The following is a 60,731-nucleotide window of genomic DNA, read 5'->3' on the forward strand; positions in this document are numbered from 1 at the left end:
TGATTTATGATGCGTATTTAGGTATGTAGAATCAAGCTTCATCCATTAAAGGCATAAATCCATAAAGAAGGGGCTTTCATTGCAAGAGAGCTACATAACAAGAACGTTACTTGGATAGGTTGGGGTGGTAAGTATATCTAAAGAAGCATTGGAATCGAAGTTTTATTCCAATATTTCAAACTATTTCAAGTGTTTAAGTTTTGTCTAAACACATTTCCATGTTTTGAACAGACTTAAAGCTTCCTTTCAATTTGTTATCTCCATAACTAATTTATGGTGCAAAATCTTAGATCATCTACATGTTAAATGTACAACAAATTTAAAGGAGCCAAAGCAAGGATTCCTCAAATCCTCATGAAATCACATGAAATGGAACTCTACATTAATTGTGCATTAGCAACTAAAGTTTTACAAATGGGAGGACAATATATATTTAGATGACTACAAAACATTAGAATTCATAATGTTGCAATTCATATTTACTAGAATATGTACTCATGTTCTAGACCTATAAAACAAAATAATGAAAAGCTATACTGATTAAATGTTTTGCAAATTCCCAGTTATATCCTTAACCCTTACAATATATCAAACTCTAACCTCAAATAGAGCTAGTTGCAATGCAATGATCACACATATTAGGGGCCAACATAAAAGGAAAAGACGGATTGTATGATATGAAGGAAAACATGGTCTAATGTTATCCCATAATGCATTAGTAGAACTTGTAAATAATGTGTACCACTTGAGGTGGGGTGTAAAAAAATAGTGACATGAAGAATAGTTACTCCAGAATATTGTCATCGGAAGACAGTCCACATGGAGAATGAAAAGCATGAGGAAGCATCTACACATTGATAGCAGGCATCAAATTGCTTAGTCAAGCAGCGACTCAAGTCCAAATGATGCAACGTTCTAATCTTTTAACATATACCTAGATGAATCTAGGAACATTCCCAAACTCATCCTCTAAAAACACAACATAGTGCAGTTTCAATCTCATGATAGTCACTCACAAGGTTGAAAACCATTAACTCCATCATGCATAGCAGGGACTAGCTACTATGACATCCCCACTGACGTCATCAGCGCCCAACAGTGGGTGTAGACCATAGTATAAAAATATGCTCTCACACATACAAATCCACACACCCACACATACTTGAGCATCCACTATCCATTTATACAAAGTCTTCGTACTGAGTTTCTGTCAGCACTCCGGAGGTGAAAAAAATTATATTAGTTAAATTTGCCAGCCCTAATGCTTAACAGCTTTAGCATTGGATAAGCTCACCTTAGATTATTGCACAGAGTGTCCACCCATATAACAATAAGAGTTTAAAATTCCTTTCCTTTATCCAGATCTTTTGATCCGTTCTTGTGTGCAGACATTTCTAAACCAACGCCCTGCCCATCGATTCACAATATCCATCCTTGCCTTACCTGCTCAACTTATTCAAGCTCATCCACAAGATTTAAGAGCATAAAAAGTGTAAGCTCCTCAATGGATGTGGCCTTGTGACTTTGCTATGATACACTGCTCTTGCGACCATCTCACCATATTCTGGTAGTTCATTAAGTCATTGACGCTCCAGAGCAGAGGCCTAGATACAGAAAGGCCTTCACATAGACTCCATGATGACAATACTAGGAAGACTATTCCAAATCACTTCAAGGCAAAGCCTAAATAAACAGACCTCACAACCTTAGTTTTAATCACCATCCAGCTTGTCCAATAATCCAAATCCCACCACATTACACATTACGCTGTCATAGCAGAGTTCAAATCAACCTCTTACCAAGTTGGAAGTAAACAAATTAGTCACGTGAACACCCTGAATATCATCTAGCTTTCAGCTGGAGAAGCTCCAGAACTGTTCTCTTCCTGAAATACTCCATGTGTTCCTGCATTAACAAGGTCAGCAGTAAAACTTTTTCATTCCACAAAAGGATCTGTAATCAATTGGATAGCAGATGGCCATTCCATGATTAAAAGAGGGAGAGAAGGAAAGAGGGATACACACACAAAACATAGCGCCTCCGTCACAACTGACAACATGATCACAGTCTTCTGGAAATAAGCACAATAATTTCAAGACAAACAAGAGTCCAAGACAAAGGACTCAAAAGCACTCTTGAAGGGTCCCGATCCCTCTAGGTTCCCACTACACTCTCTTGTTAGATTGCACAAATCACAACCCTGCACACTCTTACGTCAACCTTCATATAAAACCAAATTAAAAGGTAAAGCATACATGTGTTGTGGCTTTCAGTTCTCTGCTAGACTATATATACCTTCATAAGACTGTCGATGCCACTTCAGTGGCCATCTTCTACTGCTGCTGGTCGACAGTCTCCTGTCCGCTGCTCATGTAGCCACCGCCCAAGGATCCCCAGATCAGTTCACAGCTGTCTCTCCCTGCTGGTCCTCAATCTCTGCTGGAGCCACTTCCCCATTTCTGAAGTCCACCGCCACAGCCTTGCTTCTGCAGCAACGGTCATTGGCTCATCTCTGCAGGCTGCTACCTCCTTGCTGCAGCTCTTGTTGTCAGCCTTCCCAACCTCTTGCTGCCTGTTTACCACTGGTCAAGTCTGGCTCAGCCTCAGACAAGGTTGCTGCCTTCAGCTAGGGTTCCAGTTCAACACTTCTGCAGTTGATTTTCTGCAGGAAAACACTTGCATTTGCTGCACTGGCTGTGCAGGCTTTCCTGCAAAGAATTCGAGCCTTCTTTGCCTCATCTCACCTCTGCAAATTGGGCTTTTTGCACCCCCCATATCAGGTCCTCATGCCTTGCGTTTTAATTTCAGGTTATTTTGAATGGTACCAACTACCCCATGTGGTCATACATGATGTGTGATGTGTTCGTGGCCAAGAATCTGTGGAACATTATTGCAAGCTTTGAGGTCAGATGCCCATCACAGGTATCTACCACTGCACTTATCACTACAGGTGCGCAACTACTGCTGAAACGTCATCTTCCAGCATTGTTGCTCCTTTGCCTCCAGCTCATGAACATCTAGATGGGATGTCACACATGCACAAGCTCATGCTTTGGTTGCATTGTCAGTTAAACAAGTGATAATCCCTCACATCAGGTCTTTTTTCCATAAAGCAAGGTGCACCCAAAAGTTCCGACCATTTATCATTTTCAACAGGTCACAAGCTAGGGACTAGACTCTTGCAGCCTTCCTCTCAGACCTCACCCCTGCCTTTCTAATGTTCGATTATTGAGATGAGGTCTCATTCCAATTTCAGGTGGCTTTTGATTCTCATGGAGCCACGAGCGCAGTGCTCAAGGCTAGCCCTTTGGCACTTGGTTCCAAGAGGATATTTTTTTACACCTTTCACTTTGGTGTTTGACCCAATAGAGGAGGACAGCACTCTTCATCAGATTTCACGGTCTACCTCAGGTTTGCCACAATTGGAGCTTCTTTTGGGCTAGTCAAAGAGATCCTCCCCCCCCCCACCCCCCCCCTCTTCCGCCGCAGAGGCAATCCGTTCTGATGGGGTTCCCAAAGTTAGGGTTATCATCTCTGACCCTAACATATCCGATGACCACATTATTCTTCAACATCCCGAAGGCTCTCTTTTTTTACAGCGAGTCAAGAACACAATCAGGTAGGATTAGTGTCGGGTTTGCAAGACACTTTGCCATTTTGCTAGAGATTGTCCAAAGAAGCCTAGAAGTCTTCTGGTGCACCCCCTCCTCATCAAAGCGCTCCATCGATACCTCTTGCACGTCTAGCACCAGTTGCGCATTGAACCTACTGCCCCCCACTGGGTTCCGGTCAGATTGGGCATTACTCCACCATTAGAAGACTGTGAGGCCCTTCTCTTGTCCTTGATCCTGCTTAGGGCATGTCCAGGGATGACATTTCCTCAGCTCTACCTCTCGATCTTGGCCTTCCTCCGGCTTCTGAGCAGCTCCCTTCCATGTCAATACTGTAGGCACCTATTGTTGATCAAGGGAAGGATGTGGTTCCTGCCTCTGCAGCTCTCTTACAAGCAAGGATACTACGGACTACTGCACCGTGTTTGCCTTAGGAACGTTTTCTCTCTTGGCTGATTTTGTAGAGGTAGAGTGTGTGTCCTCTAACTTTGGTTACGCTGCTCTTCATCTTCCTATCGATAGAGCGTGCTCGTCCACCGGTGTGAATGTCCTTTTCCTAGCGGATTTCCCTCCTCTGTTATACACCTGGAGATATAATTCGCAAGAGAGGGGTGTTTCTGCCACTAGGTCGGGTGAAGTTTTCCAGTCAACTTCCTCCCAACCAATGAGGATTGTTAGAATGGACAAAGGCTGCTCTGCAGCTTGCCAAAAAAGGATATGCAGGATGTTCGGGCCAGCGCACAATGTATCTAAAGTTTACAGACGGAAATTTTTGTGCATACAGTGGAGCACATACACCAACATGGTTCACTCTAAAAAGGTCCCAAAAGGATCATTCAAAAGCTTCAGATCTTGCATATTAGTTGAGATTGATAAAGGATGTTTTCCATGTGCCCTTGCTGAAACTAATGTGGGTCCAAACCTACACAATCGCTGCGCTGAGTCATATCCTCTCCATTCCAAAGCAAGTTTGAGATCAAAGAGGCATCGTGTGCCAGTTTTTACCCTGCTAATAGGGCAAATGCACAGCACTCAATAGCTAAAGCAGTTCCTCAGTGGAACACCATTACTTGTAGAATTTGAGTGCTTTTTTTTTTCAAGGATGGTTTTCAGAAAGATCGAAGCTATATGGGTGAAGTCTAAGTACTTAGGAGGGTTGTGTTTACTGCATCGGTACCTTACATCACATATCTTTATGCTTTCCTATCCTTGCACTACAACAAGTCTCAAGATCCTCTCCATCCCAAAGCAAACATTGGCATCAAAGAGGAGTATGGATTCTTTTAGTATGCTGATTGCGGCGAATGCCACAGCAATCACATGGCTACAGCAGCTTTTCATTGGACATCTATTGCTTGTGAAAATGAATGGCTCTAGTAAATGTAGAATGGGTGTTTTGAGTTAGGGAGGCATACTCTTTTTCTCCAATCCCAACCATTACACCTAACTGCTGCAACTTAAACCTTGAGTGCACTAGTTGTACATACACTTAAGGCTTACCTGTGTAAATTTCAAATCATCTCCTCGGCTGTAAAAATCTGCATACTTAATCATGAACATGCCACAGTCACACCTGAAAAATAGAAATAGGAATAGGATGTCAGCTATCTCCATTACAAAAGATGATTTCTACTACAAACACACACAATATCTTTGAGAACAAGACAACCAATCGTTGGCTGGTCTAACCTAATGCTTTGAACAAATAGTTTTTCCAAAAGAGAAATCGTCTATGTAACATGTCATCGTGGACCTAACCCTAGCCAATCCACATGATGGCATGTACCACCTCATGATAGCCCAAGTGTTGTTCTAACAGAAACTCATGCAAAATAGAGCGAGTGCCTCAACTAGATTGCATTGTCCCTAAATATAATCCCTCTTATCAACTAATCCATCCATATGATACCCCTTTTATAATCCATAGCTATAAATTGTTGACTGGTAACCCTAAGGGATTAGCCAAAATTTTCAAACGTCTATTTTTTATAATATATCCCATCTCAACGAAATACAACTTTGACAAAGCAATGGTCTTTTCCTCGCCTTGAGCCAAGGCACCTTGAAACCATTATAGTGTAACAAACAAGGAGTTAAGACTAGCAAAATGAAAACTCGTCTCTTCCAAGGGATAGGTGAGAGAATGCCAAATCCCAAGAAGCCCTATTATATACATGGGCTCCATGCCTAGACTACGAAAACCTTTAGCCCATAGGAAGAAGCTCGGAGTGAAGCCTCCACTGCCTATCACCCAAACAAGTAGCTACAAAACTCAACATGAAGAGCCAAAGTCCTTGACAAAAGAGGGACCCTTTCAAAGGACCAAATAGGGAAGATGACTGGAAAGATAAGATGTGCAACAACTCCAAGGTGCAGGCCAATGAGGATGTCACTCTGCAAACAAGGGATGTCAGCACCTTACCATATCCTAAGCTGCCATGGTGGACAACATGGTGTTCCTCAACCAAAGACATCCAAATATAGGAGGTGAATCCCCACTAGTCACCATTGAAAATAAATAGGTGAATCACAAAGGCAGGCTTCAATGGTGCAATTGTTATTATTATTGCTACTCCTAAAGTTTGCTAGCACTCAACAACCCTGCTTGAGCAGCTATATATACCTTTGTAAGACTAGAATACGTCCATTCATACAAATTTAGATTTTTGTTTGAGCAGCGAGCCTAAAAGTTGACACATAGGCAAGCAGGCTTGCAATACAGGCCTATAGAAGCCCAACACTCCCAAACTGCGAAGCAAGCAGCCCAAAGGTTGTGATGTAAGAGAGTAAAATCCCAACACTCCAAAACTGCGAAAAGCCTTGAAGTTGGACATCATCAATTAGTCCAACATGGCTTTACCTTTCTTGTCAACCCTTTGCCATTCCGTTTTTCCCATCTTTGAAAGAATTGCATAGGTGAAGAGAGGAGAAGGGCCCCACCCCTTAACATGAGATTCTGGCTGCACATGCTGTGAATCCTTGGGACAGTGGTTGGCAAAGTGTCCAATAATCAAATTTCTTGCATTTATAGCAATCATCGGGAAAGGAAGCAAATTGGACACGCAAACGATACAGAGCAAAGACATCAACACCAACATCGAGGTAAGTGGGTATACGAATCAGCATTTCCCATAAAACACATACATGTACGTCTCTGCCTGGGATAAGGTAAGCATTGTTTGGCGCATATAAAACCCAACCAAGCAGGGCTGCCAACGATCGAATATGTGGAAGAAGTGGACAGGCTAAAGGCATTTGGCTTTAACGGAGGATGCTTATGAATAGTGTTATTTATAGCCATTGAAGTAGACTTGTACTTCTAAGATTAGCTGAGAGGGTGTATCTTGATTCCACTCTCTAATGTTGTGTCCTTTACATGTGGGTGAAAGGCTTTGCACACTTGGATGGATTGGCCTCCAACAGCCTGCCAACCTCAAAGGGCAATTCACATGAGCATTGGAACTAGGAATTGCTAAAGGACCTAGAAAGGCTATGCTATAGCTAAGGTCTGAAAGTTTATACCTGCTTCATAGACTTTCAAAAGGCTTTTGACACAGTCCCATGAGCCCATTTGATACGGAGGCTTCAGGAGATGTAGATACTAGAGGTTATGATCTGGGGGATGATGAGTCTATATAAAATCTGTTAGAGGGAGGTTACGCACACCTGGAGGTCTGTCAAACTGGGTTCAGAGTACGATTGGGGTGAAGCAAGGATGCCCACACTCTCTTTGACCCTCTTAGGGCTCTACATTGACGAGATCACAACATTCATTGACCGCCTAGGAGGAGAGGGATCCCTACTTGCAAATTTGATGATACAGATCCTGTTGTATGCAGATGACATAGTTCTCATCTCCTCTCTGCACCAGGTTTACAGTGACATCTTGAGGCTCTAGATGTATTTTGCGGGAGAGAGACATGACAGTTAACCTTTGCAAGACCAAGATTATGATCTTCAACACTTTATGAGCAATACTCTAGCAACACAACTTCGCTTACCAAGGAGAGCCACTGGAGATAGTACAAACATATACATATCTCGATGCAGTTTTCCCAGGGCCTATCTTCACGATGACACATGCAGCTAGAGCTCGAGTCACACGAGGGCACAGGATTGGAGAGAGAATGCTTCCGGGCATACTTTTAGGATCCCCCGATGAAGGGGTGGCTTTTTGATACACTAGTAAGACCGACAACCATGTACGTAGCACCCTTTTGGGGATGTGACCTACCGGCAGCTGAGTGGCAGAATTTCGAGAGACTACAAGTCGTCATGGGGTCCAAGATGATCACGAGTAAGCCGTCGGTTCCTCACCAGATCATACAAGCTGAGTTCACTATGACACCCTTGCAGATTGATGCCATCTTCCAGACAGTGACAAGGTGTGGGCCTTACCCCGATGGAGATTACCGAGGCTGACACTAGAATCATCCAAACCACTAGCTGAGTGCGAAACCAGCACAGCCTGGTATGCACGTATCTCCAAATGGTTTCGATCTCAATACATTCAGATGGACCGTCTCCCCCCCTTTCAGTATAGTTTGGACTCCCCATCCCTCCAGACCCCACAAGATGAGATCAACTGTATCATACAGTTGGATTTACTTCAGCTATAAACATCACGTACTTGGGGAGGGGACCAAGAGTTCCCTACCAAGGTCCAGTTTTACAAACCGTTTTAGGGTTAGGGTTAGGGCATCTAACCCTTTCCTTTATAACACTCTATGTGTTAATGCTATGAACAATATCAAACACATGATATTGAGATGGTTTCTTAACACTTTCCCTCAAGATCAACATCATGAAGTAGGCCTTCCCTCAAGATGATGAATCTGGGGAATCAAAGAAGAACTGAGCATTACATTCCATCACACCCCTTTAATGGGAATGTCCTTTCTCTAAGTCAAACCAAGAGCTTGTCGGTGCTTCTCGAAAAACTCTTTGCCAAGTGGTTTGGTAAAGATGTTTGTAACATTTTCTTTGTCATCACAAAGCTGCAGTCTTGAGGTATCGGATGACGGATTGATCATCACGCCCCAGTATCTGTGGGACAGGAGAGTTACCCAAGCACTGAGGATTGCCATAGGACAGATGCGAGTTTGGTTACACCAGTTGAGGATCGAGGCAACGAGGGCCGCATCCACACCTAGAGAGCAATGGATTTGCAAGTTATGCACGCTGGCAGTAGTGGAGACAGAGGAGCACTTTCTATGCATCTGCCAAGCTTATTATGAGATCCGAGGATGCTACTACTTCTACTAGGAGGAGTGTGGATTCTGACCACTCTCCCGATTGATCCACGTCCATGATCAGGTGTGTGTTGGCCTTAGCGAGCCCTTTGCTTTTGCTTCAGCCCATGGCGGCTTGTATGAGCTATTTTGTTGATTGTACTTTGTCTCATAGCCCCGTGAGGCCTCCCGAAGACGTCAATCTCTCTCTCTCTCTCTCTCTCTCTCTCATTGTGGAACGACTACAAAAGCTTCAAGTACCTCACGAACTCAAAGAGGACCATCTATGTGAGAAAGTATTAGCCGAGTAGCCAAAAAACAATGGGAAATTTATCATAAGCAGTGACATATGGGTCAAACAATGATGTCCCCTCTCACCAACTCTTTTTGGTCTTTTTATCAATGATCTGGAAGATTGGATGAAAAAACACAGTAGAGAAGGTGTCAAAATTGCAGAATATGCTCTAAGATTGCTTATTTACAAAGATGATGATGTCTTTTTCGCAAAGAGCAAGTAGAAAATGCAAGCACATTTGGACATATTGGGGTAGTTCTGCAGACACTCAAGAATGCATATCAACATAGCCACAACAAAAGTCATAGTGATCGGAACTCACAATAAACGGATTGGTGTCACTTTCGAAGGGGAACCTTTGGAAACAATCTACTCATATAAATATCTAGTGCTGGAATTTGCCAAGAACTACAAGTGGAATGCATGTGCAGAAAGAAGAATCCTGGGGGGTTTGAAAGCTTTGTACAGCTTCCAAAATAATTGTAGGAAAGCACACCCGTGGAAGTTGGAAATCAGAAAGTTTCTCTAAACTATGCTTGTACAAACCGTGATCCTTTATGGGTGTCCACCATGGGCTACGTAGACTAGCACACAAGCTAGTTCAACAAGTACTAACTACATAGCAGGTCTATAGAATTTTCTTTCAGTGGATGTAAAAGATCACTATCTATTGATAGTGATCACCAGTCCCATAGATCTTGAAGGGTCTCAAGAGGACTTTGATACTATCATATCACTATTTGTTGATAGTGATCACGAGAGGACGCAGATGGGTGCCCGAGAGGTTGGGAGCGGGGGGTTTGGGGGTGGCACGAGGCAAGCCTACACACAATAAAGCAACACTTAGAATTGCTTCAGTATCCAATCATAATCTTTCATTTAGTTAAGGTGCAACCTCGACCCTCATACCTCGTGCCACCCTACACACAATAAAGCAACACTTAGAATTGCTTCAGTATCCAATCATAATCTTTCATTTAGTTAAGGTGCAACCTCGACCCTCATAATCTTTCACATCCTAGAATTCATTAGTATTACATAGCTATTGCTCCTTATAGATCTTAAAAACTAAAACAACTAATAAAATCAAGTTAGAATAACTCGATATAGCTTCCTTGGAAAACTCGTTAATGTAATTGCGATAACTTTAAGCCAGTTTACAAGAGACGACTATGTTGTGTGTCCCTTAAATAAATGTGCCATTCAAACATCAATTGGATCATAGCAATCAAGAAATTCTAAATTACAAAAGAATGGCTAACCAGTAGACGATATAATCTATAATTGCTAACATACCCATTTAGCTGTTCTGGAATATCTTGAGGATAATCCTGATCCCAAGAGCTCACATCAAAGTTTTGACTTAATTTGTCCTTGGCCTCATCTTTAACGTACCTTGCCTGCAAAAAATAATAATTTATAATTGGTAAACAATACATGATAGCTCAATAAAAGAAAAGAACCAAGTCTTTCCTTCAATAGGCATGCAGAAGTTGAATGTGCATTGTTTTAGATCGCACGTGGTGCACACATATGCATGCATGCATGTATGTACATGGATGGATGGATAGATATGCCTGTGTGTGTGTGTGTGTGTGTGTGTGTGGGGGTGGGTGGGTATGCGCGCACATGCGCATGCGAGCTCATTGCTTTGGATACCTCCCTCAAGCCTAGTTGGAAGTTTTTTATTATTGTTTTTAGTTATGAGTAGGAGCTGCCCCACTTTAGGACAGCTATGAATGTAAATTCTTTCTTAAAGCAAAATTTCTTTTACAACAAAACAAAAGTATGCGTGTGCGTGTAGAGAGAGAGAGAGAGAGAGAGAGAGAGAGAGAGAGAGAGAGAGAGAGATGTATTAACGTTTGCAAGAGGCCTTGCGGGCCTATGAGACAAAGTACAAAACCAAAAGTAACTTATACAAGCCGACTGGGCTGAAACAAAGGGCTCACTAAGACCCTTGCTGAAAGCTAAAGTGCTAAACTAGTGAGCAAAATAGCAAAATAGTATCAGGTGCTCAGAACTAATGCTCCTCGTACATAAACAGGCTACCTATATCCAAGTACTCTGGAGCTCTCTAATGGGATTTGAGAAGCTCTCATATTTGTGTCTAACGAGCTGTCTCTCGAGGCGGCGGAGGGCGTGGTCTCCTCAATCTCTATATCTGATGGGCTACGTCAAGGGTAACGCCTCGTCTCTAGCGATCTCCTCTGAGGAGGGCTGAAATAGACCGGACCTTGATCGTGAATGCTCTGGTCACTCTCCATGCCGCATGTGGAGTGTGTGCCTCTCGTCTGGCAACAACATGGTGGTGATTCTCACTGCTAATCCATGATGCTCTCATCTCATCAAGCTCCCTCAACCTCCCCGATAGCTAACTCAAATGCATAGAAGTCTATAACATGTGTTTGTAACCGGCCTTCAGTTTCCTAGAGGGCAATAGACCATAACTATTGCATTTTCATTATTCACAGCCACATTGCATCATTTCCAACCACTTAACTTTAACCAATACCACTTAAAAACAATTTGAGTGGATGGAGGCTAGAGTGCCCCTGCTTAAATGAAACCAAGTACAAGACACCACACTGGCCCCAAACACTTAGCGCCCCTTCCGATATTTATTTATTTCTTTAAGAATGAAATACATGCAACAAGGGCTCACCCTTGTGCTCTGCTCCACGGGCAATTCCACTGTCCAAGCCCAACCTTGGCTATAACCTGCATTCCATCCTAGTGCACACACTAGTAACCAATTGCCAAGACAAGGCTAAGGCATTCACCATTATCCATGACCAACTGTAAAGGTGTCCAAGCATTCCACAAAGCATTCAACTTACTCAACCAGGACTGGCAATCCCACAACCCACTGACCAGCCTCTCAAGGTGACCAAGCTTCAACACAGATCTCAAACTAAACAGGTGACCACAATACAAGAAGAAAATCCACACACTGCCCCTTTGATTACACCCTCTGTGACGGGGTGCCCAATCACTGTCTGAATGGCCAAAAGGAGCTTCCAACAACAAATGGAGCAACAACAAACTTCCACAATGACTTACATCCAGCTCCAAAACACCTCCGGGGGTAGCAGATCCCAGCAAGCAAGAGACAACAGGAGGAAATGGCAGCTTGGAGAGGGGAAGGAAGAGAGATAACAGCTGGAATGAGAGAGAGAATGCAGAAGAGTCACGGGCAGGAGAGGGAGAGCATACAGCCAGCCATGGAAAGGCCTCGTAGTGCATGCATCCTCTGAAACCAGCAAGGAAAACACCTCGAGATGAACGTAGATCAGCCGTACAGCAACAAGAATACCTCAAAATCAGTGCCCGCTGGTCCGTACAGTAGCAGCTTCACCTCAAGATGCGTGCAGGATAAAAACAGCCGTACATCAGCATGGAAAACCGTACACCAGTGTTGGGAAAGAGCGCAATCAATGGAACAGCTACTTGGGATGCATGAGAAGCAGAAAAGAACAGCCCGTACAGTCCACCTTGGAGAAAACTAGGAAAAGCTGCACGTACAGCTCCCATACAACCACCTTAAAGGCTCCGTACAATCCATACAGAACCTATGGAGCAAGCTTGCCAACCTTGGAAAATGAACTAGCCACCAATTAAGGTTCAAATGTACACCTTCTCCACAGGGTGTGTGCAATGAACGAGAAGCACATCAAAAGAAATCCGTACCTTAGCAAGGGGTGAGGGGCTGCCACGTGGCCCCCTCCTTAATGCTCTAACCCACAAAAACCAATGGAACATTGGTTCGCCTCTCACGTTAAAGTCCTAACCCCTACTAACCAATGAAACATTGGTTTCTCCTTGGGCTCAACAATTAGACCCCTCTAAACCTTGCCTTGCCCCTAGCAAGTAGGCCTAGTGTGTGCACCTAGGGACTTATGGGAAGTGTCACTTCCCCTGGGCTAGTCCCCTAAGCCAAAGTTAGACACCATTCATAACTTCACGTCCCCGTGACATGTTTGTGCTCAGTCAACCTCGATGACCTGTGGCATCGCCTCATGCTGCTCTTTGGTCTATCGCATCAATATATCTCTGTGTTGTTGCATCTCAATCAGATAGAGGCCAACACCAACCTGGTCGCAAAAATGGATCAGCCGTGTAAGCAGACGAAAGCCTTGCCCCTCTTGGAAGAGGCAATGATATCGCCCTCGAATGTCAGAGTAGACTAGGCAAACACATAGAAAGTGCTCCTTTGTCTCGACCTCCCCCATAGGGCATAGTCTACAGATCCTCTGCTCTTTGGGTACGCTTGCAACTCTCCCTGCCTCAATCCTCAGCTGATGTGACGAGACTCGCAACTATCCGATGACGATCCTCAATGCATGTGAGACTCTCCTATCCTCAAGATAATGAGATCTGATGACAAGACCATACTCCGAGGCCCTCAAGAAGTGGTCATGGAAGAGTTGGATCTTGGTGGGAAACTCCTCTTCTCTCCAAGCCCGAGACATATGAAGTTGGAGGAGGTCCAACCGTATGATATGGTTGATCTCATCTCGTAAGATCATCTCGGGTGTTGCATCCATGCTATTCTAAAAGGGGGGAAGTTTGTCCATATGAATGCCATGGCTACCAAACCATGTGGATATCCATGAATACCATGTTGGATCAACACCGCGCTTTGCCAGTTGCCTAGAAGACTCCAATGCTAGCCTCGGTAATCTCCACTGGGGTGAGGCCCAAACTCTGTGGAGGAATGTCACTATCTGAAACATGACATCAACCTGGAGAGGGGTCATGGTAAACTCTCCCTGTATACTATGATGGGGGACCAAGGGCTCACTTCGAATCATCCTAGATCCCATGGTCACTTGTAGCCTCTCAAATCTCTTCCACTCTGTCGCTGAAATGTCACTCCCACAGAAAGGTGTTGCATGGGTGTCAAAAAGCCAACCCTTCATCGGAGGGTTCTGGACGTGTGCCTGGAAGCACTACCTCTCTAGTCAGGCCAAAGCACCCCGCCCTCGTGTGAGTCATGTTGTAGCTGCATGGGTTATCGTGTAACCTGGCCCAGTGAACCCTACCCCCAAATATGTGTAAGACTGCACTATCTCCACTGGCTCATCTCGGTACGTGAAGCTATGGCAACAAGACACTGGTCAAGAAAGAGAGAGAGAGAGAGAGACAGAGAGACAGAGAGAGAGATGAATTACCGTCTTCGGGAGGCCTCGTGGGCCATGAGACAAAAAGAATAATCCAAAGGGTATCCATCCAAGCCGTTATGGGCTAAGGCAAAGGGCTCACTACGGCCCTTGCCGAGTGCTATGCTATGAAAACTCAAAACCCAAAAACAAGTTCTCAAAGCTAAGACTCCAAATGCATAACCAGGTGCCATGGTAACTCTCCATTGGGCTGATGTATCTATGTCTGTCAGGTTGTCTCTTGCGCTGTGTCGAGGGCATGGTCTCCGTGATCTCTGTATCCATTGGGCCATATCAAGAGTGACGCCTCGGTTCAGATGGTCCCCTCTAAGTAGAGCTGGGATGGGCTGGGTTGTCTCTCGTTGTGGCGGGGGTATGGTCTCCACGATCTCTGTATCCATTGGGCCATATCAAGGTGAGCCATGCCCTGGCCCCTAGCTGCATGAGTCATCGTGAAAACTGTCCCTAGACAAGTGTATGACGGGACAATCTCAACTGGCTCTCCTTGGTTGGTGAAGCTTTGTCGATGAAGTACAGCCCGTGAGGTGTTGAAGGTTGATTGTCAGGTCTTGCTAAAGGTTGATTGTCAATTCTCTCTCCCTTCAAAACGCCTCTAGGGCCTCTCGGTATCTCTGTAGGCCTACCACTGAAGAGGAGATGAGGACTGTGTCATCTGCATACAATAGTATCCGTATCATCAAATCAGCAAAAGCAAGGATCCCTCCCCTCCTAGGCGGTCAATAAAAGTCATGATCTCATCAATATAGAGCCCAAAGAGTGTTAATAAGAGGGGGCATCCTTGCTTCACTCCGATCATGCTCTCAAACAAATCTGGCAAGCCTCTAGGGGCATGTACTCTCCCTCTAGCTGACTCATATAAGCTCATCACCCCCCCCCCCCCAATCACCTCTCCTAGGATCTGCATCTCTTGGAGTCTCCTAATCATACGTGCTCGTGGGACTGTATAAAAGGCCTTCTAAAAGTCTACGAAGCAAGCATGTGACTCCGAAAACCAGCCTGTCCCAAAGCCCGTTGCCCATGTGGCTCTGTGTAGCAGTTGATCTCTCTCTCTCTACTACCGATCCATAGATCTTCACCAGTGGGTGGCCAATCATGAGTATGTGGTAGTTTTCTATGTCCATGGGATCCCTCGCTTCCTGTATTAGCACAATGGTGATGGTACTCCAAACAAGTGGGAAGCTGTGACATATCGCGTGATTGAGCATCTATGCTAGGATTGGAGCCAAAACCTCCTATCCATGTGCAAAGTACTCGGACCACATCCCCTCATGGTTTTGATCTTTCCAGTTGTAGAGCCGACGCAGTGCAACTCGCACATTCTATGCAGTGAATAAGACGGATGTGGTGCCTAGATCAAGACATCATAAAGCAAGGTCGCACACGTGTGTGGGCCCCCGGATCTATGATCAGAATGGGTAGCTTACCCTTAGAGAGAAGCTCCCATGCAATAGTAAGATCTCCTCCTCAAAATGATCCGATCACCTCATCATCCTATGTTGCAAGAAAAGACCATCTCTTCCAACGTGTCAGTCGGCGTGATAACCACTATGTCTTTATTATAGTGAGATGTGCCCAAAGCCCGCTCATGTATGAGGCGAGATCTCATCTCGCAGTACTCATCATCAGACCATAGATTCTTGGGTATCTTCCCCATTGGGGGGACGTGCTGTAGAATGAGTCAAGGAGAAAAACCTAGGGGCGCCACTCTGAACCACTAATTGAGACACAGGCGAGATCTACATCATCTCCAAGGGGGGTTTGTAGCTCATGGGACAACATCCTATGGCTAGCGTGGTGATCGATGTAATGAATGCTAGATAGGAGTGGTCCATGCTTTAGGAGGGGGGGCATCAAATCATATACATGTGTCACAAAGGCTAGGAAACCCATCAAGTATCTACTGTACTCGTCCCTCCTCCATGTGGGAAAAAGGTGAGCCCTCCAGATAGCAGTCATCTATGAAGACCAACACATATGATCAAGTCATGCACAGCTCTCATCTCTAGTAGGTGTCGGCCATATCCAGTGACCTATGGTCAATGCCTCACTATCCCAAGCTTTGCTAGGTCCACCCCGGGTACTCTGAGGGGGTCAGATGCAAAGTCAAGAAACCCACAAATTTGCTTCCTGTGCACACATTGAAGTCGCCTGGGAGGAGGATCTCCCAATCTAGAGAACAATAGAACATCACCATATATATCCTCATATGGGATATGACCCTCTATGGTGACCTCATGGGTGTATGCTGATGCGCCCAAGGGGAAGAAGCATACTGCAATGAAAATCAGTCGTGTGTCAGGCGACTGAACTTGTATCCACATGTAGTGCACATGCTCCTCTTTCCGCATCACAGATATAAACGGTACCAGATGTAGGACTGCCACTTCTCCAAACCTCATATTCCACCATCACTCCTCATCTCCCTCCTATGAGCTGAGTCCTAAGTGTATCTTGTCACTATGGGCGGTCCTTCCCGGTGTACTTGTTGTAGGAGTGTCAGATCATCATCCAAGAAAGTCCTTAATCCGTTCAATGTTGTCCTCATGCTCATGAGGTGGACCTGTCCAGCTGCCCTCATGCTCATGAGGGTGGACCTGTCCATTATTGTCCGGAATCTCACTACCAAAGGCCTTGTCGATGTGTCGGGCTTGCCCACCCTCCAAGCTGCCTCTCAAGTAAGGTTGGCATCCATATGGGTGAACAAGATTTTGGCATCTGCCATAGAGGTATCACATATTGCTAGGCCTCTAACCAAATTTTTGACGATTTACTGTCCGATCTCTTGTCCTCCTCCAGGCTATCTAAAATAATCTCCTTCTTGGGGGCTGATGTGCCCTTTTTAACCACCTCTTTCCACTCCATCATCTTCGCTTCTCCCTTGGCGATTTGCTGCCTGAGCTCCGCATGTTTCCATTGCATGGTGGCCTGCATAGCTGCCTGTCCTTCTTGAGATTGGCATTTCTGTTTTGAGTTTTTCCATGGCTTTGCATGTCCCCTCTGGAGTCACATTCATGTCTTTGAGTTGCTGCAATTCAGTTCCCAAGGCATCCAGCTTGTCTTGGAAACTGGTTTTTACAGATTCCCACCCTGCCTTTTCCTTCTCTCTCTTGGCCTTCTCCTTTCTCCATCCTTCCTCAACTTTTCTTCCTTGCTTCTTCACTTCTACCAATGTCTTCTCCACATGCTTTCTCAGCTAGTAAGGCCACATTCATGGCCTCCAAACTGTCAATTTTTTCAATCAAGGCTAGGCATATCTTGTTGAGACTGGCGAGACATTGGCTATGGCCTCGTGAGGTGTCCCTCTTGAGTAGGCGGCCATAGCATTTTCCAAGGCTTGCTTCCCCCATGTATCCTCCACACATCGTCATGTAGGCATTGTGCAAAGTAGTCCTGTAGGTTTCTGCTAGTTTAGCAGAAAGTTGCAGAAATATTTTCCTTACAGGGGCGGTCCACAAGGTAGTCCTGCCTTCTTCCTTCCTCAAATGCTTCCAGTGTCCGTGGCAGTTTGGAGGGGCTGGAGAGAGTTCCCGACAAAATCCCGAAAGTTTGGGGGAGCCTGGAGGTCTCTGCTGGTTTAGCAGAAAGTTGCAGAAATGTTTTCCTTACATATTTTGTGCTTGTTCATAGCCCGGGGTGGTCCACAAGGTAGTCCTGCCTTCTCCTTTCCTCAAATGCTTCCGGTGTCCGTGACAGTTTGGAGGGGCTGGAGAGAGTTCCCGACAGAATCCCGAAAGTTTGGGGGAGCCTGGAGCTAGCCTTTGACTGGAACTTGGCCCTCTATCTGTCGTCAGGGTAGAATTTGCTGGTTTTTTGCAGGTGTGAGGCTTATGGCTGCTGGCACTGAGCATACAGCAGCGGCATCAAGCCTAGGTCTGTGGCTCCCTTTGTTGATCAATGCAGATTCTCCAAGGTTCTTGGTGTTGTCTTTGTGCGTGGCAGGCAGCTTCTGGATCGTGACAGGTTTGGAGAGGCTCCCTGTGATATTCTTGGTCGTTTTTGGTGTTTGTGCAGGCACAGGACGGCTGGAGCAGGCTGGGGGCAAGGCACCTTTGCAGTACAGCCCCCAATGAGAGCTGGACAGGTCCTGGTGCGTGGAGTAGGTAGGCAGGGGCTGGAAACATCCCCGGGACCCTACAGGCTGAGGCAGGGGTGGGGCTTGAGCAGCCCGTAGCCTGGAGCAGGCTGGGACAGGATTCGCAACTAGGGGTTGGACCTATCTTCTTCAGTCAAAAAATTATGAATCCTGAGCCAACTCAGTCTGAGGGCATGAAACTATTTTTAATATTCAAAAGCATAAATGTAGATGTGATTTTGCATTAGGAATGCAGCACAGTATTTGTATCCTCAGTTCTCGTGTTTGAATGTCATATAAGGCTTCGTTACCCCTCTTTCAACAAAAGGTATCTACTATATTCCATGCCATACTGGGAGTCGCTTTCCACCAATTTTTGCCCAAATGACTCTTCCACGTTGTACCAATGGTTTGGTAATTCCCTGACTTTGATGTTCAGAGCTATGGTCACCTTTGGCATTGCTCCAAAGCTCGAAATTGACAAATGCTTTTCTCACTCCTCCTTTTAACACTTCATCTACTCACTTTGTAAACCTAGCTTTAGTTGGCTTGGTCTCCAAATCTCTTCCTTTCGGAATCTTCACTTCAATTGTAAACTTTGCCAAACCATTATTGGACCGCTTGAATAGTGATCCATTGCCCTTCCCCTTCTCTAACACGTAGAATCCATCTCCCATGCTCTCAAGTAATTGCTTTGAGTGTTCGTTTTCTTCTTGTAGTTGTGACACTCGTTCTAGTAACAACATTATAGAATCGTTTTTGAAAGCAGGGAATTCCACTCATTTTGAAGCCTTAGCAGCTACGCTTCTTATTTGCACACCTTGCTTCTTCCCCTATGTTTTTGCAACCTCATCATAGGTTTCCATGCGCAACTGGATAAGAAAATATGCAATGCCTCTTATTTGCACACCTTAATACTTCCCCTCTGTTTTTGGTGACCTCATCACAGATTTCCATGCCAAATGGATAAGAAAATATGCTAGAATAGGGTTTCAGAAGTGGTGAATCTGAAGGGGAACAAGAAGTGCAAAGAGGAGAGCATGTGAAGGAGGACGAAGCTTCATCCGAAGCTCACAAAGGTCAACAGGACATCCCCTCCTCTTCTGAAACTATGTTGTCATCAGCACCACTTCGTCAGGATTGGTGAACTCTTTAGTACCTAGCTCAACAATCACAAACTAGTCCACTGTTGCATCATCCGTGATCTACAACCATGGTTTCCTATTACATCCAACTTCTACACCTCCCACACCACTCGGTTCTCATTTTGCTTCAGTCACGTTCTTTGCACCGTTCATGTCTTTCCAACTTCCCCCCTATCTTCTGTACTGTTTCAACCATCTATGTCCTTTCAGACTACTGACGCATTACGCATCTTACATGCTTCCAGCCCATCTGTATCTTCGCAACTACTCTTGCATCCTCAACACCTTCTATGTATTCCCCATCTTTGTTTGCATTGGTAGTGCCTTCATCACCTTCCATGTACTCTCTAGAGATCTACATTTGCATCAGTAGTAACTTTTGCAATAGTATCGTCTTCCCCAATGGTCCTTGCCTCCACAATTGCCTCTGCACCATCTATCCCGATGGTGCCCACACTTACTTTTCATTTAGTTGGGGGTCCCTTCAACATCTGTAACTGATTTGGGCCAAGAAGTGGAGTACCCAAGTAGAGGTGTTACATCAGCCATGGCGGTTCTCAATTCCATGGAGAGAGGAAGAATTTTAGAATTGCTCAACAAAGTTCGCGTGAAAATGCAAAAGATCAAGGGTCAATTACAGGAGGATGTTGAAGCACATGTCAGAAAGATTCTTACACCCTGAGAACAAGCATGCCTTCTTACACATCTTCCATCATCCTTGGAAGATGCAGCCAATGTTTGGTAATACCACTTGCCTCTCGTCATTATCAAACATGGCCAAATTTGAAGGATGATTTCTTGCGAACTTTAAGATGGAAAAGTTTGAACATATGATTGTCCAAGAGTTGTCCAAGTCATGATGAAACCAAGAGAAAGCATCTAAATTGTACACCCAAATGAAGGCCTTGGCTAGTAAGATGTCAGCCCCACCTATTTATGTCATCATGAGAGGGTGGTTCTTGAGGGCATTGCCTTCCTCCATTGCAGTAAGACTTCTTGGCAAACTTGCTGAGCAAGCCTCCTTGCAAGACTTCCTAAAAGAAGCCATGAAGATGGAACAATCCCAGTTGAGTTTTGAGCCAGCACAACTCCCAACCAATGGGTTTCCAACTAAGGTGAATCATCAAAATGGCATCGTCGAAGAATGAGTTGGAACAAATCAAAGGAGGACTGAAAGAAAGAACAAGGTCTAAGCAGCCTTCACCTTTTGAAACCCAAATCAAAGGTGGTCTGCGGTGCACTAAGTGCTGAGGTTCCAATCATGCTCACTAGAAATGTCCATACAAACATAAGATCCCAACATTGTCTAGCATCTTTGGTGAAATTCATGGATACGATGCCTCTAAATGTAGGCAAGGGGTTGAGGAAGCTTTTGCCAAAGTTTCCAACCGAGGAACCCATCGTTGCTCTCGTGCTTGCAAACAACTACTTCTGTGAATGAATCAGAATGTGTGTACCTCCTATTGATCCATCTCCACTTCTTCCTAATCCCACTTTGCTTCAAGCTCTTGCACCCAATCCAGTTGGGCCTCCATACTATTATCCTCAGCCCTATTACCCACCATACATTAGCTCCAAGAGGTGGGCATGGACCATACTACACGAGGTCCACAAGGTGGTTTTCAGGGAGGAAGCGAGAGGACCTAACCTTTGAAGACCGATGATGTGCTATAGATGTGGAGTGTGTGGACACTCTTGAATGAATGTACATTGCCATTTAGAGGACCATCTTGCACACGATGCAACAACAATTACCACTACAGCATAGACTGCCCCAATGGAGTGGAGGAACCAATCCTCAAGTCAATATGATATGAGGTAGTAGCGGCAAGGGAGGTAGGCACCCCACATATGGATTAGGTAAGCCCCCATATGAGGAGAGCATGGGGGAGGTGGACCTAGGGATGGATAGACTGCCACATGGGCAGCACATGAGCTGTCCTGTGGACAGCACAAGAGACCTTGTGCAGGAGAGAGGGCGGGGGCATGTAGCCATGGATCTCACCTGGTAAAAAGGATATCTAAGGGTGCACAATTGTCAGATCCTAGCATAACTCCCAAATGTGGTAGTTCCAAGAGTGACCAAAGTATGCCTTCACGATATCGAGGGTGTCACCCAAACCCTACAATCTTTGCAGCAAATCCAAGAATTGTGCTGACAAAAGGACAAAGCATGGACAAGGTGTTAGCAAACAGATGTGGATGTGGATCAACACATGACGGCATGAACGAAGATCTGAGGGGAGGGACGACCATCATGAGACTGTAGAGACATGATGTTTGCAAAATATACCCCCCACTCCAAAAAAATAGCTAATTGACTGATTAATCCAGGTTTTTTAAATAAAAACTCCAAAAAATAGCATTATCAGCCCAAACATCGTGCATGGCATCATAAGATCAAATAAATAAAATAATACTACTTAAAGTCTTTAGAAATGACTACCAATAAAGAGGAAAGAGGGGAACTTTGCAAAAAAACAAAGCACAAGCATCCAGTAAAAAAGCTGCATGCTAGTAATAGCAATTGGGAGTAAAGCTATACCACACGGTGTACACATACCCAATGCATGTTCTGCATTGGAAACAGCTTTATTGACGCCCTAGTTGAGAGCCTTTCATGACAAACTGTAAAAGTGTCCATCAGATCCTACCATAACTCAAATGCATCTACCAAGCCAATTCCCTACTTATCATGAATTCCTGCAAACATGCCATACATCTTCTGCAGATTAAGACCAAGACACAATTAAATAATGTCTGCATGACGAGGATTCCACCATGTCCCTCAAGGTACAAATTTCTTATATGTCTTCTCAGCTTGAAGGACTAGTAAGAGCAATTACAAGCACAGTTTGTTATCAAATGGATCAAGGCAGAATTAAAACTTACAAGAGTTTGCAAGACGTTTCTATCACGCCCTTTCAAAGAATCAAGATATTGAAATTTTTTTTCGCGCACGTTAATGATTGCCAAACACCAATGAATGTCTTTATGTATAGGAACAAAAATCTGCAACAAACTTTGCATCATTAAAGGCAATACACGAAAATGCATTTAATCTAGTCTGCTTGCATTATTTTATTCAGGCAGAAGTAAAACCTTGTCACATTGAAGCAGATTATACCCAAGTTTCTTCTGTGTTGTCCATCTTCTTACTGCTCTATAATCATATAAATGTGTGTCTTTGTAAAGCTGCAACACAATGTCAAGACCCTTAGAAGAGAAACCTCTCAAGATTATTACTCACCTCAGTACATAATGTTAAAAGCAATGCCTTAACAGTCTATTTTTGCCACCAATGACAAGGGATGCACCTTGTTGAAAAAAAAGGTGTTGAAAAAATGGCATTTCAAATAATGTTTTGGTTCTCGTAACTCTCTTTCCTTCAGCAGCTCCATATATAGATTTATCACCTGGGATAGTACTGGTAAAAGATCAATTATCCTTCACCAATACATCAAAGACAGCTAAAAACATACTGATAAACCAAGAGCCAGACTATTTCGCATTTGAAAGAACTTAGGAAGAGACTTACATCATCATTGAGCCATGTGCCTGGTCTCAAACATTGTATAACGGACCTTGTTATGTCAATATTTGATTTCTTGTGCATTGCAAGTACTTCAGCCCTGTCAAGGAACACACCTAATTCAGCTTATCATGGCTCCATTTGTAATTAAATATACTAGAATGAAGCAGCAAACTAATGTGTTGGCACAAAGTTTCACCTGCTAGTAGAATGGCATAGGGAGTTGAAGTTGAACTCCTATTACCTCACAACGTATTGTTTTTCCCATTTTCTCTCTTGGCCACTACTCTCATCATGGGTCATTTGTTTAATGTTCTGGTGTGAATCCTCCTAGTGTTGGGGATCTAGGGCATCTTTTTCTGCTAACTTTTGATGTTTTGCATCAGTACTGTTTGGTGATTAGGCTATTTCTCTCTTGGCCACTACTCTAATCATGTGTCATTTGTTTAATATTCTGGTGTGAATCCCTCCTAGTATGGGGTCATCTTTTTTTGCCCACTTTTGACAGTATCTTGTTAATGTTGCCAAAATGGACATGGCTAATTAATGACAACCCCCCTCAACCCATCTAAGCAACATTGCATCATTTTCAATTTCATAGTAACAGGGGGTGACAGCATACCTCAACCAGCCTCAGTCACACTATATCATGCATCAACAAAGTAGTACCTTAAACTATGCTGTCTTGTGGGAGATACAATTGGGCTGCTAACAAGTACAAGCAGGCTACGTACATTGGTCTGCATTGCAAGCCAAGACGATTAAGTGGCATGACCAAAAGGCTGTAGCAGCCCAATTTCCCAGGTTCGCAACAATATTGGGCAGTAAAATGCCATAGGCAAGGCCTAGTAGGCATCCCAATGATGCAAAGCCAATTAAACAACATACCAGAGCCATCATTGACAGCTGAAAGAGGGCAAATCTATGCTTTAAGTGTGGCAAGAAATGCAAAATGGGACAGCCAAACTTGGCATGATCATAGCACTCTCTGATGTGATGAGGAGGGGTTGGTGGATGCTCCTGAGATCTAACTCACAAGGAGACAAGTGGAACCTCAAGTCGAGACAAACTTCAGATGCCAGTGTCAGAAGTAATTATGAGTCTCCCTTTGACCCAGGCCGTACTACTCAGCTTGGAGGGCACGCCCCACCACCTACACAGGGTTCAACCCAACAAGGTTATTCCATGTCGTACTCCTGAAGTTGCTTTTGTTGAGCATCATGCTGCTATGCCATTCCATGCACGGAATGATGCTCATGGAAATACCCCTGTAGATGGGGAGCAATATTGGAATGCTCAGCCAGTACTTTATTTGCAACGAGTGATTGAAAGGTGAAATTAAGGGCAGGAGTGTTCTTATGCTTGTGTACAGCACGCTACCCAGCCACAGTTTCATCAACACCACGACCTTGTAGAAGGTGGGGCTTGTTGCCAAAGAGATATAACATGGGCTAAGAGTTGAGGTTGCTAATGGACAGCATATGATTAGCAGGCTATGTTGCCAGGAGGCTAGGATCTAGCTCTCTCATGATTATGATTTTGCAGGAGATTCTTTGCATTAGTGATTGGATGAAATCCTTGGGGAGTCTAGTATGGACTTGAATGCCATGACTCTCTGCTTTGCAAATAGGGGAAGAACAGTGATCTTGTAGGGTTTGACAGGCCCCCAAAATGCAGATTACTTAGGCAAAGCAGTTGGCCGGAGAGCTCAAGAAAGAAACTGACATTTAGGCATTGAATGTGTGAGTGACTCAAACAGGAGGTGAAGATGTGCAAATGGTGCAAGTGGTCTCATATTTTGCTGATATGCCATGTCAGTTACCTCTCAAAGAGAGATGTTGATTATGCCATAGATTCGGAGCCTGGTAGCAAGCCCATACATAAGGCTCCATACTGCCTCTCTAAAGTGGAACACAAGAAAATAGCACTATAGGTGTGGGAATTGCTTAAGGAGAATTTCATTTCTCATAGCACTTCTCCCTTTGCCTCCACAATGCTCCTTGTGAAAAAGAAAGATGGTTCATACCGCATGTGCATTGATCACAGAAATCTCAACAAGGCCACTATAAAAACAAATTTCCAATTCCCAGGATTGATGATCTGGTAGATAAACTAAAGGATGTTGGGTTGTTCACAAAGATAGATCTCAGCTCTAAATATCATCAGATCAGATCGAAAGAGGGTAGTCACCTCTATGGAAGACTACACAAAGCACTCTGAAAAGTTTTGCAAAGAGAAGAAGAAAGACAAAGCAAATATGGTTGAAGAAAGAACTCCATCAGCAAATGAAGAAACAAATTTTGTGGTAGAGGAAGATAAAGATCGGACCTTCTAAAGTCCAACATCTTTGAACTTTTGTCATCACTTGGTCATGTAGTCAATTTTGAGGTTCTCTGTCTTGAGTGGTACTCCAAAAGGAATGTTATGTGTTTTAAGCTCTTATAGTCTTTGTCATGACAAGAGAAATCACTAATCCATGATTAGTTAGACATTAAAACATTATTATATATTATACGCCAATGGTGTAACATGTATTTGTATTTATGATGACACTGACCGATTTGTTATGGAGGTGGATCATCTCAGTAGATAGGACTAGTCGAGCCGGAGCCACTGCTTCAGACGGCATCGAATTTGAACATGTGATACTTATTCTATTAATAAAAATGTGCACACACGTGTCTAGGTCCTAGGGGCAATAGGAAGGGAAGGGTGCATTTAGGTGCATTGAATGGTAGATGCATGGGTCATAGGCTAAGGGTAGGTGTAAATGGGAAGATGGAACTTGAGTGATCTTAAGGGACATTAATGAAAGGGTATCACCCTTTCATTGTGAATCTCACGTAGCATTCTTCATTCACCTTGCATTCATCCGCCATCTCTCTCCCACCTTGCACGTAGGTCAAAAATAGAAACAAGTACTCTCACAAGGGAGCTCTTCCCCATTGGAGGGCCAATTGGCATTCAAATTCTACATGCATTGCACACATTTGCATTCTCAAAAAGACTGGTTCTTCACAGTCTTTGTAAATCACCTTTGGTCACCATATGATGCAGGCCATGTAATATGTGTTTGCCTCCATGGTACCTCTTGCAGACATCAGAAACTAGGTCCACACAAAGGCCTAAGATTAATCCTTATACATGCAAGAGAGAGAACCATTTGTAGGGGGGGGAGGGGGGTTATCCCATTTTTGTAAACCTTGACTCTTGGACACCCTTGCTAGCATGAGATCCTAGCCATAGATTTATCCTTGACCACCATGAGATGGCATGTGAAACTATGTGACTATCCTTAATATAGCATGAGGCAAACCCTTGAGGGAGGGCATGTTGGGATAGTTGTGATCAAGGGCTTGCTCTAAGGTGCATGTTTGTGTGTGTGTGTGTGAACTCTTGTCATCATGCATCTTCTCTCCCACCACTTCCCATCAGAAAGAAGGCAGCTCCTCTTACGAACCTCTAGAAAGGGGGGCTGGGTCAGGGAGCTCCGCGAGGGGGAGGGGGTCCGTGCGAGGGGGCGCGAGCGGCAAAGAGCCACACAAGGGGACAAGGAGCTGCAAGGGTGAGAAGCTGTACGAGGCACGGAGCTGTGAGGGGGAAGAGCTGTGTGAGGAGGTAGGGAGAAACAGCAAAGAGGGAGGGCAGAAGAGTTGCGAGAGGCACGAAAGTGCAAAGGGGAGGAGCTGGGAGTGGTGAGAGAGAGGGAGGCACAGAGAGAGTGAGAGATTGGGGATACAGAGCGGGCGGAGGTGAAGGAAGCGAGGGGAAGGAGCTCAATGAGGGGGGGAACCCCAAGAAAGAGAGATGATTAGATATTAGCATCATCGGGAGGCCAATGAGACATGACCTCTCATCTGAGTGATCAAAGGGTTCAATTCTTATGCATCTTGTCATGATTTCTAGTCTATGCTCAAATAAGAGACATAAGGAGGTACCTAGGAGATGGGGATCTCTATAGCAAAGATTGGTGCATTAAAAAATCCAAGCCAAAAATTGCACTCTAATGTTGGCATAGGCTGGGCATGTGAGTGTGAGGCTAAGTGTGAGGCTATCTCACGGTGCACTTAAACCTTTCATGAATAGGCATGTATTTATATGAAGGGGTCCATAATGCATTGTCTCAAGTGAGGTTGTCTTGAAGGGATGAAATTATGTGTCTTTTTGTGAAGGATGATGTCCCTCCCATGAAAGTTGTGTAGTTGCTCGTGTATTTTGTGCAAAATTGTGTGCATTTTCACAAAGTATATGTCCCTTAGTAATCTGGATAGCCCAAGCACAAAAAGAGGCATGAGAATTGTTGTGTCCATTCACATCGTCCAATGACATGGGGAGATGGATGCCCGTAGAGTGATCACGACAATGCATTGGGGTGCAAAATATTGGTTAGCCCAACTTTCCATCTCTTCCATTTGTCGTCTTTGTCAAGGTGCCCATTGCTACTCTATGCACGGATACTATAAGAATTTAGGCCATTCCCTATAGGCACAAGCACACTTTACTATGAAATCACTATAAGGAATCTCACTTAATGTAATATTAGTGCACTAGAGAGAACTTAAGGAGCTCAAGAGAGCTCAATGATATGTCGACATACTAGAGATTGAACTAAAATTTGATTTGAATGAATGTTCATTCCATGTCAAAACCTCCTAAATACAAAGGAGTCACAACCAAAAAGGCTTGTGAAGGGTAAGACGCATATGAAAGGTTGTACAAATAGAGACTAAAATAGAAAATCGCTTCATGAAACTCTCTTCCATGCAGTTGTGCCTCTTGTAAGGGTTATGCCTCAATAAAGTGTCTTGTAGCGACGCCTAGTCTTTCAAAATAAAATTGTCCATTCATAAAGCCATCTATAAGTACATGTGTAACAAAGAAGTCGAGTCATACATCGTGACAAAAAGTTCCCTCACCGAGCATATTTATATCCCTATGGAACACCTATAACGCCCCCGCCCCCCCCTCTCTCTCTCTCTCTCTCTCTCTCTCTCGCTCTCCACACACACAAATTCAAGAGTATCTTCTTAAGACATCTGAGTGTATGTGCAAATACATGAGCATTTGATGCGCCCACACACAGAACACTTAAAAGCGAGAATCAAATGATTTGTTGGTTTGGATTAAAATGCAAGGACTGATGTCTCGAAAATGTAGCATAGTTTGGGTGAATCAACTTTTCTCGATAGCCTAATCCAGAAGGAATTGAAGCACCAAAAGCATTTCACAAATCATTGAACTCTTTCTTGTTACAGTCAAACGGGTCTATACAAAAAATGGATTTGCCACAACAGGGAATTACCCGTTATGTCCATACAAAGCATGCTGCACTTCCTCCTCTTCCTCCTCTGATAAAGGGGTGAAGGCAACAGACTGCACATTGCATCAACAAACGTTCATCCGCTAACCATGCAAACTAACGATCGTAACTATTTGAAAGAATAAGAGAACACATCATTCACGTACCGCTGTTGTTTCATCCTCCCGAGGTCTCCGCTCTACTGTTAAAAATGCCTCCTCTTTGGTAACTTGGAGAGAGGTTAACCGTGACGTTGTCAATTGGATCTCGGCCTCCAGATCCTTAATACGTGCATCATGTAGTATGTGACTCTCCTCATATTTTTGTTTCCACACCTGAGGACCCCTGGTACGAAGTGTGACGGCCTCAGGCTCCGACTCTTTCGTATCAAATGGCGCGGATGACGAAGTGGGCTCATCTGCTAGTTGCAATTCACGATTGTTCCTAAAGATATCCGCGCTTGAAGTTGCTAACAAAGTTGGCTGATAACTTTCTCGGTCAATCTCCTTTACCCTCTTCTTAAATTCTTCCAGTTCCTTTGCCTGTTTTTCTCTCAGCTTGTTCTCTTCCATCAACAGCCTGAGGTTATCCCTTTCCTTCATCCATCGTGATTGAAGAAGGTTTCCGGAGTGCTCAAAATCACTAGAAGAAACATTATCATCGCGAAAATGAAACCCTTTCTGTGCAATCCCTAGGATTTGAGGCCGTTCAAAAGTTGGATCATTCGACTGAGATCTAAGCTGATGTCCAATCTGCGTCGTGCTCGTAGTGGCATCTCGATCAAAAGCTTGACCAGCTCTAAATTTAGATGAATAGAAAGGCGATTTGTTCCCCAGTCGAGATACAGAGCTCTCATTAGCAGAGGTGCTTCGAAAGGGGTCCGTCCTTTGCCGAAAAGGTAACGTTAATTCCTTCTTTCGCAGCTCGAAAGTATCTAACAAACTGGAATGGAGGTGAAGGCAATTCGGAGCAACGAGACGCTGCTTCTTTCTTTCTACGGAATAGCTTTGAGAATGCATAACCTCCAAGCGCTTGCCATATTCATTCAAACCCATTCGTTCGATTTGCTGCAACCGCTACCTCAAGTGACTCGGCAAGAATCCGATACGACGAACAAGGAGGCCATGGAGTCCTGTGGCGATGCTCATGTGTGCCGCGGGGAAATGCCTATCTGATGCGAATCATCCCGCGTCGTTCAAATTAAAGCAAAAAAACCCTAAAGGTCGGATTTTGGTTGGAAGGACTGCCCTAATTCCGTGGGAGGAGAGGTAAAAGAGAGGAGAGTGAAGCGAAAGTAAGCAAAGAGAATGTATGGGCGGAGGATGATTTGTAAGAAAGCAAGAGCCAGAAGCTTGCCTGTTTCAGTTGCCGGAAAGCTAAAATGCAGGGCGTGGCGCAAACTCGACGAAAGTACCCGCCTTTCTTTCCCTTCCCCTTTTGAACGAACCCAAAAGTAGACCATTCGAATCATTCTTTTGCATGTCGAACATTTGACTCGGCTCAAGATCAATGCGCTATCAATGTCCTATGAAAATGTCCTCCCATTCATCCTTCAACTACATGGACACACCCCTCTGTTGCATTGATTGCCTCGGAGTTGGACTCCGCTGCGCACAAAGGTGCGCGTAGGTTTTCGAACAACTTTTGGCACACTGCTCATGCTGTGTGTGCACTCTGTGATTGGTGTTGGTTTGTGGAGCAATCCATGTGCATGTGCTGCGATCACCGCATGGCAGTTCTTCTTGTGTTCGGTCCTCTAGCAAGCATTCAGTAGTGCTTTTGTCTTGCTATATGGATGCATTCACGTGTCCGTCAACGGCTTGGGTCGACGAAGGAGGTTAAATCCTAACCATCCAATCCCCTCAGATCTGTGCACACAACAATTACATTACAAAAAATTAAAAAACAAGTGTGATAATTTCTTTGCTAGGTACTTTACTGAGAAATATAAGGTTGGCCTCGACATTAATTCACATCTGCACAGTAATTAAGTACAAAATCAAGTACAAGTTAGTAAGTAGGCCACACAAAGTACTCACCGGCATTGTTGCTGCAAAGATACAAATTGAGATGCCACAAAATCTAAACATTATTGCTTGGTCAACTTCATTGGTTTTGCCACTTGTAGTTTGGACGCCAGTTATATCAAGGAAATGCGCAGTGGTTGTGTTGAGCTTGGGAAGTTAAGGATGGATTTGCAAGGTGATATAAAAAATGGGGGGGTGCATATGCTTGAGTTGTTACAAAGCAATTGTTGGGAATTGGTGTGTTTGCTTGAACTTTGTTAGCTTTTTTTTTGGGAATTCTAAGGTGCTACAAATGATGGTAGGCGGGGTGGGATTTGATACGAAATGTAAACACGACTATGATCAGTCCAATATGCTTGATTTGTCCCAATGGAACTATTGTGGTAAGTGGCGCATTTGTCCAGATATGATCAATTTGAGATCCACAGATTGTCATTGGTGGGTCTTTGTTCGCTAGTCGCAAATGATGTTGTTCCATGAGGTTTGCTAGTTGCATTTGCTTTTGTGAATGCTCAAGCATGTTAATGTTGAAATCTCCTAAAGCGATAGTCGGGTAACTAGATGGTTTTGTGAGTAATGCTTGTGATAATTGCTCTAAGAAAGTGTGAAGATGGCACGCCTCGGTTCAGTATATTGAAATAATAAACATTGATTACCTTGGATTTGGTTGGCAATTTGCTGTAATCATTTCGAGGCTAGGGACTGTGAACAATTTATGTGGTGACAAGGAAAGTTTGGGTTTGTTTAGGAGCGATGTATCCATTCCTTGGAATGTGGTGATTGCACCTTACTTTTGTTTGTTTATGTCGTCCGTTGGATGTACGGTTCTAGTTTCGGTGAGATAGAGCAAGTCAAATGCTTGGAGATTATAATTTGCATTTAAATTGGCTACGTGTAATTGCAATGATCGTGTGTTCAATGTCTGTAAGATAACATGTGTTTTACTCCAGTTTTCAAGACGCGATACATCATATCACCAAGCTGCAGATGTAAGAAGTCTTTGCATTTCTATAGCAACTGTCGAATTAACTAGAAGTGAGAACAGTTTAAGGGTTTAATGAGGTAGAGATTCTCCTTGGCACGGACCCTTGAAATTGCCAAGGTACCTGTGGGATTAAAGCATAGTGATTCCAATGTTGAACCTTATGTGCGATGCACTGTCCTTACTGAGGTCGATTGGATTGGGTGCTGCATTCGTGTTACAACACGGTTTGTATTACTTCCTATTTGGATTTCTTTTGTAATTGGAAGTATTGCAGTCCCATCTTTGGACGATAGAATTACTGCATAGGTATTGGGTTTGTTGCCGTGTCCGTGCTCCTACATTGGGACTTGAAAATTGTATCCAAACAACTGCAAGTGAATTAGACATTGTCATTGCTTCGAATTGCCCATCGACTCCATTTACGAGACCATCGAATGTGTTGTAGTTTGTTGCACATAGCTCGACAACACTTTTAGTTTGATTTCTTTGTGGAGCCCAATTGTTATTGGGATCATCCGAGAGAGACAATGGATGAGGACACCTGTTGTTTTTCTTGTCTATGGAAGGGAAAGTGTAAACATCACCATCGGTGTGTTAGAATATGTATTCATTGTGCGTTCGGATTGATTTGTTCGTATAGAACAAGTAAGGCAATGTCAAGGTCGGCAACACCTCGTGGAAGCATGCTGAGTTGATTGCGCTAATGTCTTCTAGCTGTTGCATGTTTGTTGGGAACTTGTTTAGGATGCTAGTAAAGAAGAAATCGCCTTATCGCTTAATGGTGTTGAGATGGTAACATGTGAGGTTTTCTTTCTAGGTTTTCTTCTTGGAACACCCATGCACAGTGGTATAAGTCACCTATTATTATTGCATCCAAGCCACCGAACAACAAATCATGAACATATTTAATGGCACGCAATCTTCTATCGATGACGAAGCTGAACATCCTCTCACCAATTAGCGATATCTCATCGATAATTATTGTTTATACCTCCATGTATTTTTTTGTGAGTTTTTATAATCTCCTCTCGGTGGGTAACTCCAACATCTCTCTGCAATTTACTGGTATGCCTAATGTTAAATGTAGAGTTGCACTGCTTATGTCATTTACAGCTCTTCCTATGTAGGTGGTTTTTAATATTTTGGTCCAATTTGGGTATTTTATTATACCAATGCAGTAGCTCTTAATTGAGAGCACGCACGATAGTTGCTTTACCAGTTCCGGCTCCTCACATTTGAAATATGTAGATGGGCTTGTCAGAGTCGTTCTTTTTTTTCCACATTATGTCATAAAATATATGCTGCTGCTCTAGGTTTAACAATCGTGTTTGTAACCAATGTTCTTCTTTCAGTATCAACTTCTCTGCAGGTTGCTTAAATTAGGTTGCTTAAATTGAAAGGGATCAAGAGTTTCTCTTTTTAGCCTCTTTTGAGCTTGGGGTAATGAGACGTCAATTGATTGCTTTTCTGTGTAGTTATGGTGTGTTATGTTGACCATGTCAGATGAATCTAGCAAAATAGCATTGTGAGAGCATTGTTAAATGTTTCGGCCCATACGTAATTGTTTGTGGTTGAAGCCATCTCATCTATTTGGTTCTCGAAGTTTTGCCAAGCCTCAGCGTTGTGGTTTTCTAAGCTTACATAAGTTGAATTTATGGTATGCAGCACTGTAGTAAGCATCTTGCCAAGTTTATTTCGCTTTCTTTAGGGTTTCTTCTGAATTACGATAAGGAGTATAGAGCATGAGCTGTTCTCTATAGAAACTGTTAGGGTCTCATTGTTGGTCAGAACGTGTGAATCTAATTATTTATGGCCTTTTTTTTAATAGGTTTTCTTATTGTATTCTAAAATGAATTATGCGAGGCCTATTGAATCAAGTGTTTTGGGTCTTGCCATGTATCGGTCACTAATTGAAGTGCACATTACATCAATTGAATCGTCTGGGAGTGTTTGCAATATTTTATCAAGTTTCAACCCCCTCTTTTTTTATGTCGTCAACAGCATTGCTGCTCTCATCGTTTGCTTTTTTTATTAACGTCGTGAAATGCCTTGGTCATTGTATTGTCTACCTTTGTAAGGTATGATGTGAGCAGTATGCAATTGTTGCATATGGATCTAGTATAAATTGAGCATCAGTATGTGCAACCCATAACGGTGCTAGTAATTTGGGAAATGGGTTTGTCCAAGCATCTGATGGCTTCCTTTTCAAGAACAATGTTGGTCGCTTTAAGTTGGCTCGCAAAGATAACATGTAATCTTCTTTGGTAAGTTGCAATTTCACTAACAATTGCTCCAAGATTTGCAATGGACTTGGGCTTGTATCATTTGGCTCTTTGTATACTTTAGTGAGGGTGATATTACCATAACAAAACTTTTGCTCTAGAGGTTGTAGGATAGTTGATTTGTCCAGCTGTGGCGATGGAAAATGGAATCTGCATATTGCTCTCGCCTTTTTTCTACATGTATGTGTATGTATGTGACATTGTAGTGCCTGCAATGATTCTAGGAGCAACGTGAGGTCGCAGGATATGTATTGGTCAATGAAATTTGTAACAACTTCATCTGGTTCCTTGTTATAAGTAGGGGCATTTCTTTTCCATAGCAAACCATGGTTGTACTTGCTCCCATGATTTTGAAACTCAGTTGCAAAGTAAAAATCTTGTACTTGCCCAAAAAAATGGCTATCAGATTTTAGGAGTTCCCTTAATGCTCTAAGACGGTGATTGTAATAACGTGCACGCGTCACCAGATCATCATGCACAAGTTGGTGGACTAGGGGTGTTGTCATTAATAGTGTCGCATTGGGTGGGGTGCAGCTTTTTCAATGCATTTGTTAATGCCACCCAGTTGCTTTCTTCGCTTGTGAATGTTATGAAGAATGTTGGGGGGCCTACTTGGCGAATCATCACAAACAATTGTTTGTGTTGACATTGGCAGAGATGTTCTAATGCTTTCAAGCTGCAAGTAGTGTAAAGATGTTATGTGCGTTGCAAAGCGCCAGTCCTCTTGCATCATCTCCCATTGCGCAACTTTTTGGTAGCTTAGGATTTGAAGCATGTGCTTGCGTCTCAGTTGGCCAAAGAACAACGTTGGGTAGTTTAGCTCTTCATAGTATTTGTCTTTGTATATACTTGAAGGTTTTTAATTCTCGCTAGGAGCAATTGCTATGACACTCGAGGCTCTATCAAAAATTCCATTTGCATCTATGTATCCATGTACTAACGTATATGTAAATGGATCAATCATCTTGTTCTGTAGCTATTTGATTGTTTGTAAGCAGTTGCCGTACATCGTCTTGCTATTTTGTTATGCCTATGCTTTGAGCTAGAAATGTGGGAGCCAAAGGCACGATATTGTCACACCTTCTTGCTTATACAAGGATGTTTTGATGAGCTGTTTCATGTTGAGATATCAAGCTCTACCCCCGATATATCTCCTGGATGACTATCATTTATGTCACTGCCTATGTTAGTTGTACTCGTGGTGTAGTTAGACTACCATGTATGTTTTTGGTTTGGGTTCACATATGAACCACGTATTCTAGGGTTTGACATATAGGGTATTTCCCTCTTCTATTGTATTGTTGTTGTGTGCAAAAGTGAAGAAAGGCTTCACCCTCCAACCTTGTGTCCTCTCTCTTTTGTGTGTTGTGAAGAAAGCTGAACTTGAGTCTCCTATCTCTCTCCCTTATTCTTTACATGGTATCAGAGCCTTGTTCGTGGTAAGGAGCTCAAGAAAGCAAGCCAAGTTTGTGGTGTCCTGGTAAGAGGACCAGTGTTGCTTTCCTATTTTCGAGTTTGGGAGCAAATCTCTGCAGGTAGCACAGCCAGAAGTGCAGGAGTGCATTGTTTCAGATTGAGAGGCCCTTCGCGGTGTGGCGAGAGCGCAGTTTCGGGGCCTGTTTTGAAGGCGGAAGTTCTTCGCAGGCACTCAGAAAAAGGCCCTGTTTTTCGCTGTGCGACCACTGCGCGGCTAGTCGGTGGAAAGGTGCCACAGAAATTGCATCGTATGCCTGTGTGCAGAGATATTGGGAGTTGCAGATTCATGCCTGTTGCCTGTTGATGCAAAATCGTCACTAGGAAGTGACTGTGTGGTGAAATACCACTTTCGTCAGTGTTGCAGATTTGGCCCTGTGAGGCTTTTTGCAGAAGTTTTGCTATTTGCCCTTGTGAGGCATTTGCTGTGTTTACAGGTTGCTGTTGCAATTCGTGATTTGTAAAATGTCTGAGAATCTGTCTACCATTGTCAGTGAGAAGCTTGACAAGAACAACTTCCAAGCATGGAAGTTCAGGATGACAAACTTCCTTATGGGAAAGGGAGTTTGGGAGTACATCAGTGGTGAAACTGCAGAACCAGTTTTGGGTGCTGCTCCCACTCCTGCTGAATTGAAGGCCTTTAAAGAATGGCATGAAAAAGCCAAAAAATGTCTGTATTGGCTGTCTGTTAGCATTTCAGATTCTATGATTGTGCATATACAGGATGTAGAGACGCCTAAGGAGGCATGGGATACATTGGTGAAGCTGTATAGCACAAATACCAAAGCACGAAAGATGCAGCTAAAGCAGGAGTTGCACAATGTGCAAAGGAAAAATCTGAATATAAATGAGTATTCCTTGAAGGTGAAAGGCCTTGCAGATTCTCTTGCCTCCATTGGAGCACCTGTTGATGATGAGAACTTAGTGTCCGTGACCTTGAATGGTCTTGGGAAAGATTATGCACAGTTTCGGACATCCATTGGAGTCCGTGAAACATTTCCTGATTTTCAGGAACTTATTGCTCTCTTGCTGAGTGAAGAGCAAAGGAATGGTGGTTCAGCCACCTCAACTTCTCAAGAGACTGCTTTCTACTCGAATACAGGTAGAGGCAGGGGTAGAGGAAGAGGCCGTTTTGGTGGCCGTGCAGGAAATCAGAACCAACAGCAACAACAGGAAAACCAGTCCTATGGAGGAGGACGTGGTAGTTCTAGAGGCAGGGGGAGCCAAAGAGGCCGTGGTTCATGGCAAAGGAACCAGCAAGTAAATAGCAGCACAGAATGCTATTATTGTGGAAAGCCTGGACACAAGGAGAATACATGCTATAAAAAGCAGAATGACATCAAAAGTGGGAAGTTGCAGCAAAGCAACTATGCATCATCAAGTGGGCATGGTGACGACAGAAATGAGCACCTTTTTGTGATGCAGCATATGGTTAACTCCATGTCAGGAGATGCTGCAGCTTGCAATGATGTTTGGTATGTTGATTCAGGTGCCTCTAACCACATGACCAGTCATGGTGAGTGGTTTCATGATGTTAGAAATTTGGATAAGCCAGGTTATGTTGAAACAGGTGATGATACTGCGCACCCAATTACGCAGGTTGGTAAAGTGCCATTGGCTATGCAGGATGGCAAAACGAAGTACTTGGCAGATGTACTTCATGTTCCAAAAATCACTAAGAACCTGGTTTCAGTTGGCCAGATGGTTGAGCAAGGTCTGCAGGTTAGATTTAATCCTGATGGATGCTTTGTTGAGGACTTGAAAAATAAGTGCCGCTTGGTTGCGAAAGGCAACAAAAATGGCAGAATGTTCACCTTGGATGTTGATATGCCTGAGGTGAAAGCTGCTATGTTTGCGCATGGGAGAGGTGTCATTGCAGATATTGAGATATGGCACAAGCGCATTGGGCACGTGAATATACAAAGGCTGAAATCTATGCAAACGAAAAACATTGTTGCAGGTTTGCCTAAATTCAGAGTTGAGGGAATGCAAAAGGTATGTGAAGCATGCCAAATGGGTAAGCAGGCCAGACATGCATTTCCCAAAAATGCTAAGGTGAGCAGAAGACCTTTGGAAGTGATCCATTCAGATGTTTGGACAACCAAAGCTGCTTCTATTGGTGGATGCCATTATTATGTGACGTTTATTGATGACTACACTAGGAAGGTGTGGATTTATTTTATGAAGCACAAAAGTGAAGTGTTCAGCCATTTCAAGGCTTTTAAGGCCATGGTTGAAAAAGAGAAAGGTGTGCATATTAAAGTGCTAAGATCTGATGGAGGGGGAGAGTACTTTTCAGAAGAATTTTGTGAATATCTGAAAGAACAGGGAATTCAAAGAAAGTACTCATGCAGGTCTACCCCTCAGCAGAATGGGGTTGCAGAAAGGAAGAACAGGCATATTGCAGAAGTAGGACGGGCGATCCTAAATGAGAAAAACATGCCTGATTATTTTTGGGCTGAAGCAGTAGCAACTGCTGTTTATATTATGAACAGAACCCCCACTGCAGCTGTCCATGGCATGACGCCTGAAGAAATGTATACAGGCCAAAAACCAGATATTTCTCACTTGAAGGTATTCGGTTGCATAGCTTATGTTCATGTTCCTGATGAGAAGAGAACAAAGCTGGATCCAAAGGCAGAAAAATGCATTTTTATTGGATATGCTCTGCACCAGAAAGGGTATCGTTGTTATAACCCTTCCACCCGCAAAATGCAAGTGAGCAGAGATGTTGTTTTTGATGAAATGAGCAGCTGGTATGCACCAACTGTTATGGTAGGAGATACAGATGCAGGAAATGGGAATGCTGCAATAAATGCAGAGCAGCAATCTCAAGCCTTGAGTGGACCCAGAGAGTCCTCTACTAGTGGATCTAATGCATGGACAGGGAGATTGAGATCTAGTGAATCGTCACATGGCAGCCCTGATAGTGTTGTGCAGGTATCACATAAGGGAAAAGAAAAAGTAGACCATGCTCCAGTGTTTGATGTGTCTGCTGGTAGCTCTCATGTTGATGGAGAGTCAAGCGGCTCTGAAATGAGCCTTGATGAGGAACTTGGGATTCCTTCTATTGTTACACCTGGTGCAAGGAAAAGCATGCATGATTTAAAGACTCCTGCAACTGATCCAGTTGTACGGAGGTCCACTCGTATTAAGTATCCAGTTGACAGGCTGAGATATGATGGGTATACAGCACATCACTATGCTTATATGGTCAAGGTTCTAGAGGAGCCAGAGCCCAAATGTTTTGAGGATGCAGTAGGGCATAAAAATTGGGAAGCAGCTATGGATGAAGAGATGGCTGCCTTGGATGCAAACCACACTTGGGATTTGATGCCTTTGCCTCATGATAAGAAGGCTATTGGCTGCAAGTGGGTTTACAAAGTAAAGCACAATGCTGATGGGTCTGTTAGCAGGTACAAGGCAAGATTGGTTGCCAAAGGTTTTGTGCAGACATATGGAATTGACTATGAGGAAACTTTCAGCCCAATTGCAAGGATGGCAACCGTGAGAGCAGTAATTGCTATGGCTGCTGCAAAGGGATGGTCTTTGCATCAGATGGATGTGAAAAATGCCTTCTTGCATGGTAATTTGCAGGAAGAGGTTTATATGATGCAGCCAGAAGGTTATGAGGATAATTCACACCCCGATTTTGTATGCAGGTTGCGCAAAACCTTGTATGGCTTAAAACAGGCGCCGAGGGCATGGTCAGACAAGATAGGGCAATATCTTGTCACTATTGGATTTCAGATTTCCAATTCAGATTTTTCACTTTATGTGAAAAGGACAAAGAGAGGGATTGTGCTTATAGTCATCTATGTTGATGACTTGATTATTACAGGTGATAGTGATGCAGACATTAATGAAGTGAAGTTGCTGTTGAAGCAGAAATTTGAGATGAAGGATTTGGGAGAGCTGCGTTACTTCTTGGGCATTGAGGTTATTAGATCCCCGAGTGGGATATGGCTGTTGCAAAGGCAATAGGTTTGGACATGCTGTCCAAATATGGGATGACAGGCTGTAAGCCTATCTCTGTTCCATTGGAACAGAATGTGAAGCTCAATGCAGAGACATGTGAGCTTCTTGAAGATATTACTATGTACAGGCGCATAGTAGGTAGCTTGATTTACATGACTATAACCAGACCAGATTTGAGCTATGCTGTGGGGCTGGTGAGTCAGTTTATGCAGGCACCGAGGAAGCCACATTTAGATGCGGCTAGGCGCATACTGCGGTATGTGAAGTCCACATTGCATTATGGACTGTTTTATGAAGCTGGGTGTGCATTATAGGTACATGGATACACAGATGCTGATTGGGCTGGTAGTGTCTCAGACAGGAGATCTACTAGTGGTTTTATGTTTTCCCTTGGGAGTGGTGCCATCAGTTGGAGCAGCAAGAAGCAGCCAACAGTTGCCTTGTCGAGCACAGAGGCTGAGTACAGGGGTGCAGCAATGGCTGCATGTGAGGTAGCTTGGTTACGAAAGCTACTTGCAGATATGGGACAGTCAATTCATGCAGTAGTTGTCATTCATTGTGACAACATTAGCAGCATCATGCTTGCTAATAACCCAGTTTATCATGCTAGAACGAAGCACATTGAGGTGCATTATCACTTTGTGAGAGAGAAGGTTCTAGCTGGTGAGATTGATCTTGTCTATGTCAGCACTGAGGAGCAGGTGGCTGATATTTTTACGAAGGCATTGGGTACCGAGAAGCTTCGCAGATTTAGGAGCTTGCTTGGTGTACGTGAGATGGATTTGAGCTTGAGGGGGAGTGTTGAGATATCAAGCTCTACCCCCGATATATCTCCTGGATGACTATCATTTATGTCACCGCCTATGTTAGTTGTACTCGTGGTGTAGTTAGACTACCACGTATGTTTTTGGTTTGGGTTCACATATGAACCATGTATTCTAGGGTTTGACATATAGGGTATTTCCCTCTTCTATTGTATTGTTGTTGTGTGCAAAAGTGAAGAAAGGCTTCACCCTCCAACCTTGTGTCCTCTCTCTTTTGTGTGTTGTGAAGAAAGCTGAACTTGAGTCTCCTATCTCTCTCCCTTATTCTTTACATTTCAGTGCCTTCATAACTGCGTTGGGACAGACATTACCACTTATATATGTGATACAGTATTCTAGTTTTCTTTTTATCGCAATTCCTATGGTCATCATGCTATCATCTAGTTGTCGTAGAAGCATAGTTTGAGCATTTTCAATGTTAGTGGCGACATTTATAATGTTGCCCTTCAAAAAATACTGGCTGAAGTGCAAGTACTAGTGTATTTGGCCAAACGTTGCCCACGGTGCAACTAGCCTTTCTTCAAGATTTGAAAGCATTTGCACCTCTTATACCTTCTCAAGCTAAATTACTTAATCTAATTAATCACCTCATTAATTTATCCAAATAAGTTTGAGCTTCTTATTTATATTTCTTGCCCAAAGGAAGCATCCCATGTCATAAAGGACCCAATAAGTTTTTCTTTACACATTAATTAATATAAAAATGCAAAAAAACTAGAATGTAGGAACAAATACATGCGCACCATGCAAATCCCATGTGCCATTTGAGCAAACCTTTAAAAGAATACTCCAAAGCACAGGGAGAGTACATGGTGGGAAATGGTAAAAAAAAGTGCACACAAGCACCATGCAAATTCCATGTGCCATTTGAGCAAACCTTCCAAGGAATACTCCAAAGCATAGGAAGAGTACACAATGGCATGTGGCAAATGAACTTGTGCTAGAGCAAACTGGACAAGTGAAGCCCTATATTAATTAAGACACAAATGTGAAAACACTACGCAAGTTGTAGCTCCACTAAAACAGGAAGCATCCCGTGCCATAAAAAACCCAAGAAACCTTTTTTTCCGCACATAGCCTCGACAAACGACAAATGGAGTTGTGCACGAGGACCATCCAATTCCATGTACCATTTCCAGCAAACCCTTAAACAAGTACCCCGAAGCACAAGAAGAACATACGATGGCCATGATCCCAACCGGGAAAAGTCGAAGCACTCACCCGAATCAAATGCAGAACCAGATGTCCTTTCTTCTTTCTCACCTCACCCCTCTCTCTCTCTAAAGTACAAGAAACATGTAGGCATGCCCAAAAATTTGCCTGACTAAAAAGACAAAGCATCATATTAAGTAGCATGAAAATGTAAAATCATTTCACAAATTGCCACTCCACCAAAACAAGAAGCATCCTACACCATAGAAGGCCCAAGGAAGCACATTACTAAACAATGTGTACAACTAATAGAGTCTAAGTATGGAGAGAGAGAGAGAGAGAGAGAGAGAGAGTAAATCAATAAATTATCCAGTCAACTAAGCTATTAATAAGATCAATTAATTTAATCAATCTAAGTAATCGATTAATCATATTTACCCAAACTAGAACAATTAACCAGTCGCGATTGAACCTTAGCAGTACATGTACTTAGTGAATGAATGGGCCTAGGCCCTTAGTCTTAGACTTACATTTGCAGGCCATAAATTTGGAGCTATATATAGTTAGCCATGTAGGTCTATGAATAGTTTATCTTGAGGCATCCACTTGATTATACCAACATCTATCCCGATAGTGGAATTTGTAGTTAAATGAGGCAAAAGCCTTGGACAAGTATGGCCTCTTTTTTTATTACAATAAATAGTTTGCCTAGAAATTATAATGCCACGTGCACATAAATGGGCCTACATGGTTGATCTAAGGAAGTAGATGGTCCTTATAAGGACCCACGTGGATCTATATGGCCTTAAAAAGGCTCATGCAACAGTCAATTCAATGTGGTCATTACAAGAACCTTGTAGCTTTTTAAAAGAAACATGTAATTCCACATTAAGGTGGAATAGTTTGCCATGTAGGTGTATGCAAAGTTTATCTCAAGGCAAGCATTTTTCCCAATAGTGGAGTTTGTAGTTGAAGCATGCAAAAGACATGGAGAGATATGTCCTCTTTCTCTCTTGTATTAAATAATTAGATTACAAATTTTAATGCTATGTGCACACAAATAGACCTACATGGTTCATATGGATCTATATGCTTGTATAAAGGCTTATGTAGCCTATGAACTACCTGGAGCTACATGGTGGATAGTTTGCCATGTAGGTGTATTCAAAGTTTACCTTGAGGCATCCAATGAATTAGTAGAGTTTCATAGTTAAAGAGGCAAAAGCCCCAGAGGTACTCTTTCTTTCTTGCAATAAATAATTAGCCTAAAATGTTTAATGCCAAGTGCATATAAATGGACCTACATGGTTCATATGGATCTATAAGGTCTTATAAAGGCTCAAGTGGCCTATGAACTACCTGGAGTTACATGGTTCCTATAAAGAACTCTTATAGCTAATGCCAGGTTGTTGAAGTAAGCAGATCTAATTCGACTGATAACCTTCTAATTAGCTAAATTACTTTAATGAAGTAAAGGATTAAAATTATTCAATCAATCTAAATAAACTAAAATCCAATCTAATAAAAGAGATATGTTAATCCAATCAAACCAATTAAACTATTATTTATGTCTTCTCAAGCTAAATTAGTCAATCTAATTAACCACCTCATTAATTAATCCAAATAAGTTCGAGCTTCTTATTTATATTTCTTGCCTATGGCAAGAGCTATATTAATTATTATGCAAATGTAGAAACACTATGCAAGTTGCAACTCCACCAGAACAAGAAGCATCCCATACCCTAAAAGGCATGAGAAAGTTTTTACACTATTAATTAATATAGCTATGCAAAAAATATTAGAATTTGGGAATAGATACATGCGCACCACACAAATCCCATGTGCCATTTGAGCAAACCTTTAAAGGAATACTCCAAGGCACAGGGAGAGTACATCGTGGGGAATGATAAACAAAAGTGCACACAAGCACCGTGCAAATCCCATGTGCCATTTGAGCAAACCTTTCAAGGAATACTCCAAAGCATAGTAAGAGTACACGATGGCACATGGACATGGCAAACGAACTTGTGCTAGAGTAAGCTAGACAAGTAAAGTGCTATATTAATTAACATGTAAATGCGAAACACTATGCAAGCTACAGCGTTACCAAAACAGGAAGCATCCCATGCTATTAAAAACCCAAAGAGCTTTTTTAAACCCATAAAGCCTCTTATTTTCAAACCCTTAGATGCCAAATTCTAACCATTTATAAAAAAAAGTAGGAACGAACACACGTGCACCATGCAAATCCCTTGTGCCATGATCAATTAATTACATTTACCCAAACTAGATCAATCAACAAGTCGCAGTGGCTTGAACCTTAGCAGTACATGTGCTTTGTGAATGAATGGGCCTAAGCCCCTAGTCTTAGCCTTACATTTGCTGGTCATATCTTTGGAACAATATATAAGACTTAACAGAACAACGTAGACCTTGTAATTTCTTACAACGATATCCAATTCAATGTGTTCATTATAAGGACTTTGCAGCTTCTTAAAAGAACCACATAAAGTCTTATGTAGCCTATAATATACCTAGAGTTACATGGTTCTTATAAAAAACTATAAAACTCCTTATATAGCCAATGCCATGAAGCAAGCAAATCTAATTTAACTAGTTACCTTCTAATTAGCTAAATTCACTTGAAGAAATAAAGCAACAAAGTTATATATTAATCCAATTGAATTAATAAACCAACCTAATAAAAAAGATCTATTAATCCAATCAATCTAATTAAATTGTTAATTATTTCTTCTCAAGCTAAATTAGTTAATCTAATTAATGACCCCATTAATTAATCTAAATAAGTTTGAGGTTCTTATTTGTATTTCCTGCCTATGGTGCTGCACAGAATCTTGAAAGCACTCTCAATCTAGGAATTGCAAATAAATTGATGAGCTTTGTTGTAGCAATTTTCCAGGAGTACGACCCTTAAGTGTCACATTTTGATTACTCAATCAAATGGGTGGGGTCAAAGTGTGGGATCCCATTGGGCCTGATTGTGAGACCATTTACATCTATAATACATGATAACTTTGATGAAACAATCCAATCCTAAGTAAGGCAACTTGGTTCTCAACCCCTCTATGTTCCCCTCAACAATCATGACCCTCATTAATTACATGTACGATTTGGGCTTCAAAGTTGAAACTTAATTGGATGTGGGGTATGTAGTCCTTGTGTCTAGAAGAAGTCGAATTTTGTTGGATTGTGCCAGCCGGTTATTCATCAACCCTTTTGAACTTTTACACAAACTATTGTTACTACACAACTAACACGTAGATAGCATTAACATTAAAGAAACCTACAGTACATCCATTGTGAGTGAATAGGGTGAGGTATTCTAAGAAAGAATCCTTGGATGTCTTGTAAGGAAATACCTGATTGTCACAAATTTGATCTACCCCCAACAATCATCTATTAGCTTGCTTAGAATTTTTTTGTTAATGTTGAATTGCACCCTTGTGTATACTTCTCTAGAAAGATTGAAATACGAAAGAAGTTGCAGAATACCTATGTTACGTATCAGAGCCTAGGCTCATAGTCTTTCCAAGCTATGATGATCTAGCAAAAGAGAACCTCAGAGATTGGCATAGGTGTAGGAGAAGCGATGCCAGCATATATTTGTTGCTCTATGCATACGTAAGGGTAGAACGAGGAAACCTTCTTTCATTTTCTCTATTGCAGTTAGTTTCCTAGACGAATAAATTGATGAAGAGTCTATTGGTCATCATAGTGGTTGACCGGATTAATAGTATGCCTATGCAATCATGCTGAATTCGTCATGGGAGGTGATGACAAGAAATTGGGAGATTTGCTTGTACATAGAGTTTTCCCTAATCATCGCGCGGTAAGCAATGAGAGCATTTGGTTGCGATTTGGTTTCATGGTTTCATGTCACCTCTACAAGCGAGGCTACTTCTCGTAGCTTATATGGATGTGAGCTTTTTAATATTCACCATGTTCATGAGCTAAAAGACGTAATGATTTGTATTTATCCATTTACACATGCTTTTGTAGCTCCGAGTTGTCCAACACATAGATCATGCAATATAAACCAAGTTCTTCCACTCTCTATCCAGAGAAACATCATGTACTTGAGATTGAAAGATGAAAGGGAGGTGAAGCATGCATGCAAATTAGAAGGATGAATGAAGAAAGAACAGAGCGAACAAACAGAGCTTAGTTTGAAGGAAAACACAAATGAAATTGGCAACATTTCTATCCTCAAACTTCTACAAGCTCCTTGAATTTCAATAAGTAGCAGCATCATTAGGCTCCCCGAATTTTAAGGAAAATAGTAGCTCTCCATGAAAATCCCTGCTAGCAATTCGGTAACATTAGCCTCTGCCCTTAATAGTGTTGAGAGAGTTACACAGGCAAAGGAGACTCACCGATGATAGCACACAACAGAGAAAAATGTTACGAGCACACAAACCCCCAATGACCATGCAAACAATCACAAGGCCAGCCAACTAGTTAAGGCAAACCCCCACACAACTAGAGTAAAGCTGCAAAGAACTCGAATTGAGCTCCGTTACCAATTTTTGAAAAATCAAATAAATATGTGGTTTTTTACACAACTTTCCCCAAAATGTCCCAAATGTGTTCTTAAAGTTATGGACTCTAATGACCCAGTGCTATCAACAACATTAAATAGTAAATAACCATCACACAATCCACAAAAATAAGACAAAAAAGAAACCAAAACAACATTTTATTGGCTTCATACAAGAAATTGAATACACTGACAACAATTGCGGAATACAAAAATCCGGTGCCCCGAAAACCATCAGCTAACCACTATCAACCTTCCACCAAGCATCGCTCATCAACCACCATTGTCAATCCTGTTGATAAATTGAATGCAACAATTATTGAAAACAACACCATGCAAAATTGCAACAGGACCTCTACAATAACGAAGCCCTAAGGCACGCTCTATAATAGGTGACACATGAGGCAGCTTCTCCAAAATATTATAATCATCATCACTACTGTATAGAGAACCATAATCAACCTCAAAAGAAATCTTCTCAATACCAATGCCAAGCGAAACCTCTCCACCACAAACTTTCTTCCCCTATGAAACCTCTCCAGCAGAAACACCACTATTAGTGCCACCACCACATCGTTCAAAGTTCCAAAATCCATATCAGCAACATCTTTCCCACCTTCACCAACACACTGAGTATCACCACCACTAGAAATATCACCATTCAGTAAACAACACAATCAATAGAATTCCCAAAACCAACAGCAAAAACTACTCCACCAGAACCCAAATTAACTCCACCATCAACATCAATCACCATAGTTTGGCCATCAAGAACACCAGCATCAGATCTCGAACTAGCAAAAATTGCAAAACAACAAACAACATTCAAACACAGGCAATGAACCCAAAATACAACAAAAACCAACCACAAATTGCTAGCAATACCTCTAGAACTAAAGAAGAAATACCTCCATGAACATCAGATTTTGAATAATCAACCCTCATCCCACACAAGAAACAATCTAAAGCATCGACTGAACGGACTTATTCAAGACTTTTTAGAGACACGGTTCGCATTAAACCAAACTTGGCAAGAAAAGAAAACATAGTAAACAAAAGCCCGAGACAAACCACAACCAAAACACACAAACTAAGAAGCACATACCTCAAAAACCTAATTTCCAATGACTTGCAAGAATAGGTACTTCAAATTAGGAGAACCCTCCTGCACTGCTGGAGGCAGATGCCGCTTAAGCTAGCAATACATAGGGACCACGTCTCCTTTGTGAACCCAAACTCTAGGCCGAAAATTAGATTTCTGATATCAAATCAAGCTTCACTCACTCAAACAAATAGCTGTTGCCAACCACAATCCAACCAATCACAAAAGCCCATGCATCCCCACAAATAAAGCACAGGCGACAAAGTCATGCAACCAATACAGTAACTCAAAAACCACACGCACAAACCAACCAGCTAAACCAAAATGAACCACCACCAAAAGAACAAATCAATAACGAATGTATGCACCCACATCCCCAACCCATCGACGATCAAAAATTGACACCGGTCGTCGATTCTTGGTCGAAAGCTGGGGCAACCACCCAGTCATTGTTGGCCCCGGTTTCCTCTCAAGAATCGATTCCCTACACCTTCATGTGAGTTATGTGTTTCTCAAGAGATGGGCAATGATGGCTATGCTAGTAGAGAGTCACAGGGTGTGTGCAACAAGTTTATGGTTGTAATGGTTGCTCTAATTGTTGATGCTAGTGAAGTGGTGTTCATGCTTAGGCTGATGCTCATTGTGGCTTTGGACATGGTGAATAGGTTTTTGGTGTGTTCATGCACTCTAGTAGTTCTTCTCTATCAAATAGAGTTTGTGGGGCCACGATGCTCATGGGAGTAGGTTAAGTTTTGGTGGGAGAGTCTTCAATCCTATGATAACTTTGATCCTAGGGTAAGTAGTGGAAGTTTCCCATCCCGCCCATCTCCCTTCTACACTTTCCCCATCCCCCTTATAAATCTCCCCCATCCCTCTTCTATATTCCCCAATCCCCTTCTAAAATTTCCCTATCCCCCTTATGAAATTTTCTCATCCCTCCCGTCTCTCCATCCCCCTTATGATTTTTTCTCATCCCTCCCTTGCTCCCATCTCCCTCGTAAAATTTTCCATCCCTCCCATCCATTCCATATCCCTTCTACATCTACACCCTCCCTCCCATCCCCCTTCTAAATTTCCCCCATCCCCCTTCTAGAATTTCCCCATCACTCCCTTCCTTAGATTTCCCTCTTCTAAAGTTTTGCCCATCCTTCCTCTCCCTGCCATCTCTCCCATCTCCCTTCTAAAATTCCCCTATCCCTTCCATCTCCTCTTCACTTTTTCTTAACCTAAGTGTCCTTGTTTTAGAATCTATTTTTCTTAATATGGCATCTACTGGGATCAGCCAGTAGGAGTGATCATGGTAAGCAGCTCACTAGTGGGACTAGTGGCTAGTCAAAGAAAAAGTTTTCTATTTTGATAAAGTGAAAAATCTTCTTTGCAATCTTGATCCCCATGAGCAAGAACAAATCATTCAAGAAATGGAGCCTGAGCATGAAGTTCAAAGAGAATGTGCTCTTGCCACTAAGGCATCACAAGTATCAAGCACGATGAGCCATCATTGATGTTGTACTAGCACCTCTCATTCACATGGATTGGGTAGTAATAAACACTTAGATGATGATGATGCCCCTATTCACTATTCTATTAATGGTGATTGGGGACTCATTAAGGAAATGGGAATGCCGTACTTTCACAAATGCAATAAGTATGTTATAGAATTCAAAGAAGTCATGATGGATTTTACAAAGGAAAAAAATTAAAAGTCCTCCACAACAATTTCATGATAAGTCTACAATGCTTGAGAATGTTACATTTGACTCCGGGGGGGACGCTTTAAAAAAAGGTAGATTGCTTGAAACATTGGAAGGAGGTGATCTGAAATGTTGCAAGAACGTTGCATTCGGTCAAGCCCACTTGTTGTTATAAAGAAATACTAGAAAGGAACTAGAAGCAGCGGACCATAGATGAAATAAAGAAAACCCTAGACAAGAAGCAACAACACCATGATGCTATAAAATTTTGCATAGAAAAAGTGGTACAATCTTACCTGGGATTGGGGGGCAAAGCTAGATCTCTAACCTACTTTGTAAGTGTATCTTTCCTGTTTCTCCCCTCATCTTTCTCCAGTTTATCTTTCTTACATGTCTATCTCGTGTGTCTTATCATCTAATGTTTATGCATATAGAAGCATGTGACAAGTCAATACCGCACGATTAGTGAATGTAAGTATGCACATAGCAATGGTAACGTTAGTGAATGTAGGTATCACTCCTTTCTAGATCAACGTCAATATAACTGGCTATATAAGCATTGAAATATAGAAATATTGACTTTTAGATTGATCTTTATATCAATGATCTTTTCAACCCTTCCATATCATTGATTTCACTATTTTGCAACAAAATTCTTTGTTGTTTCACTTGAAATAATCATTGCAAATGATGCAAATGGTTCCAATGCATTCTAATGGATATGGAACTTGCAAATAATGATTCAAAACTCCTCCTCCTAAGGCCATGTAAAACTAATTCCTTTTGAAGAAAAAGATGATAGACATGTCCATTGAGAAAATGTTGAAAGGATATGTGGCATGGAGGCAGGAGCTTGATGGAGGATCTATGTAGTGAAGATATTCATTGAGGTTTACTTGAGTAGTAGAGTTGTGAATTACATCAAATATGTGGCAGTATGCAAAAGGCAACAATGAAGGACTTAAAGCTACCTTTTGTTGACACCAGTAGTAGAGCCTATTATTACCATGTCTCTCTTTGATGATATAGAAGGGTGATTTATGCATGGAAAACCCTCTAAGAAGTAAGATATTTGCACCATTTTGTGTGCTTATTTTCATACAAAATACCTCCCCACATATCACAAAAGTTTCCTCATATATAAAATTTCATCCAAAGCCAAATATCCTAATGCTTCCCAATATGAATAAAGTACCGTAACATCGAGATATTACCAAAATGACATGGTTGGGTTTTGAATAATTGAATTGAAATTGTAGAAGGTCTCCCATAGCTTATGTGCTAGTTATCTCATCATCTAAACAATTAATCTGTTACAAAAAATGTAAGAAGGAAGCAAGGGAAGGGAAAAGAGGGGAAGGGGAGGGATGAGAAGGAAGGGAGGGGAATGGTAGGGTACAGAGGCATGAGGGAGGGGAGGGGGAGAGGAAAGGGAAGGGAAGGGAGGGCAAGGGGAAACAAAGGGAGGGAAGCACTCCCAAAATATGGTAATCATAATTCTCATGATGAAAAATCTCTTAAATGTAAAAAACAACAATGTTATATGGCGATCCAAACAACCAACTTAAGTGAAGATTTATGAGCCAACAAAAATACAAGCATAATTGCTTGATGAACTAGTGTGTACTAGAAGGAAAGATCGAATAGGGAATGTCCTTGGAACCCTTGCAATAAATTATTTTAGACCTTAGACTCATCTTTTTTATGAAATCTTGCTTGGTCCATTTGACTTGGTATGTAGATGCATGCCAATCAATGAAAGTCCCATGTGAATGATGAGGGTGATAGTGTTATGCAGATTTGACCTAAATCATGCATTGGTTGAAGGGCTAAGCAGCCAAAGGGTCCCAAGGAACATTTTCCATCTCCCTACAAAGTGCAAGAATAAGAACGATGCACCTGGATCTAAGGGGTCGAAATCAATTCTTAAGGATATAATAGGGAGTCGAATTGTTAAACCATATACTTGCATATGACTTCTGTAAGTCTCAACAAAAAATGACTCTCTAAGTTAGGCCATACTCTATAGAGAAGTTACCTTAACAAAACTCTTCAAATAAAGATGGTCTCAACACTCAAGCTTCAAGGAGGTCATGATGTCTGGAAATTACCATTAATTTGTTAAATTGAGGTGGAGTGTCAAGTCAAAAATTATGACTATTAGGTGTATTTACATGAATATCCTGTTGAGAGTTCACGCTCAACATCATGTGATCATGTGTGCATAGCACCATCACGTGATCATATGTGCATAGCACTAACCTTATAGAGTGCTATAAAGGAAAGGGTTAGATCCCCTAACCCTAACCCTAAAAGGGTTTGTATATATTCTATTTTTTCAACTAATTCTAGTGTACAGTTAGTCATTTGTGGTGTGCTCTCTAGCTGTGCCCTCTCTCCTCATCTCCACTCTTCTCCTCTCCCTTCTTCATATTTTGTCATGGTATCAGAGCTGTCTTCCGCTGAGGCATCGAGATCATTGTGAGAGAGATTGAGTGATCGATTGAGAGATTGAGAGCAAGTGATTATTCTTTCATTCCGGTGATGAAAGGTTTCCATTGAGTGATAGAGAAAATTTCGTCCACAGAGGAATTTCCGTCCATTTGATTGTGTGAGAGAGGGATTCCTTGTGACATTCTATCTGTTGAGAGTTGTTCTTTGAGAGATTCTTATGAGAGAGAGATACCGAAAAATTGAGAGAGACATATCGGTCTCTACAAGAGAACTTGAACTAGCCCAGGGCTTCCCAATGCACAACAGCGGCCTCCTGCTATATGGGCTAGAGTAGTCTCTATGAGCCCATATACGTCCTATTCTATGGACGATTGGCTTTAGCTGCATCTCCGACAATCGGCATCAGGAGCCGCACCTCCACAGCTAAGCAAGGTAAGCTTCATCAAGCTCCACTACAGCCAGCCGCCTTCATCGCCACCATCAAGCTGCAGCAACTCCATCAGCCCGCACGCCCGGCTCCTCTATGACGGAGCTCCCTGGCAGCTCAAGCTTCTCTGACCTCTACAACGAGCCCTCAGCATACCAGCGATCTACAGTCTCAAACATTTGCAGGTCAGCGTCATCAATCAAGAAGGTCGACGTAACGTTGCTTAGCCCATGCTCTCGGCTGGCTCCACTCCAAGGATGATCTGCTTCTCCACAACGCTTCTCCAACGAGCTTCTCCACAACTGCTCCAACGAGCTTCCACCATGTCTGCAGCACGCATAGCCTCTCAATAGAGCTTCAACCGACCAGAAAGATTAGCCTGTTTTGTGCATTTTGCAAGAGCTTTCGGTAAGATTCATGAGCGCCATAGCGGTAAACGTGAATTTCTCCTGCTTCTGAATTCTGATGCAGAGGAAAAGGCCATAGCTGACAACGCCATCGATGGAGAAGGCGAGGCAGAATCGTGCCTCGAAAATTGCAAGCTCAGCGGCTCTCAGCGGTAGAATTGGTCGATCCCCTGAAGCCGTCTCCGGCTCGAAGCAAAATCCTTAGGGAGTCCGTCACCACCATCGCTGCCCGTACTCCGTTCTGCCTCATCTTTGGCGAAGTCTTGCGCCGAGGTTGTTTTCTTCCTCGTCGCAACGTCGTTATCCCCTGCTACTGCTGCGCCGGTGGGAAACTCTTTGGAATTGCGCGTCTCGCTCGGATTTGGGCTTGCGGAACTTGTGGGTCGCAGCAATCTCGAGCTGATTGATCACCATCTCCATCCTCTTCAACAGAGCTCCAACGAAGGAGACGAAATCTTCATAGATTCCATCAGAATCTTCATAAGATTCCGGTCTCCCTCCTTGAGACACGTGGCCTTATCACCAACCTTATCCACCCAAGGTCACCACACACACAGGTGTGGTCAAGGATCAGCCACGTGGCACCCTTATCCATAGTGCCACGTCACTAGCACCACATCATCTGCCACGTCAGCACTGCCACATCATCAGTGCCATGTCATCAGTGCCACGTCACCTATGCCACATCATCAGTGCCACATCATCAGTGCCATGTCACCTGTGCCACGTCATCAGTGCCACATCATCAGGCCACGTCATCAGTGCCACCTCAGCACTGCCACCTCAGCAGTCCAGTCAGCACTGACCCCTGCAGGCACAGTCCCTTGCCAGGCACACTGTGCACACACTGCATGTGCACACTCCTGCCACCTCAGCACAGAGCTTCACTGGCACACCTCTTGCTAAGCACAGTGCCACATCATCACTGCATGTGACTCACAGTGACACATGATCATTGAGCACCATTTGCACTCCTTTTGCCCCTCCACCTAGATCAAGTCGTATCTCTTGATCCAGGAAGAATTTGAGGGTGCTCCAAAAAGGAAAGTCGCTCGATTTTTCGTGCTCTACGCGGTCGTTACATCACGCGCACATTTCGGTGCAAGTTACACTCACATTTGAGCCTCGCCGACAAAACCACTTCCTTCACGCACATTTGCCTCTACATCGACGCATCTGACCCAGCACTTAAAAAGAACAAAAGAAAAGGAATTATTTGCTGCTCTTTCATCGATCGACGGTTTGTTTAGATCTAGATCAGAGTAGACTAGATCGCCATAGAGGGGACGCTTTGAATTCCCCAAGTTGCCAATCTAAGCCATGCCCGAAATTCCCGACTAGTACCTACTCGGAGTCAGTCCATACGCTCACATCCGATTTCACATCATTACATTACCTGAAACCTTACGTTCATCAGTTCAGTGAGTAGACTTCAGAGTTCAGAGGCATTGCAGATTGGTTTAGTGGGCAGATAGCACTTGATTTCACACACACATGCCACCATTGTAAAGCCTATTTGGCTATCTCACGGCATCGTGCACATCATTGTTTTTCAGCCTTGTAAAGCCTCTTGGCTATTCCCGGCATCATTGCCACAAGCCTTGTAACACAGATCAGATCTTGTTTACTGCAGTTCTATCTTCACCGACGGTACAGAGATTTCACTTGGCATCTTCAGTGTATTTGCAGTTGATTCATACAGAGTTTTTCAGGACACTTTTGAGTACATTGTTTGCACCATGTCGACTAGCAACCTCAATCTGGAGGCATCTGCTAAGTTAGACAACTCCAATTATGGTACATGGAAATACCGAATGGAGACCATTCTTGTGCTTCAGGACAAATGGGAGTATGTCGATGGATCTATACCTAGACCATTGGCCGATCCAGCCACCAGTAGCTCTACTCCATCTGTTGTCACAGCACCAGCAATGGGATCTACATCGGGATCTACATCTACACAAACAGTTTCCACACCAGTAGTAGATCCTGCCATTGCCCGAGCTCAAGCAGAATGGGATAAGAAAGACAAGTATGCCTATCACCTGATCAAGCAGAATGTGCAAGATGTCATGCTAGGACAGCTCAACACAGTCAAGACATCAAAAGAAGCATGGGATATGTTTGCAGCTCTCTATGAGTCCAAGAACACATCCAGGATTCTCACCCTGAGAAACCAGATCAACCAGAGTTTCCGCAACAGCAGTGAAACCGGTCATGCTTATGTACTCCGCATCAAAGACTACAACAATCAACTTGCAGCAGCAGAAGAGACTATGAATCCCGCAGAAATGGTTCAAGTAATACTGAATGGACTAGGAGAAGGATATGAGAATCTAGTCCAGAGTATTGCCATCCAACGGCAAATTCCAACACTGGAAGAACTTCAGTCAGTTCTACTTGGTGAAGAACTCAGGACTCAGGCCATTCAAGCACGTAAAGGTCATTCTAATGATCAGGCATTCACAGCTTCAGACAGAAGCAGAGGCAAAGGCAGAAACAGAGGTAGATCATATCAGAAAAGTGGTCATCATCAACAAAGTCAGAATCAGCATCAGCATCAGCAGCATCCTCAGCAACATCAAAATCAGCAAAGAGGAAATCATTCCAACCGAGGAAGATTCCAAGGACGAGGGAATGCATCCACCAATGTGTCAAACATTCAATGCAACTATTGTCACAAGTTTGGACACTATGAAAGAGATTGCCGCAAGAAGCAGTATGACCAAGGCGGTCAATCCAGCAGTAATCGAGGGAATTCCCGAGGAAAAGGAAATCATCGTGGTGGACATTCTAGTCACAATCATTTTGCAAATGAACATGGAAATATGTTTCTTGCAAGTGAGGAATTGCATCAGACTGATACAATGCACCTAGACACTGATTTCAATCCCAAAGAGGATTTCAGCTATCAAGTCGACCAAGTGGAACAGGATCCTTGGTACATCGACAGCGGTGCATCATCTCATATGACAAATCATCAAGAATGGTTCACAGAAATGAAGCCATTAGAAGGTCAAAAGAATGTCATCTACACAGCAGACAATACACCGAATCCGGTTCAAGGGACAGGTGTTATCCCTATGAACAATTTCACTGGTACAAAAGGATTAGTCAAAGATGTGCTCTATGTTTCGAAGCTCAGCAAGAACCTTTTGTCAGTAGGTCAAATGACGGAACACAACTACAAAGTCATCTTCGACGGTGATGAATGCACTATCAGAGACAAATCCAAATGAGGTCAGCTAGTAGCAAAAGGTGTCAAGGAAGGACGCTTATACAGGATGCTAGCTATAGTACCAGATAAGCATGCCATGTCAGCTCAAATGCAACAGATGCCACTATCTGCAAAATGGCACAAGAGATATGGTCATGTCAACTTCAAGTACTTGTTCGATCTCAGGAATCAAAATATGGCAATTGGGATTCCGAAGCTACAGTTTCTTGGAAAAGTTTGTGAAGCATGCTGCTTCGGCAAACAAAAGCGAACCAACTTTGTCAGAAGTACCTCTCGTGCACGAGGTATTCTTGATTTGATTCATACAGATGTATGGAGTTATGCCCAGACCCGCAACATCAATGGTTCACTTTATTACTTGACCTTCATCGACGACTACAGTAGATATTGTTGGGTCTACTTTCTGAAAGAGAAATCTGAAGTGTTTGCCAGATTTCAAGAATTCAAAGCCATGGTAGAAAACCAAACAGGCAGAAAGATCAAGGTCATGAGATCAGACAGAGGAGGTGAATACATGTCTTCAGCATTCATGAATTTTTGCAAAAATCACGGCATTCGAAAACAATTCACATGTGCAGATACTCCTCAGCAAAATGCAAGAGCTGAAAGGAAGAATGGGACTTTAGCAGACAGTGCTAGAGCAATGCTTAGTGAAAAGCATCTTCCGAATTAGTATTGGGCAGAAGCAATAGCTACAGCTAACTACTTGCTTAATCGGCTTCCTACCGAACCGATACAAGGTATGACTCCTTATGAAGCATTCACTAGACACAAGCCATGCATTGGGCATCTCCGCATATTTGGTTGCATAGCATATGCCCACATACATGATGATCATCGCAGGAAATTGGATGCGAAGTCACGCAAATGCATCGTGGTTGGCTACAGTGAAGAAAGCAAAGCATACAAATTGTATGATCCCATCAACCGCAAAGTCATTATCTCCAGAGATGTAATCTTCGATGAGGAATCAGAATGGAAAACCTCACCTACACAGGAGATAGAAGCATCGACTTCACAGTCACCTACAGACCAGGTTGATGAAGAAGAGCAAGAATTGCCAGCAACACCCCAAGCAGTGCCACAGCAGCTTAGACGGTCTACTAGGGAAAGCAGACCACCAGCTAGATTGACATATGCTCAGAAAGGCAAAGCAATTCAGGTGGAAACCACCAACTATGCTCTTATGACTACCATCATGGCTACAGAAGAGCCAGTGTACTTCGAAGATGCAGTAGATAAGCCAGAATGGCAAACTGCTATGAATGAAGAAATGGATGCTTTGTATAAAAATAACACTTGGGAATTATGCGACCTTCCACCACGAAAGAAGGCCATAGCCAACAAATGGGTATACAAAGTGAAGTACAATCCAGGTGGCAGTATTCAGAGATACAAAGCCAGATTAGTTGCAAAAGGATTTGCACAACAATATGGCCAAGATTATGATGAGACTTATGCTCCAGTAGCAAAGATGGATTCCATACGGTTCTTGATATCACTAGCAACACTCAGTAAATGGAATGTGTATCAGCTCGATGTCAAGAATGCATTTCTCAATGGTTATCTAGACGAGGATATCTACATGCAACAACCAGCAGGTTATGTTGAACCAGGAAAGGAGAACAAGGTTTGCCATCTCAAGAAAAGTCTCTATGGCTTAAAGCAAGCACCCAGAAGTTGGTACAGTAGAATTGACAAATATTTTGCGGATCTGGGATACATGAAGTCCAATGCAGATCATACTCTCTACTACAAAGTTCAAGGGGAAGATATTACTATTGCACTTTTGTACGTAGATGATCTGATTGTGACAAGAAGCAAGGATAGCTTCATCAGAAAACTAAAACAAGACTTATCTGCAGAGTTCGACATGAAAGATCTTGGACTTATGCACTATTGTCTTGGAATTGAGTTCTGGAGAGATTCGGATAGCACATTCATGAGTCAGCTCAAATATGTTGACAGTCTCCTGAAGAAGTTTCATATGGCAGATTGCAAGATTGCAGCCACTCCCATGGAACAGAGTTTGAAACTTACGAAAGATTCAGAAAAGCCTACAGTCAATGACAGATACTACAGGCAACTCATTGGATCTCTTATATATCCGACAATCACACGGCCAGATATTTGTTATGCAGTAAGCTCACTAGCACAGTTTATGGCAAATCCAAAACAGTCTCACTGGAATGCAGCCAAAAGAGTCTTGAGATACATCAGAGGTACAAGACAATTTGGGATAGAATACAGAGGAAGTCATCCACGGTTGCATGGATACTGTGATAGTGACTATGCTGGAGATCATGAGACCAGGAGATCGACACAGGGATATGCATTTTTCCTTGGTCAAGGTGCTATATCATGGTTGTCAAACAAACAGCCAACTGTTTCTTTGTCTTCGACTGAAGCAGAATATAGAGCACTCACTACAGGTGCATGTGAGGCTATATGGCTCAGAAGACTATTGTCAGAAACAGATTACTTTGATGAGTCAAAGCCAACAACAATATACTGTGATAATCAATCGGCTCAAGCAGTAGCCAAAAATCCAGTATATCACTCCAGGACAAAGCACATTGATGTCAGAGAGCACTCACTACAGGTGCATGTGAGGCTATATGGCTCAGAAGACTATTGTCAGAAACAGATTACTTTGATGAGTCAAAGCCAACAACAATATACTGTGATAATCAATCGGCTCAAGCAGTAGCCAAAAATCCAGTATATCACTCCAGGACAAAGCACATTGATGTCAGAGAGCACTTCATCAGAGAAAGAGTGTTACTTGGTGACATCACACTGCAACATTGTGATAGCAAAGAAAATGTTGCAGACATCTTTACCAAACCACTCTCGGTAAAGAGCTATTCGAGAAACACCGACTAGCTCTTGGTTTGATGCAGAGGAAGGACATTCCCATTAAAGGGGTGTGATGGAATGTAATGCTCAGTCCTTCTTCGATTCCCCAGAATCATCATCTTGAGGGAAGGCCTACTTCATGATGTTGATCTTGAGGGAAGGTGTTGAGAGTTCACGTCAACATCATGTGATCATGTGTGCATAGCACCATCACGTGATCATATGTGCATAGCACTAACCTTATAGAGTGCTATAAAGGAAAGGGTTAGATCCCCTAACCCTAACCCTAAAAGGGTTTGTATATATTCTATTTTTTCAACTAATTCTAGTGTACAGTTAGTCTCTGTACAGTTAGTCATTTGTGGTGTGCTCTCTAGCTGTGCCCTCTCTCCTCATCTCCACTCTTCTCCTCTCCCTTCTTCATATTTTGTCATATCCTGCATGTGTGTGTGTGTGTGTGTGCATGTATGTATGGATGTGTACATATAAAATTTACTTGATGATTTACCCTCAAGAGGCAAATTATAAGTGAAATGATTAAACAAAAAGAAAAATCATCTAAGTACTTCACCTTAGGGTTCACCAAATTTTTTGGTGAAGAAAAATTAGGGGACTAATCCTTGGCTTGGACATCAGGTCTTTAGGAAGGAACATTACTACTGTTAGGTACCTTTCTTTTAACTTCTTCTTGAACCAAAAGTGCTATAATCCCATTTGATGCAATTTGCTTCTCTTTGGAAATGCTTGCTACTTTAATGTTCTCAAATCAAGGGGGTTAAACCCATAAAGACTTGCCCACAAGTCCTTCATCTTTAGATTTTTAGGCACCTTCAATGATCTTTTCTCTAGAAATCCAGATCTGGATTAGATACTCCATGATAGGTTCACCTTCTTCCATTCTCATGTTTGCAAGTTGTGATTTTCATACTTTGTTGCCAGTTTTCTCCATTTGCACTTTGCCATTTTCAACAAATTTATGACTTGTGTTGCAAAGAATGTATCTTTCAAGCATGTTGTGAGAAAGTTCATTGCCTTAGAATTCTCCTCATCATAAACTACCCTTTTTTGTGCTTTTTCACCTAGTACTAGTGTTAACCCTCTGACAACAAGGGCCAAAAACATAGTCAAGCAACGAAGATGAGATTATCGTGTGTCTTGAGTAGCGGCAAAGTTTCGCTTGTAATACCTTGATAGCTTGATGGATCTCCAAGGTAAGGATAGCCCAAATTCTCTCTACAATAGATTTTGTCATTTGCTGTAGGGAAATTTTGGCTATCCTTACCCTACATATCCACCATCAAGATACCTTTCAAGGTATTACAAGCGAAAATTTGCCGCTACTCCACTCACATGAGAATCTCATCTTCATTGCTCTAGACTGTGTTTCTGGCCCTTGCTACCATAGGGTTAACAAATAGTGTTGTACGTAACACAAGATTCCACAATGTCCCATCAATAAGAAAGCTTTTCACTCTGCACTTCCATATGCGATAGTTATCACCATCAAAGATCATGGTCTCAAGAACATTAGATCCATTGTTGATGCCATACCAATGAAGAAGGAATTGCTAGACAAGCAATAAAAGCCTTAAATTTAAAATGTTACTTAATAATGTTTAGGTATTTGATTTTCTCCAACAAGGACATTTGAACCCAAAGAGGTGATTATTAAGTGGTTGTATCCCCCAGGAATGACAATAGTTCACAAATATTTATTGGATTATCAAGGCTTTATAGAAGATTTAGCTCAAGCTATTCTAAATTTATTATTCCAATGATGGACCAATTTAAAAGGAAGGCAAAGGTCTTCCCGTCACGAGAGGCCGTGGCTATGAGACATATAATAGACATTGAACTGATATTAAGGGTGGTGGGTCAAAATCTACCATTTCTAATTGAAGCAGGTGCCAATGACTTTCTTGCAAGAATAGTGTTGATCCAAGAACAATTATTGCCTATAGCTTTTGAAATTGAACACTGGATGCAGCACAACATACATACTTAGCGTATTAGAAGAAGCTTTTTGCTATAATCCTTGCTTAGACATGGAGGCTATGTTCTATGGTGCTAAGTTTAAGATCCTTACAAATCAAGAAAATATCAAATAGGGGGTAAGCAAGTTGAAGTTGAGAGGGTGAAAGGCATGATGGTTCGATCAATCCAAGTGGGTGATTTTGGACTTGAAATTAGAACGACAAGTATATCATGATAGTTGATTGCCTCAGTCCAATGCTAATGGTAAAAAAATTAAGCTTACTTAATTTTAACAAGTTCGTAAAGTGTAGGTACGAGCGAGATGCTTGGATATAAAGAAGGAAGTTAGAAAAAGGGGCCCCATGGGTGGAGTGCCTAAAGTCACCATGGAATCCATACCTGATACACAAAAGGTCACATTAATAATACAACACCAAATTTTGGTGATTGCACGAAAATTGTCCAAGTAGAAGTTTGGTGCTACCGAAAGACTTACATAAGACATTGAAGACAATTGTACATTCTATAAGAGAGGAGTGCATTCTCTAAATAAAGAACCAAGTCGCCCATGACTTTCTGAATCTCATGATAGTCCACGTGTCAAGTATTCAAAAGACTTACGTTCATACAAAAAGAAGGTCAAGAACAACCATGATTACACTATGAATTGCCAAAGGTGTCAAGTACATAAAGTGGAGCATCTTAAGTTAGGAAGCTTGCTTTGTTCATTAGAGATCCCATCCAGCATATACAAAACAACTTGTCAAACTTTATTGTTGGCAATATGCAAGAATTAGACAAGCCGTGACTTTTTGTGGATAATTATGGACACATAGACTATAATGGATCATTTCAATCAAAACAAGGAAAATTTGATTAAGAATCATGAGTATGGGCAAGTGACACTCAAAATACTAAAATTCAGGATCCTTCCT

The 60,731-nt window shown here is 42.6% G+C and overlaps 1 protein-coding gene across 2 annotated transcripts; it reads right to left on the reverse strand.

Annotated features, from left to right (window-relative positions):
• Window positions 1-1,231: 1,231 nt before the first annotated feature.
• On the reverse strand, window positions 1,232-29,805 carry LOC147893412 (ubiquitin-like-specific protease ESD4). Of its 2 annotated transcripts, XM_087386115.1 has the most exons (10): window positions 28,533-29,805; window positions 28,369-28,439; window positions 23,073-23,166; window positions 22,852-22,950; window positions 22,637-22,729; window positions 22,427-22,546; window positions 10,434-10,537; window positions 5,112-5,184; window positions 1,800-1,905; window positions 1,232-1,620 (listed from the first exon to the last, which is right to left on the reverse strand). In XM_087386115.1, the coding sequence occupies exons 1-9, from the start codon at window positions 29,418-29,420 to the stop codon at window positions 1,843-1,845; spliced, it is 1,605 nt and encodes a 534-aa protein (XP_087242241.1). In that variant the 5' UTR covers window positions 29,421-29,805; the 3' UTR covers window positions 1,232-1,620; window positions 1,800-1,842. The 2 variants fall into 2 exon arrangements, with proteins under 2 accessions (XP_087242241.1, XP_087242240.1); XM_087386114.1 differs by having other exon boundaries at window positions 1,232-1,905.
• Window positions 29,806-60,731: the final 30,926 nt, after the last annotated feature.

Source organism: Dipteris shenzhenensis, chromosome 15, assembly GCF_047967505.1.
Source record: "Dipteris shenzhenensis isolate YYH24624 ecotype China chromosome 15, Dip_SZ_1.0, whole genome shotgun sequence".
Taxonomy (NCBI): domain Eukaryota; kingdom Viridiplantae; phylum Streptophyta; class Polypodiopsida; order Gleicheniales; family Dipteridaceae; genus Dipteris; species Dipteris shenzhenensis.

Coding starts and splice junctions, on each gene's coding strand:
- LOC147893412 (XM_087386115.1), bottom strand. CDS start 29,420: ATGGGTTTGAATGAATATGGCAAGCGCTTGGAGGTTATGCATTCTCAA. Junction 23,167..28,368: donor GCTTTGTATGGACATAACGG/GTAATTCCCTGT, acceptor GTTCCTTGACAG/GGCTGAAGTACTTGCAATGC. Junction 10,538..22,426: donor GAAACGTCTTGCAAACTCTT/GTAAGTTTTAAT, acceptor TATTTTTTGCAG/GCAAGGTACGTTAAAGATGA.